Source organism: Perna viridis, chromosome 14 (genome assembly GCF_037379345.1).
Source record: "Perna viridis isolate PV_CMFRI_1.1 ecotype Kerala chromosome 14, ASM3737934v1, whole genome shotgun sequence".
In the NCBI taxonomy this organism is placed as follows: domain Eukaryota; kingdom Metazoa; phylum Mollusca; class Bivalvia; order Mytilida; family Mytilidae; genus Perna; species Perna viridis.
Window position 1 is genome coordinate 5,181,849 of NC_142458.1, and position 60,861 is coordinate 5,242,709.

General features: G+C 31.5%; 1 protein-coding gene and 1 long non-coding RNA gene across 6 annotated transcripts in view; both read left to right on the forward strand.

Moving 5' to 3' along the window:
* LOC148597872 (uncharacterized) overlaps window positions 1-1,872 on the forward strand; it is a 3,657-nt gene extending 1,785 nt beyond the window's left edge. The window contains exon 3 of the long non-coding RNA XR_015918466.1: window positions 1,794-1,872. This is a non-coding gene — a long non-coding RNA (uncharacterized LOC148597872). The remainder of the gene's footprint in view (window positions 1-1,793) is intronic.
* Window positions 1,873-5,504: 3,632 nt separating this feature from the next.
* On the forward strand, window positions 5,505-46,846 carry LOC148597873 (adhesion G protein-coupled receptor G6-like). 5 transcript variants are annotated; one of them, XM_088561846.1, is made up of 28 exons: window positions 5,568-5,625; window positions 6,817-6,843; window positions 7,505-7,770; window positions 9,022-9,093; window positions 9,740-9,811; window positions 11,172-11,243; window positions 12,134-12,205; window positions 12,728-12,894; window positions 13,459-13,568; window positions 15,640-15,823; window positions 19,547-19,653; window positions 21,335-21,402; window positions 23,610-23,761; window positions 24,515-24,641; window positions 25,248-25,363; window positions 27,310-27,535; window positions 28,290-28,461; window positions 30,236-30,370; window positions 30,906-31,049; window positions 36,693-36,842; window positions 39,806-39,933; window positions 40,646-40,769; window positions 41,467-41,611; window positions 42,047-42,122; window positions 43,096-43,493; window positions 45,108-45,131; window positions 45,733-45,820; window positions 46,479-46,846. In XM_088561846.1, the coding sequence occupies exons 1-28, from the start codon at window positions 5,578-5,580 to the stop codon at window positions 46,483-46,485; spliced, it is 3,477 nt and encodes a 1,158-aa protein (XP_088417972.1). In that variant the 5' UTR covers window positions 5,568-5,577; the 3' UTR covers window positions 46,486-46,846. The 5 variants fall into 5 exon arrangements, with proteins under 5 accessions (XP_088417971.1, XP_088417972.1, XP_088417970.1 ...); XM_088561844.1 differs by having other exon boundaries at window positions 45,733-45,816; XM_088561849.1 differs by lacking the exon at window positions 6,817-6,843 and adding an exon at window positions 7,124-7,169 and having other exon boundaries at window positions 5,585-5,625; window positions 45,733-45,816.
* Window positions 46,847-60,861: the final 14,015 nt, after the last annotated feature.

A 60,861-nucleotide genomic window follows, 5' to 3' on the forward strand; every position in this document is an offset into this window, starting at 1 on the left:
TTCTATGTGCGATGCTTAAGTGCTTGTTTAGAATAAACATCCCTTACTTTTGTTTTATTGGATGAATTGCGTGGTAATAGAGCTATAATACGGAATATTGAACTAACGTAAGGGATTGGGATATCAATTGGAAAGACTTTAAATATCAATAAAATAGCATTTAATTATTTCAGAATTATAGTCATATTGATTTAGTAAGATGTGAAATGATTTAGAAAAATAAACTATTTGTTGGTAACACATGATATTGTATTAAGGCGAAACTGCTTTAACATTATATTGCATAATGGGTAGCTTGCTACTGGGAATGGGAAATGGCAATGGAGAAGCATGACTAAGGTTTTGTTCATTGTATCATCGGGAGACGTTTATAAACCAAATCTGTAAATTTTCACCTGTATTAATATGAACTTACGTGGAATGTTGTAGGAAGAATAAATACATAACTACAGAACTGATAAAATCTAAGAAGTAGTTAAAAGTCATGTTAAAAAAACAAATTTGCATGTCAAATGGCAATATCAGGGTAAAACAGGAAATTCGAAGGGTCCTGATTTAGTTCTGTCATTTCCCAAAGAAAGATGGGTTTAACTAGGTTTAATGGCGCGTTAAACGCCCCGTTTGCTTACTGTTCATAATTTCCAGTATATTCCAACTCACATCAACATCATTAAATTTTCACCTGTCAAACAATGTGTAATCTAAACAGCACATAAGAGGTGAAAAATAAAAACAAGAAAACAAGAACTAAAAACAAAATTAAGGAGTCCCAAACATCGAGCTTGAAATTTAGTCTTGAACTTTATGGAGAAGACGGTCAAAATTCAAGATAAATGAAAATAATAATAATAATAATAATAATAATAATAAATATTTGTAGATAAGTGAAAGTCCGTCATCTGTAATCTGTCAAAAACAATATTTCTGAACAAGATCCGGTTTTCGTAAACAATGTATAATGAATATGTTTTAAAACCGTGTTTCATAAAGCCCGTCTCTAAGACCACATTGGAATTTTGAGAAGTCAGAATAGTCGCTACTATCTCTGACATTCCGTAAGAACTGAGTAATAAAACACCATTTGCAGGTAAACCTGGTATATCGCTGCATATAAGAAAGGAAGTTTATAAATTTAAATCAAAATCGTCTCGCTTGTCATATATTTTTACTAAGATGACTACTGTCGTTCAATTAGATGTGAAGTTAGATGTGAAGAATTAAATGATCTACTGTCTATAGCCCCTTTGTCTTTAAGACATTTTTGAAGTAACTTTGATTCCTATAAGTAAAGAACAGATTGGTTAGGAGATAATGCCGATTACTTGTTTTGATTTCATTCCTTAAAAAGTGACGTATGCATTCATTTCAATTTCAAATGTCTGAGCGTATCTTGATGAAACTAAACTAAAGAACGAACATATCTGATGCAGTTCAATATCAATACCAGAGTATATTTAACGGTTACCAAAATTAAACATCTTGAGAGAATTAATATCTCTAATAAATGAAATGATAAAACTTTTTTTTAATATCCGAATACTTGGAAACATGTAAAAATGTGTTTTCACAGTAGAGTTTAGTTACAAGAATTCTAGAAAAAAAATTGTTATTAATCCATCATTGTGCCTATCGTCGATACAAGGAAAAGATATTACCAAAATGCACAGTTTCACAACCATAAAGTAAAGAGTATTCAAAGGATGACAGTGGAAAATAAAAAAAAAAATCTATTGAAGCTCTTTCTTTTTTTCAATTTTTAATTTGTTGCATTATTGAAATGTTTCTCTTTTCAGGAAAAGAAAATAATTCCGTTGAAAGTGAAGAATCACACGGTATGTTGATCGTTTGGTCTCGATTAAACTTATGAACTGATCCAAGTCTCATGTTTGTTTTTTTTTATTTTTTATTTGTATTATTTTTAGACTTAAATCTTGAAATTAGTGGTATGTTTGCATCACATTCAATTTCACCAAAGCCTATCAAGCTTTCATTTGAAACAGAATACAATTAGTCAAAGTTACTCTGATGCTTTGATGATTGATGTAAAATTCAAAATAAAAATTTTCGTTAGAGTGATTTGCAAGAGTTGTGTCAATTACCCTTGATCCATCTCCTTAAGTCATTATAAACATGCAATATTTATCTCGATTAACATTAAGGTCATAGACGTTCTTTTCACATCGTTAATCAGAGCCTATGTTCACCGAAAAAATAAAATCAATTCAACTGTCTTGGACACCAATCAAGCTAGCGTATGTATTCATGTATATAACAACAATATCTCGAAATTGCATATTCGTGTCAACAATCCATACAGAGGTACATTATTATTATTCGTTTATTTGATTCCTATCTCACATGTGAAATATGTCAAAAAGCCTGTCTGAAACGAAGACGAAATTTGTTTGTATTCTATCATACAGCAAGAACGTTCATAACTCCTCTATGCTCGAAGGATTTTAAATTTCGATGACAGAGAAAAAAAAAAAAAGGACCACACACACACACACACACACAGAGAGAGAGAGAGAGAGAGAGACACACACAAACTTGATATCACGAGATTCACCCAAATGAACCCCTTCCTTGTTTTTTTTTCATTCAAAAATATATTACTTTCTGATTCCGCCACTAGGCTAAATTTAATTTATTAAATTTGTTTACGACATGAACAATAATAACATACGTATCTTACACCTTCAACATGAAAACTAGTATGTTTAAGCAATGAATAACACAATTGTTGTCTCTCTTTTGCCACGTATGTTAAATAGTTCGATTGAGTTTGTGGGTTAGATTTTCGTCCAAAGTACACAAAAATGTAGAGTTGGAGGTGTTATTGTTTTAATTGTATTTGGTAAATTATATATAATAAATAATAAATAATAAAGTTGTTCGCACAATATCCAGTTCCTTGCAAGTTCCTTGGAAGTGTTTATGTGCATTAGACAGCATTTGCATGACGCAAATACTCAAATTGTTTCTACAACTGGGGACTTTGTTATCACAATTTTTCACACTTTGCCTTATTTTTGTACAGAAACTTATTCCTAAATAAATGTACATCTAGCAGTAATACCAATACATATATTGAATATGAATATAGACTAATACAGGAACCTTTACAGTCAAGAATATATGTGTATTTGTTTAATATTCAAAATGTCTATTTATGGATTTTTGGGAGAAATGTATTCGATATTTATCTTAATGTTTTCCCCTTCACGTTAACTTGATGATTTACAATTTATACTTAATAAATCCTTATCATTGATTTGTGTAATTTCTACATACTTGTTGTTTTTTTTATCAAAAGGACCGAAAAAAACTTCAATATATGCATACATGTTTTTATCTCATTATTTGAATAGCATGGAACAACTAAGTATTACTGAAATTATTGATACCTTCCACATGTAACAGCAATTGCAAATGTTTGAATAAATAAGCAAAAACTACATAAATAAATTAACATAATTATAGGAGAACGACGAAAACCATCACATTACAAATAACATAAAAAAAAATAATAATACATACAAAGTAACACAAGTAAATGAGCAAATTGGACTCCATTAAAACAAAACAAAAAAAAACTAGAGCATGGATAAGGTGCGGCGGTAGGGGGAGCGTCGAAATATGAACAATTAAGAATGAATAATATGCCGCTCATTAATGTTAAATGTTACACGTATCCAGTTAACATAGTCTCCCTCTCTCTTTTCTCGAAATTCAATATTCTCTTAAGAAATTTCCAAAAGAATGTACATTAAAAATGTTATTCACTTCATCAAATAATTACTTTATTAGCTAAAGTTTATATACATGTTATTATTCACAATGTCAATTTATTGTTGAAACACATTAAAATCAGCATTATGACAATGAATATAAAGCGGGTATACATGTAACTACTAATTCGAGTAACTGATACACACAACAAATTAAAAATAAATCACATAAAAACGCATATACATACACATACACAAAAGTAAATTAAAAAAAAACCACATGTAAATGTATAATAAATTTGAGTAAAATATAACTGTCAGCTGATATCCCTAAGACCAATATGATAAATAAGTCAATTTTGTTCGGATGAGATGAAGCATGCACTGATTCTGACGTCACAATGAAACATTTTTCGACGTCCTGTAGATACAAAAAATGTGGATATGCAGCCTTATAAATCATAAAATCAATTTTGATAGATGAGAAAAGAATCAAACACCGCCAGAAAATACAAGACTAGGAAGTCTCAGACTATCTCGGTTAAGATTGCAATGTATTCTAACTCAACAGAGTGTCCTTAGAGAAATTAAAATCTTACTAGAGGATGTCAGAGAAATTTCTCTATTCTTAATATCCCAATACTCAAATGATTCTATCACTAGTCATCTATTAATTATTCTTTTTTGTTGTTGTTGTTGTAGTTTACAATGAAATGGTGTTTTTTTTAACATTATTTGTGATAATCTACATAGAAATACGGTGAAATAATGAAATTTGATATTCAATAAAGAAAACCAAGCCATTTAAATGTCTTATTTAAATGTGTAATGTGCAATATGAGTTTTTGTCAATATTTTAGTAAGATACTTTTAAAACAGACATAGATCTGTAGACAGTGGATGAAGGTAATGACATTTTAAATGTCAGTCTATGTAAAAATCAGGCAGTGGCAGTGGGTCAGACAAAAAAAAAAAAACACTAAAAGTGTAATTAGACTACTTACATCATCAGTATGAAGGATGTTCTATATCATTTTGTTAAATTTAGTAATAACCACACTGAAACACTCAGAAAATTAGTATTTGAAGGACAGAAGCTCAGATAAAAACTTACATTGAATAACTTCTAAATAAATCATGTGATGCAGGGATAAAATCTGGTCATTTCAAGCAGAGTGATAATAGCTTAGGAAAATAATGTTGTCAGTTCGGTTGGTAATTGAGATGCATTTTTCCGATTTTTCACATTTTGGTTAATTATTTGAAAAACTAACTCTTAAACATTGAAAAGCTAATGAAGTTTACAAAACATCTGTACTTATTGGGAAAAGTTTACCCTGTATGATAACAACATAAAAGCCGCCTTTGCATTTTGCGGTGGTTTAGAGGGCGATATTATTACCTTTCTTATACCTCTGCAAGTAGAGTCTTTCTAAAAATCAGACAGAAGCTGATTCATTCATGGCAAATTCAGTTTTATTTCTTGTTTAAAAAACAGTAACCGATCACATTGCCAATCTTAGTTTTCATTTGGTTGTTGTGTTTTTGGAATTTGAAAAAAAAAAACATATTGATTATACATGAAATTTGCAGTTTATCATTCTTGATTTGGTTTCATTTGGTTGATTTTAGTGGAAGGTGAATGTATGATTTTCTACAAAGTGCAGATCTGCATGCCAAAATGATGATCGTAATATGACATTATACATATTTAGACTGAAAAAAACATCGTTTTTCTTCACCATGAATTACTTTACTATAAGTAGTGTCTGAATTTTATGTAGACTGGTACTTAAGTGTCCTTTAAAAAAAAACCTTCTCTAAAGTATTCAATGTGTATTTTTCTATGTGTAAAAATAACAAACAGATGTATGAATGTCAACTGAAAATACAGGTAGGACAATTTAACAAAGTTTTTTTTAGCATTTACCATGGTTTTACTATCTATTTATGACTAATAAGCTGACACAATTCTTGGTGGTTTACCATTGTGTATTAATATAAATTTTATGTTGAATTTTGTTTCAGTTAACATCACATTGCCATTACATAACATAAAACGTGCTGTCTCTGTTACCTTCATGTTGAAGTCAATATAATTCTTCAACTTTTATAATACACTCGAACCACGTTAAGTTGAAGTCGACGGGACCATGCAAAAAATGTTCGAGGTATCCAAGGTTCGAGTTATCCGAGGTCGAGGATCAAACGGAAATACTAATAGTGTGGTCAATGATTGTTTCCGTATTTACACAATTTTTTGTGCTTGTACATGTATATGTACTTCACTTTACACGGTACTTCTTAATGTCTTGCGTTTCATGTCGGAAGATATTTTTTGTATGTTATATATCATGTTTGAAATACTGAACGGCACCGAGTGTTTTAGTGAAATTTCCTTTTTATATTTTTAACACCAAAAACATCATAGTTCATAACATGCTGCTTTGTTTGATTCACAATCAGGAGTATCATCAAATCATGTGCTGTGTAAATGATTGTGTTTGTAACTGTTTTCTAATGTGCGTTTTCTCAAGCATGAAACCAATTGAGCAACACAAAAATTCATGTATAGTACGTATTCATTAAGCGCGTTTGTGTAGATACGATTGTTATTATTCATCTGATCAGATTTTACAATCCATATATGGAACACAAAACTGTAACCGACTATTAGAGATAACGTCTTTGATTAAAATATCATGACGAAGACGGCGTTTAGAAAACCAATTAAGGATTTGTTTTTATTAACGTGCTAAAAAAGTGACATTTAATGTTTGAATAAAGACTCGATCAACTTCATTATAGTCGGACTTCTCTATTACTTTTGTAACAAAACAATACTGAATATACTGAGTTATATGAGACAATTTAGGTCACCGATCGTACTGTTGTTACATGTTCATGTGTGCATTCAAATAGCGTAAATTTATATTTAAAAATCTTTTACTACTGATTGTTAGTCACAGTGCCTTAACAATTTGTATTTATCGCGTTTCGGGAAAAGGATGAAACTTTATAAAGAACCCCTGGAGGATAATTTTTTATTCAAGGCAAAATAATTTAATTGTTTATTCCACTCTAGTTCACTGCATTTGTATCAAAAGATCAAGTAAGTAAATTAAAAAAAATGACTGGGGTAGACAAACGAGGAAAGGAAAACTATGACCCGTTGAATAAATTAGTTTGCATGGTGCAGATACCATTAAAATAATATAAGAGTTTATTAAAAAGTGTCTGGTTCAGATAATACAGGGTTCAGTTTGACAGGTTGCACTCTAAAAGAAACTATTACCCACTGATTTGAAGTGATACATGTATGATATTAATATAATTATCAAAGCCATAGACAAAATGTGAATGATATTACTGTTATTTTTTTATCATTTCAGTAAAGAAATGTCTTAAGTTGTATGAAGACAAGAGTTTCTGCAACATGTACTTTTATTGCGCTTGTTTACATATCGCATATTGTTGCTTCGTGTTGGTTTTTTGTTTTGTTTTAATTTGCTTCTGTTTTTTGTTTGATTTTCATAAATATTTATTGGTCAATACGTTCAGAAAACTGGCATTGCACTTCATTGAATCTGTTACATTATTTTTTCAATATTCCATGTCCTAGGTAAACGACTGACAGATTGTTCAGACAATTGATTCAGACATCTTGTGAAGATAGTATGTTTATACAGCATGGTTTGGCAGCTTGTTAAGACAATATTTTTTTCAGACTGTTAGTATAGTGTTTCAGGTATTATCTTTTGTATTGTTTACAGTATTTCTGGATACTTATATCTTCAACATGTTGGTTGATTTTTAAAAAGCTACCACCTAAGAAAGAGGGATATTATATTACAATGAAATCGACTGTTTGGATAATTGTTTCGTTATTTATCTGTACATCCGGGGCACAGAACTTGTGTAGCAATGAAATTGGTCCAAGATGTCAGTGTGAATATATCGCTGATCGACTCGAAATCATGTGTAAAGAAAAGGCGTTAACAAATGTACCCGTAGGAATTCAACCAGATGTTTTCATTTTGTAAGTTGGTGTCATTACTTCTACATTTTAATACATATCTATAAAAATACATTCATGCATCGTTCTTATTTTTCATTTTGAGCACTCAGGTTTTTTTTAAGTTACTATTTGTACTTTTATATTCGCGAGCCTATATTTTAATTATAATTGAATATTTATATATTATCAAACTCTGATATAAACATATCTTGTATTTGGATTTCACCTTTATTTTTTTTCTTCAGTTTATCCTATTAACTAGTGATGATAACTTTTCAATTTTCTGATACTCTGACAAATTTCGGTGTTTATGAATTCGAACTTGACAAAGCACCACCCGTATTATCTATACACGATACATGGATAAATTTGTACACAATTTATGTTATACCACTCACCACGCATTCATTTTAAACTACATAAGATATTACTCAAACCTAACAAAGTTTACTATACACGATACATCATTTTTCATACACGATACATTTATTTCGAAAACTGATACATTTTTACTATGTACGATACATTATATTCCGCACAAAATACATCAAATAAGAAACTCGATACATCATTTATTATACACGATATGCAAAATCCGCTCATGATACATCAATAAAAACGTCCGGTACATCATTCATTATACACGATACACTATTTACCGTACACTACGCATCAATTTCAAGATACAATATACAACAAATTGCCTTCACGCGTCATCATTTATAAGATATAACTTTTTACTTACCTTACAAGAAATTTTGTTTACAAAATGTGTTTTGAAGTAGAAAGTTGATGTTGCGTCCCCGAATTAATCAAACTTTGGTTGTTTTTATTTGTTTCCAATTTGAAATTATAGCATATTAAGTTATGTTCATCATATTTCATTAGTAATGTCTCGGATACATATTGATACATTAAAAAAAAAAGAAACAGTCACAAAATTTTAATACGTGTATAGTGTTCTTGAAATTTTATTAGCGATGAAATCTTGAATCACGCAAGATAGAAATGTCCTCCTGCATAAATTCAAATTTATTCAATAGTTAACTTAGCATGATCAATTACAGCGTCCCAAGTTTAATAGATTAACATGTTTATTCAAATTCTACTTCGTGCACTTAACATGTTTGTCTCGACAGTCGTACATATGTGTTGAACAGATTATGATAACTATGCAATGACCCTGGTCTTTTCTACTATTATTATCTTTAAATAAGTTTGAAAAGAAATATTGTGTGCATAGTAAACATATTTTATGTTTTACGGTTGCAGAGACTTTAGCAAAAATGTTTTAACAACAATAGAAAGTCAAACTTTTAATGGACTTACAAAGCTCAATACATTGTAAGTAGGTTTCATAACGTGTTTTCATTATTCAAAAGTTTTTTTCCAACAACCATTTCGATGCAATACACTTTAAGATTAAGTATATTTCGATCTTTCTCTCAGAAAAAAAAACACAATACATTATATCTAACTTATATTTTTGCAGTGGAAGGCCTATCCATGATAATTCCACAGGTCCTTGCAGATATCCACTTAGAAAAATACACATTATGGCCAAAACTAAGGCAGCTTCTGTTTCAGACATAAAATCATTCATTGGATATGACAAAACTATGTAGTATTGTAAAATAAATATTTGATGTGGTATTTACTGAAATAAAAATACATAAAAACATTGAAAATAATCAAACGTTTAAACAAAGGGATGTAACTCTTTGGTATGACCAAAACTAAGTTCATTCGTTACGGAATTATGAAAACAATTCTCAGTCATCCATTTTTGTAAGGTCATGTACTTTAACAGTATAATACTCTTAAAATTGCATTTAAAAATGACTTAGTGAAACAAAATTGTCTTTGTCCAGGCTTTTTTCAAATGACCTGACTTGTATCATCATTGGAAATTTCTTATTAAATTGATGAATAGCAATATGTATTATTACGTTTTCTATACATGGTCACAATTGTTCTGTCAACCTTTTAGATACTTACAGCAGAATAGCATCCAGTCTCTTGCAAAAGGAGCCTTTGAGAAACTGTATAATCTGACAATACTGTAAGTTGGCTCAATAAACGTAACTTTAACTAAAAAAACAGCACAAAATGCCACATCTGATGAACATGTGTTGCTTAAAACGCATTAAAATTATGTTACTAACATACAACAATCATATGATAACAATATGACAATCGTGTTATAAACATATAGCCACCATATACGTGTTATAAAGGTATGACTATAATATACTTGTAATAAACATATCACTATTGTATTCGTGTAATATTTTACTTGTCAAAGTTATATGATTATCATACGAATCTCTTAAATTATCAATTTTGTAATATCTATATCTATCTATCTATCTATATATATATATATATATATATATACAAACGTCTCAGAATGTGACGACTCTATTCACTACACTGCTCCATCGGATCAAGTTGATACAGGGAAGATATGTAAACGTATAGAAAGGTCTGAAAAATTCCCAACGATGTTAGTACTGTCTAATTTGGTCGTTCCCTCTGCGGGACTCGAACTCGTACCGCTGTAACATCTATGGCAACACCGCCTGCACTAAGTCCAGCGCCCTAGACCACTCGGCCAGCTAGGCTATATAAAACTGTAGCTTTCGCTGGCTGGGTTATTCCTCCTCGTAGGATTAATCTAGGGCTGTAACATAGTACACGATGTGTGGGAGTACGGCACAGTTCAATTAGATGTTATGATGTAGAATAGAGGATCAAATTTATGATGCATGTCACAACAAATCAATATTATACAAACGTCTCAGAATGTGACGACTCTATTCACTACACTGCTCCATCGGATCAAATTGATACAAGGAAGATAACGTAAACTTATAGAAGGGTCTGAAAAATTCCCAACGATGTTAGAACTGTCAAATTAGAGAACAGAGTCGTCACATTCTGAGACGTGGTATAATATTGATTTGTTGTGACATGCATCATTAATTTGATCCTCTATCCTACATAATAACACCTAGATGAACTGTCTCGTACTACCATACATCGTGTACTAAGTTACAGCCCTAGATTAATCCTACGAGGAGGAATAACCCGGCCAGCGAAAGCTATATTTTATATAGTCTAGCTGGCCGAGTGGTCTAGGGCGCTGGACTTAGTGCAGGCGGTGTTGCCATAGATGTCACAGCGGTACGAGTTCGAGTCCCGCGGAGGGAACGTCAAAAATTTGCTTCGCAAATTTGACAGTTCTAACATCGTTGGGAATTTTTCAGACCCTTCTATAAGTTTACGTTTTCTTCCCTGTATCCATTTGATCCGATGAAGCAGTGTAGAGAATAGAGTCGTCACATTCTGAGACGTTGTAGATATATATATATATATAATATTCATTTCTTATACGATAAAAAGAGGTCTTTGTATTACAGAAATCTCCAACATAACAAGCTGGCGGAAATAAAGACCAATGCCTTTGTGTATCTTCCAAACTTAATGACCTTGTAAGAAGTAATGTTTATAGTGTTTTATTTTGATTGTGTACCCATGTATTTGGCTTGTCATCGCCTCTGTGATTTTGGGACGGCGTGTTCAGTTTGAACGCAGACTTTGAGTGTGCTATGCCGGGCCAAGCAAAGAAAAAAAATACAACTCCCAATTACACCTTCTACATAAAGACATGGAAATTAAAGATTCGAGTGACGATTGATTGTTTCAAAGTTAGAAAAATATGCCCGAGTAGGATGGCATATATATCTGCAAGCTGTTGATGCCTTTATATAGCAAAATTACTTTACGGCTTAGTGTGTTAGTCTAGTATGGTCTATTTGATTAGGTAAACGTTCCCGTCCCGTAGCTTAGGAAACATCTGCCATAGTCATAGTCCTAAAATAATAACCAGGCAGTCAATCTGCCCTTGGTGAGGAATGTTTGTAAGACAAAGTATATATCAACTAAAGTAAAAGGAGGGCATAATTCGATAAAAATGAGTGGAGTTTTATTTTCCGTCTTGACAAACAGTTTTATATAGACGTGTGTTTATAGTTAATTCGATCAAAGTTATAGCGTTCCTAAAATGCAGTTCAATTTACGGAAAACCACATCAACATCATCTGTGTTAAAAACCTAGTCAAGTGAAATTTGCCAAAACAACTGTGTACAATGTCTTATTTATTTAAAGAGGGAACAATAAGTTCAATGACAATATATGCAATTGATTAGTATTTCTTTAAGCATCCATTTTTTGTTAAAAAATATATACAATAGGGCATCATTACTTATTTACTACACATTGCGAAGCATTGTAAATACAAATGTGAAATATAAATATAACAATTTTGTCTGATTTGAATTTTTATCAATACATACTTAAAATGGCAACTTTTGTCTTCAGAAACTTATCATATAATGCCATTGCAACAATTGAACGGGACTTGCTCATCCGTCTACCGAGGCTGATGGAAATGTAAGTACACACTAGAATAATTTGGTTATTATGTTTAAAGGGTGCGGATCAGGTGCTCGCGTCCACATTCAGAAAAAAAAACACAGTACATTATATCTAACTTATATTTTTGCAGTGGAAGACCTATCCATGCTAATTCCACAGGTCCTTGCAGATATCCGCTTAGAAAAAAAAATATTATGGCCAAAACTAAGGCAGCTTCTGTTTCAGACATAAAATCATTCATTGGATATGACAAAACTATGTAGTATTGTAAAATAAATATTTGAAGTGGTATTTAATGAAATAAAAATACATAAAAACATTGAAAATAATCAATATATATATATATATATATATATATATATATATATATATATATATATATATATATATATAGATATAGAGAGAGAGAGAGAGAGAGAGAGAGAGAGAGAGAGAGAGAGAGAGAGAGAGACAGTTATTATCAATAAGGCGGTTTGCATTGTTTTTACTATTTTTTGTGTATAAAGTGTTAAGTACTAAAATGGTATTTTTTTTTAGATCTTTCACTGATAACCAGCTTGTATGTGATTGCGAGGCTGGAGCGTTTCTACGTTTATTAAATGCAAAAACAACGTCACGTGACTTTGAAGTTCAGTCGGGTAGCTGTGTAGGAACTAAACTAAAACTAACAGATATGAAAGATGACCAATTTGGAATGTGTACAGGTAAATGCAGGAGATACATGTATATAGTAAATGTCGTGTCCCCATGCATTATGCATGATATATTCGTTACAGTTTTCGTGCAAGTATATAAAGATGTACACCTAGGGTAAGGGACACAACTGTTATAAATCATTGGAACTTTTGCATTAAGTATTTTACATCAATCTCGCGTAACCGTCAGAGTAACTTGGACTGATTTCATTCTGTTTCAAATGAAAGCTTGATAGGCTATAGTGAAATTGAACATGCTACAAACATAACACTGATTTCAAGAGTTATGTCCTTTACCACAGGTCTACCTCCTTAAACAAGTCACTTATTTTTTGTTTTGACATGAGCTTTATTCAAGTTAGCTTTATCAGTAAATCATTAGAAGCGGGGAAATATCCGTCAGGAATCTTTGAAAACAGATTTTTTTTCAAACATTTCATGTAATTTTGAACGTGTGCTGTGAATTTAATTTAGGGTGATATAATAAGGACAAATCAAAGACACGCATAATTTCTCCTACTTGCAAATTTACTTGATAAAATAGCAAATATGAGATTTGTTTTTTTTTTTCAGGTGATACATTCAGACAAATAAGTTGCTTGTATTGTAAAAATGCAACAAGTACAGAAAATTGCTTACAACAAAACCGCTCCACAACTTGTCAATTTTTAATAAATGAAACAGTGAGTACAAATAAAGGTTGACATATATTTTTTTATCCAAAAGTAATTTTTTGTATCTTCTGATATATATATATATATATACATAAAAAATTCTCAAAATACTCTTAATGACACCGACTTGTAAGGATATTCACAAGAACAGATAATTGAATTGACGTGTAGTCATTACTGAAGTACATCTCATGCTGTCAAAACATCAAAGTTTGGAAATTAAAACAAATTAATTTCTGAGGCGGTTTTGCACTACCGATGCCAAGTAATGTAAATAAATCGTATCATCTTCAAAGCTTCCAGAAAAGGCAGACAGATACTACCATAACTACATGATGTTAGATGAAAATAAATTGCATATCATAGGCTCAATATATATTCAGTTTCCGAAACAAAAGCAAACACAAAAGCAAAATCTAAAATAATATTAAGGAGGTAGACCTAGTGTAAAGGACATAACCTATACAAATCATCAGAATGTTTGTATTAAGCATTTAACATCAATGTCATGTAAGCATCAAAGTAACTTTGATTAATTTCATTCTATGTCAAATGAAAGCTTGATAGCCTTTGGTGAAATTGAATATGATACAAACATATCAATGACTTTCTGAGTTATATCCCTTACTCTAGGGCTATTTCCTTAAGTTCATGACAAGGAATTTCTATAGGTGCTGAAAAAAATGTGATTCCTCTAAAATAATTAAAGTATACACAGAACGTAAACTGCTTTTGAATTTAAAAAAAAACGGACACGTTGGTTACATATTGTATTGCACGTGATGGTGAAAGGTATTAAATGTCGTTACCACAGGTTATGTTGCCTAGCAACACCTGGCTTTACCAGATTTGTAAATACATGTACAATGTACCTTCCTTACCGTACTTACAGATATTCATTAGTACAAGGAAAATTGTATATACTTAAAACTTTTTGTTGGCTGAGTTAAGGTAATAATACAAATCAATTTGCCATTTAGAGAGATCCAACAAATCGACGAACAAAAGGCTTCGTCTACACATGTGCACATTTATAATGCTATTTATACCTTCTATTAGTTTGCACTGTTTATTTATGTTATTTAAATAAAAAAAAATTCGAGAAACGTTAGTTTACGTAGAAATTGCTTATAAGCAAAAGAAACAGTGACGAATCAGTGGATTAAGGGATTGTAATTAAGTTGTTTTTTCAAAGCCAGATAATCCAATACAAAGTTTGGATAAAAATAGCAAATATTAGCTTGGAATCCACTTTTTCAGTGAATTCTCCCTTTTAAACTCACTTTATCAACACCTGGGGTCTGTTTATAAACTTGTCATTAATCTTAATTAGTAACTAAAATACCTTAATCAATTGATTAAAATTAATTAAGTAATTAACTTGTTGTTAAACTTGTCATTAAATTTAATGAATCATTAAAAATGCTGATCGTGTCATTAAATTTAATTCACCCACTGGACCTGAATTAAAACTTTAATCACATAATCAAAACACCATTTACACAGTTTGCGAAAATGAATGAGTCAAAATCATGTTTTTAGTAGGACCCGGTAAAGAGTTATTTCCCATTGACTTTGAAACAGCGTAAAAGTTTGAAAAGTTCAAAGTTTTACTTTTATTAAGTAAAAGTGAATGTAATTTCAATAAAATGTACTTAGGTACTACAATATGAAATACTCTTGTCTTGAATGCAAGACCGTGAAAAAAGTGTACGTTTGTACAAAACCATTCAGAAATGTGTCTCGGTACATTATTTTACTTTATAACTTATTTTTGTCACATAGAAATGTAATATTTAAGAAGGATATGCTACATTATCAATATTTGGTTATATTAAAAGAACAGGAAGTGCCAGAAGTTGATATTTAAAGTGCATTATGGGATGCACTTGCATTTTAGTCATGCAATTAAAATTTAATACAATGATTAACAAATTAAATTGAACAACAAAATTTAATCATTTGATTTACTAATCACTCAATTAAGTTTAAATGACTCATGAAAATAAATTACTCGATAACTTCAATGACAAGTTGAACAACAGACCCCTGAATATTAAATATTTAAATGAAATTATAGGCAGTGTGCTATGAAGAACTCAGATTCACGAACTACAGCGTTGGTATAAATAAGGACTGTCAGGACTACTCACAGTGCCTGCAAATTGAAAAGAATAATGGCGACAATTGCTACAATCACACGGGATCTGAATTGTGCAGGTTTTGCTGTGTTGGTGCACTCTGTAATAGAAATGCTCTTAGAGGTAGAACTATTAAATTAGCCAGTCTCAGTTTTTACCAAACTATTGTAAAGGAGGTAGACCTAGGATGAGAGACATTACTCTTATAATAAGTGATAATTTGGTGTCATATTAAATGTCATCAAACTTATCAAGCATTTATTTGAAACAGAGTGAAATCAATCCAAGTTACTTTGATGCTTAAATGAGATTGTTGTAAAATGCTGCATGCAAACGTTCATATGATTTGTAAATGTTGTGTCCCTCGCCCAAGGTTATAATGATGTAGTGAAAGTCTAGATCGGCCACAAAAAAGTGTTGTGATTCCGAAATTAATGTTTATATAGATCATTTCCTTTATTATTTATAGTTCAAATTTTCAATTGCAGATGGCTCCGAAAGTTTTACTTTTTTTCTGTGAATGAAATTTTTTCAGTTGACGTTTTCATTGTTTAGAATTATATACTTTTGATTTTTTTTTATATTTTATTACAGCCAGGTATGTTATTTTGACATATGTTGGTAATCTGCTAGCTACTATTTTATTGCAGTCTTCAAATGCTTTCAATATTAAGTCAATTTGAGCTTATAAATAAAAACGGGCCATGGGTGTCATTTTCAACCTTTTCTTAATTATTCGGCAAGAATTCGTATGAAAGAGTAATCAAGGGAACCAATATTATAGCAGTAACCAAAAGAATGTAATCCAGGGACAAAAACCAGGCATGGAAAACAGACACACACAACAAGAACATAAAGTAACTCAAATCATACATACAAAGTAACAAAAGTAAACGAGCAACTCGGACTCCACTAAAAACTGGGAGCATGGACCAGGTGCACCGGTAGGGTAAGCGTCCTCTACTTTTCTAGAAACACCCGCCGAGTTGCTCATAAAAAGTCAAGTCCGGAGTAGACAAACGAGGAAAGGTAAACTATGACCCGTTGAATAAATTAGTTTTCATGGTGCTGATGGATACATCATAACCATCCAGGAGTTCATTATGAAATATATTGGTTACATAATTCGAACTTTTTACAATACTATTCAAATAATTCAAATGAGTTCGATAATTGGTAAGGAGTAAAGATCTAATATTCCTATTTGAGAAAACACAGGATTAATCGGAATATGTATTCCAATTTTTTATAAGAACTCATTCATAGGCTTGATATCAAAAATGCACCACCTATAATAAAAATCAAGTGTTAATATTTCCAAATTAAATTAGTGTTATTGCTAAACCTTGCATGAAATATGACGTTTATGTTCTGATAATGGAATTAAAGAAAATGTATGAGATATTCAGTCGTTTGTAAAGTCACGTCATGTTTACTTTGTTCATTGGCGGCAGTAATAAAAACAGATAACATCTCTACAATATTGAATTATTTTAATGGTAAGAACTTGAGGACGTCATTTATTTAGTCAACATATTATTTAAAGTGCTATAAAAAACAAATTCAGAAAAATAAATCGTTCCACACTGGCTATGCAAACATCTTTATTGTGTTGATCCATAATGGAAACAGACATGTGGCTTATGGTGAATCATTTTATCAAGACATGTTTATCCATTAAATATTCAAACATATCAAATCCAAGTACTGTTTCATTAAGTCCAATCAACATGTCTTTGTCAACAGGGGTAACGATGCCAGTAGTTTGACTAAGATCCTCCATTCACGAATGGTGAAGAACAGTATTCAGCCGTATTTTAAAGGAACTCTAAACTAATTATGACATATCCCTAAACTACATCTATTGCATCAAAAATTTAACCACAAATAAGTATAACATAACCTTAAGATTGAGGACTTTAAAGAGATAGACCGAAGATAAGGGACACAACTCTTACAAATTATTGGAATGTTTGTAGTCAGCATTTTACATCAACGTAAGCCTCAAAGTAACTTGGATTGTTTTCATTTTGTTCAAATGAAAGCTTTATAGGCTGTGGGGAAATTGAATGTGATACAAACATATCACTTATTTGAACAGTTCCCTTATCGTACGTCTAACAATCTAAGTTAATCGCATTTGACTGTTATATCCAAAATGCTTTTTTTCAGATATGGTTCTACCATCCACTTCATTATTGGAGACGAAGACATCGTATAAATGAGTTTCTCCTTAAAGTATTAGCTAAAACTCTAAAATACTGTGAAACATGCTCCATTAATTGTCAGAAAACGGAAAATATGAGGTGAAATCGTTCTCGGAGTGGAAGAGTAATCAAGGGAACGAAGGTTATAGCGGTAATCAAAAGAATGTAATTCCGGGACAAAGACCAGACATGGAAAACAGACATACACAACAAAGAACATAAGTAACCAAAATCACACATACAAAGTAACAAAAGCAAATGAGCAACTCGGACTCAACTAAAAACCGGGAGCATGTACCAGGTACAACAGTAGAGTAAGCGTTCTCTGCTTTTCTAGAAAAACCCGCCGAGTTGTTCATAAAAAGTCAAGTCCGGGGTAGACAAACGAGGAAAGGAAAACTATGACCCGTTGAATAAATCAGTTTTCATGGTGTAGATGGTTACGCCATAACGATCCACGAGTTCATGATGACGACCATGACTTGGAAGCTATGAGTTCTTGAATTGTAAACCGTAGGAAAGTTCCAATTATATAAATGAGTGTCAATACTACAGCTGTTTACAAAATCCAAATTGATCCTATACATAACGAATTTGCTATTTACCATCAGACAAAGTACAAAAACAATATTGGATAGGTCAACAATACTCATTTAACTCAATGTTAATGATCGCAGTTGGATGATATTAGTTAAATGTGAAACCAGAAACGTTTTAATAATTTTCTGACGCCCTCAATTGTGCAATTATATATTTGAATGACAAGATTAAGTGTCCTAAGGAGTGATAAGATTGTAGTTACATTTAATGACTTGGTAAAAAATGGCATCTATTATTTAATTTCGTTGATAGTTATTATTTGACCTTTTTCAGGTCATTAAATTGATATTAAACCTTCATATATCATGGATGCATGTAAATTACAGGGTATATCATTGGCCCCCCAAATATCTGCTATTTAGCCAGTTATAGTTTGAATATAAATTTCGACTATCAATATATGATATGTTTAACAATGACAGGAATTACAGAGTACGAATTACAAACACAATTTAGTCAGCCAAATATTTTGACCTTCTCTTGAAGATCTATCGAGAGAAAAAACTATAAAACCACATTTTCATATCACAATACATATTCTCTGCCAGAGCCAATATGACACTATCTTTTTTGAACAATGCTGTATATCTTACTCTATGTTCTTTCAACATTAAAGTCGGCACCACAAAACATTTATAGTCGTCATAATAAACTCAAGGATTGTTGTGGTGTATTTATCTGCACCATGTGAATCGATTTGTTAATTTGGCAAAGTCTCTTACTTCTTTTATCTACCAAGAACGTTGCATTTCATGAGCACCTCGGCGGATGCTTGTAGAACAAGAAGGGATGCATACCCTATTGGTGTAGTTGATCATTGCTCCCAGTTCTTAAAAGAATCTGAGTTCTCATATTCTCGTGTGATATGAGTGTGTCATTTTGTTAATATTCTTTGTTTGTGTATTTTGAGCCTGTTCACGCGATATCTGTTGATTTTATGATATTTGTACATTACCGTTTGAAACATAGTGTTTTTTATTTATACTTGATTATATCGTGCTCATTAACTTCTGGACAGGCTTTCTTTACTTAATTGTAGATCGAATGCATACGGCTACATTTCTTGGAACAATTCATCTTGATGCCAATCATAGCCAAATAAGAGAGGATTCCCGTGATGAATTTGGGACTGCTATCGAATCTTATGTAAGTGAAACTGTGAATTTATTGGGTACGTATTAAAAGTCTTTATTTTGCATGAAAAAAAAATCATCTTGATGCCAATCATAGTCAAATAAGAGAGGATTCCTGTGATAAATTTGGGACTGCTATCGAATCTTATGTAAGTGAAACTGTGAATTTATTGGGTACGTATTAAAAGTCTTTATTTTGCATGTAAACAAATACAAACAAAAAACAAAAATAATAAAAAACAAAAAAACAAAAACAACAAAACGAAATCGTCTTCCTTTCCTCAAAGTCCGGTGGTATATGTTTACTAAATAAGCTGTTAATATTAACACCTAAAATGGCATTGTACATTTTGCAAAAAAAAAAAAAAATATCACGTTTATGTTATAAAAAAGAAGTAAGAGTGAGGGCTTCGAATCCAATGGTGGTGGGTTAGAAAAGTCTGTAAAGTTACACACCTTGGTTTTCCGTTTAACGAAATGTAATATCTATATAAATTATAACAAAATGTAAAGGAACGATTTAGAAAAAAAAAAGAAAAGAAAATAGGGTTAACAAAACAAATTTGTCCTTATCAATTATGTTACAACTACGTTATTTTATTTATTTGCTCTAAGTATATTTCATAAACGTAATATGTCATGATAAAGGAAACTATTATCTAAATGTATTAATACTTGAGAAAACAAATATACAGTAAAACGGTACCTATCCTTAACATGAGGAATCCACAGAGTATTACCAATGAACCAAACAAAGTAAAGACAAAACAAGCTTACACAGGAAGTATAGCCTAATAAAGACTAATTATAAACACATATGAAATATTTAATGCTCATATATATTTTTGTGTCTGTCTTAATAAGAAAACAGCGTTTTTGTTTTTGTTTTATTAAAGCATTCAAATAATGAAGACATATTTGTCCCTTCAGCTTAGTACAATCAGTTATAATTCCGTCGAAACTCAGGGCAAACGACTATCTCAAATGCAGATAACTCAGCATTTAACATCAACATTTTTGGCGTATAAGAATAAACAATTAAGCATGTCTTTCTGAATAAGACATAAAACTGAATTCGAAGGTTTTTTTTTTACGAGCATAAATCACATTGTGTCTGATTTTTAGAAAGACTGCTACTTTAGTAATTTTAGATAGAATAAGCAGAATTCTAAAGTGCTTGGTAATCGTAGCACAAAAATGCTCAATTTTTATTACCTCATCTCATTGTTTTGCAGTACATGAATTATCTGTCTTTACTCAAGGAGGTAGGCTAGGCTAAAAGTGATTACTTTTGAAATCATGGATATTTATTTTTCATCATATTCGATTTCAACAAAGCCTGTCAAACATTAATTCGTTAACAAGAAGAAAATAATCTATGTTATTTAAATGCTTACATGATATAAAGGTAAAATGGTTTTAACAACAATACCAGTGATTTTTTTTAGAATTATGCACATACTTCTGTGTCTATGTGCATTTAATTGGTCGTATAAGTATATATGCCGGACAATTTGCAGGCATTTTCAAGCGGGTACTTGAGTAAATCAAGTTGCTTAGACGTAATTTCTCTGAATTCTAAAATTGTGATGACATATAATAAGCAATTGTACCCTAAAAACGTTTTTTTTTTATTTCTTGTAATGTAATATATTCAAATATTTGAACTATAGAAGTAAGCACATTTATTTCAGATTAATGGAAACCTCACCGGTCCAATAAGTCAATATGGCACATTTCACTCCGACGTTATTAGATTCAGGTAACATTTAAGTTCTTTACAAAATAGTTTATGGTGTACATATGTATCAATGTTCACCATGAAAACCGATTTGTTCAACGCTGTCAAGTGTTTCCTTTTCTCTTTCGTCTAACCATTTGTTAGCTTAGTCATTTATTTGCTGTTGTCTTTTTGAACGTGTGATGGTCACTTATTCCAGGTTCTTTGTTGCATTCGTGTTATGTTTTTCTCCGGTCTTTTTATCTTTCGATTATAATCTTTTGATTTTTGTTCCAACCATGGACTTACTCAAAGAAACTATGAATCGGAGAATAAACCAATCAGCCGCTTGACATGCATTTAATTTCCATGGATGTTTTGTGCACCATACATTTAAGACGTGCAAAAACTTTACAAATTCAAAATAAGTTTCACATCGTCTGTCAAATTTTAAACGGCGGGTGAGGAATTTCATTTATGAAAAAAACATAAATCTGTGCTGCCAGTAGGGGAAACATTGGAAAGTTGTAAAAACGCAAGAAAGATTCACATATATATATATAATAAGATCTAAATGAACTGTCCCGTATAACCATACATCGTGTACTGAGTTACAGCCCTAGATTAATCCTACGAAGAGGAATGACCCGGCCAGCGAAAGCTATATTTTTATATAGCCTAGCTGGCCGAGTGGTCTAGGGCGCTGAACTTTGTGTAGGCGGTGTTGCCATAGATGTCACAGCGGTACGATTTCGAGTCCCGTGGAGGGAACGACCAAAAATTTGCATCGCAAATTTGACAGTTCTAACATCGTTGGGAATTTTTCAGACCTTTATATATATTTTTTTTATCAAAAAGTTTATCCAAATGAAGAAAATCTAAGAAGTACTTGAGCCATCTTTTCCAGAAATGTGTTCATAGAATCGCACTCGTGTTTATGCTTTAAATAGAATATTAAAAAAAATAAGTCACTTATGGATTCTATTCGGCCGATTGCGAAGCACTGGGATATTTGGCGTTATAACCTGTATTTCTAAACCATTCGACTACATATGCATTGAAAATATGCAACTATACTGCCAGTGTTATTCAACAATTAAAGAAGTAATCATATCAGAATTGTTTACTTTATGAAACCTGTTTTATTCAGCATTGTTAACTTTCCATTCATATGCGGCAACATTCCTTCAGCTCCTACGAATGGAGTTTTCATATCACAACTCATACGTTATGCTTGAACTTCTCGTAACTACGTAGACTTTTTGTATCGCGATAAACTTCTTACAATTAGGCTTCTGAATGTTGTTTTTGTTTTGTTGGGGTTTAACGCCCGAGCAGCAATATTTCAGCTATATTCAGGCGATGAACATGAAGTGGATGATAAAATGAACATGAAATAATGATGAAATGAAAAATGGGATGGGACTCAAGGATAATGGAGTCGAGAAATTTTGATTGCCAAATGGAAATGGGGAGAGGTGGGTAGATTCGGGCAATTTAGCCTCCTGTGGCGTAGCCCTATGGTTCCTACTCCGGGAGAATACCATGGTAGGGTTCTTTAACGTGCGAGGAACTTGGCATCTTTCCCAACACGGTTCACCACTATGGTTTGCGATCAGGTTTTCCATATTATAGCCTGACAACACCAGCATGTAACACACCAGGGGTACCCCATTCCACCACCTTGGGCACACAACCCAGTTGCTCTGTGGGCAGAGCGCCCTAGCCCCCGGCTAGGGTTCTGAACACTATATAGTCGCCTTTTACGACAAGCTTAGCACTGCTGCAGGCCTATTCTTTTGACACCCGGTCATCATGAACTCGTGGATTGTTACGGTGTATCCATCTGCACCATATGCATGAAAACTGATTGTTTTAGCAATTCATAGTTTTCCTATTTCGTGTACTCTGGACTTGATATTTTATAAGCAACTCGGTGGTGGTTTCTAGAAAAGGAAAAATAATCAAGGGAACCAAGGTTATAAGCGGTAATCAAATGAAAGGACGCTAATCCTACCGATGTACATGGCCCATGCCAACATTTGGTTTTAGTGGAGTACGAGTTGCTTATTTACTTTTGCTACTTTTATGTATTATTTCGGTTTGTCTGTGTTCTTTTGTTGTATATGTTTGTTTTCCATGTCTGGACTTTGTCCTTGATTACATTCGTTTGATTTCCGCTAGAATCTTGGTCCCTTGATTGCTCCTTGATACAGAGCTTAACTGTTTTTATATCGTACTTTTTACAGGGGAAAAAGAGTAATAATTGATGTCCTGATAATCTTGACAAGTAGATCGAAATACCCTGCGAATGATACATTAGTATATATAAGAAGAACAATTGGGAAAATTCACGATTTGATCGGATTCAGTCTTGAACAGTTTGATGTTATATTATTGGGTAAAGTATTTTGTTAGAGTTATTACAGTTATAATTGAATGCATTATATCTTTACATTAAAATATACCGTTTTTGTATATGCATTATATGTGTTTGTCTTAACTCTATACCGTTTACCCCATGTCTCATACTTTATATCACAACTCAGACCTATATTACATACATCATATCGCAGATTTGTAAATGAGCGGTCGGTTGCACAATTTTGCAGTGTAAAATTAATCGAAAATTATGATGTCAAAAGATAAACAAAGTGTTACATCATAAGTCACGATTGGTTTTACAATTACTTTTTAAGAGTCATTTACAAATGATTGATAATACATCTTGATTAACTACTGTGTAAACTATTGATGGAAAATGAATAATGTTAGGAAGCTGCATCAACTAACAGACATCCTCACTATCGTTTATAATAATAGGAAAAGAACTTCGTATTCAGGATAAATAACATTTATTGTAGTCTATTCTTATAGGTGTGTGTTGAATTGATAATCTCTAATGACATATGTTATTTATTTGAGAGTGTTGAAATTGATTCATTTTACATAATCCCTTCATTTTTACGGCCATGGATAAAATAAAATTACTCAATTAAATCGAAAGAAATCATTAAAAATACCGTTATTTACACGAATTATATTGGTAATGATATTAAACCTAAACTCTCAAAAATATTTACAAGAACGTATGAACAATATGATACTGTTAACCAGTTAAGATGATTTATGTTTTCTTTTTTTTATTTTTTAGATCAAAAGTGTTCCTCGGAAATAACTCGGACTGACATGGGCGTGTTTGAATGGCCATCTGTGGATATCGGTTTAACAGCAACTGTTATTTGTCCCAATAGTTCTGCTCATATGGCACGACGATTTTGGTAAGTTATCAACAGTGCTATTTTTCTTGTGTGCAAACATAATCAACACGCAAGTACAGTACATGTATGGGGTAACTTTAACATTCTACGTAAGAAGATTCTACGTGAGAGGAATGGAGATTACTTATTTTAGTTGAGAATCTAAAATGGCCATATCGGGGAATTCAGTATGAAGATTGCCATAAGTATAATGTACCAAAGAAGTGTTGGATATGACCATTACCTTATTTTATATTCTGTTTTAAGGGAAGATATGAATGTCGGCGCGATCACGATTTTGGTCATGCTTAAGGACGTGTCAACGATGAGATAGCTGGTCACGTTATATGGCGGATCAAATAGTTTATCTAAGTCTATACAATATTTCTTGTGATGCAAAGCAGACCAAATTTTGCCCGTCCACCTGTTTTTTTCTTTAATAACACAATAAACATTCAACATACAAGGACTGTAAAACAACACGTTTTAGTACAATAAAGATACGTACAATTTCTTCAAATTCGACACCTTATAAAATCGTGAAATATTTTTCTATAAATCATGTAAGCATGGTGTGTTTGCAGAGTATTACTTTCACTCATGGCAACTTTGTATCTACATTTAAAGCACTATGCATAATGGAAGTACAGCTGCCTGGGAACTACCAGACTATTCAAGGTGTCCCAGGCACAGATCTCTGACTCAATCACTTGATGATTTATCTAAAGTTAACGTAACCAGTGGTAAGATGCATACCATATACGTTGTGATATATAAAAGAGAAACATTGTTTGAACATTTGTATCCGAATGTTTAATTATTTCCTAAGTTTTATGACGTTTTTTTTTTCAAAATTAAAAAGTCAATTATGTTTGATATTAAATGCCCAGGTCATTCCTTCACTTCCAGTCATTGTTTGTGTGTGTATATGTGTGATAGAAACATGATACTATATCTTGCTATTTTAGGGTGCTTATCCTACCTATGCACCAAGTATATGCTACAAGTTTTAGTGGCGTTTGGATTACTCATTTACTTGTTTTTATTTTGTTTTGTTATTTTTATGTCATGTTATTTGTTGTCGTTGTTTTTCCCTGTCTAGAATTTATTTTTTAAATATTTTCTTATGATTACAGCTCAAATCAAAGCTCCAATTAATATTATTTTACTTAAATAGAAAAGACAAAATAGACAAAACCAAACGTACCAAAGTATTTCTTAACATGTAGTGTGTTGTGTAGTTGTTAAATTCTTCAAAAGGAAAGGCAACTACGATTCACAAACGTGTTTTTATATAATGAATTTTATGCAATAAATTAACAAAAATCTGTAAACCGTTGATACAATCTAGTAAAAAGAAATGTTCAACAAAATCTGATTTCGAAAGGATTTTATCAGTATATTTATTTTCTTTGTAAAAATAAATTCACTTCACCTGGCAAGATTTGGTAAATATATTTAAATTTTGAAAAACAATTACTCCTTCAGTAAAATTTTGGATATAATAGATTTGATAAAAGTGTATTATTTGAGTTTTACTTTGTTCATCCTATACAATGGGTCTTACTGTATGCCGGTTATTCAAGAAAAAGGCAATGAAATGATGCACATTTGCGTGGACTGTCAGATATTAAGCAGCTGGTGGATCATGGAATGAAAACAGAACTCAATTTTGGAATATCAACCTGACTTCATGCACCAACAGAAAAAATAACATTGTTCATAGCACTTTTGTTATTTGAGTTATAATAACATTGAAATATACTAAAAATGAACACTTTAGGGCGGATAATTCAAAAACCTATTTTTTTTCCAATATGCTATCGACAACATTCTGAGCAAACCCAGAGATGGACAGATCAAATAAATATATATTCATATAGAGAAATTACCCTTGATTTAAGTTATATCTTTAATCGGGAGATTTTTTTATATGCAGGTTTCTATTTTTTCTTCATATTGCCTGATTTGTCAAAAATCTACACTTACATAACATTTGTCGAACCACTACATGTTACATTTGTCGAGCAACTTCATTTACTCCAGCTCAAATGGCTCTAAAAGTGTCATTTCTCTTGGTAATAATAACCCTCACTGATTCAAACACGTCAGTAATGTTGTCAACTCGGACGATAAAATTTATGAAAAAAATGTCCAACCGTTAAGTTAATGTCACGAATTTGGTAGTATTATGTGTAATCTAATTCAAACGCAATCGTTCCTCGAACTACCGAGCTTTATTAGGTTTTTTTTTTCTTGCTGAAAACTGAGCAACAATTAAATCCCATATTTTCAGAGTAACAGGAAAATAAAGGAAACCTAATGATTTAATATATATCAACCATGTAGTTGTTGAAGTTTTGACCTATATATTGTCAATGCTAGATCGTTTTATACAATTGATTAAATACATTTTATAGGAACAGTGTGATACAAAGTTACAATTTCCTGAACACATGAATTCACCTCAACTAATTGCAAGAAGTTACTAAGTAATAAATTAAAGATGCTGCATCATATACGAATATTTAACGTGATGGAAGACGCGCTCACTCAAAATATTGAAACTCACTTTGCAAAGACTTTTCTATCCTGGGTTCAGAACAATCAACATATTACACTGACACCCCAGTACACACCACGATGTTGACACCCTCGCTGTTTGAAGTTTTACTGTTTTCATTCACAGATAACGTTGACACTATTCAGACGGATTTGCTTGTCCTTACAAAAGAGTCACCAAAGTTCAGCAGTGCTGACGTGTCATTATCTGTGGATGTTATAGAAAATGTTTTAAATGAACAATCTGTTTTATCGAATGAAACAATGGTTGACAAAATGGTTGAAAGTATGAGTAATTTACTCGACTCTCCCGATGACGCAATATCTATAAATACTAACAAATCATCTGAAAGGTAAATGTTATTCTCTTAATATAATTGATATTCGAGGAAACGTTAATCCATTTATTATGTATTTACATGTTTTATAAGAGACGATTAGGTACAAATAATAATATTTCTTCAGTTTACATTTTCTAAATCTTTATAACAAATGTTATTCCACAAAGCCCTCGTGACAAAAATAGTCAGATGCTCCTCATGTATTACCACTCGAATTCAATAAAGGTCTTTATACATATAACACGAGTAATTTCTAGTATAACAAAATTGCACTTTTCATCTTATTTTTAACGTTAAGCAGAATGATCTCACTGACAAAGCCATATTTTTCTGTATAAAAAGCAATACAAAACATTATATCACTTAAGTGAAGCAGACTTATACGATCGTAACTATTGATAGTTATTTCATTTATCTAATTATATTTTCCGAAGACGGACTTCCGAAAACATATCTAAATAGCCTAACAAAATTTTATAAACTGGTAACAAATTATGTAATTATCTCCCACATTCATCCTAATGTCCTTGTTTTAATTTGAAGGTATTACGAATATATTTCCCTTTCAAAGTGGTTGTATATTCATAAATCGATCAATATTATTGTTATTTGTCTATAAAACAACAACGGACAGATCGTCTGAGAACATACGTTATGCATTAATTTGGTCAAATAAAATGGAATACAACTGGAATTATCTCAATTGATGGAGATTTAATATATTTACATTGTGTAAATACTTTTTTTTCTTTTTTTGTATTTGCAGATTTGTGAATTCCGTTGAATATCTTGCAAACAATATCAAAATTTCGAATAATACATTCTCTGTTGTGCATCATAATCTCGCTTTACTTGTACAACAAGCTGATTCAAATACATTCTCCGGAATTACTGTGAATGCAAAAGTGGAAGCAGGAGTGTCGTTAACAGACGAAAAGGTATGGAATAGTTTTTATAATAAAAATGAATGAGTAATCGTAGGATTAAAAATTCTAGCGCCACCTGCGCTTGTCCGGGTGTCAAAAGAATAGTCCTGCAGCAGTGCTAAGCTTGTCGTAAAAGGCAACTATATAGTGCTCAGAACCCTAGCCGCCGGGGGCTAGGGCGCTCTGCCCACAGAACAACTGGGTTGTGTGCCCAAGGTTGTGGAATAGGGTACCTCTGGCCTGTTTCAGGCTTGGGTTGTCAGGCTATAATACGGAAATTCTGACGCAAACCATAGTGGTGGAACGTTTTGGAAAAGATGCCAAGTTCCTCGCACGTTAAAGAACCCTTCCATGGAATTCACCCGGAATAAGAACCATACGGCTTCGCCACAGGAGGCTAAATTGCCCGACTCTACCCACCTCTCCCTATTTCCACTGGCGATCAAAAATGGTCGACCCCATTATCCATATGTCCCATCCCATTTTCATTTCATCATTATTTCATGTTCATTTTATCATCCATTATATGTTCATCGCCTGAATATATTGCTGTTTAGGCGTTTAATCCCAACAATCGATCGATCAATCAATCAAAAATTCTAGCGAAAATCTAATAAATGTAATCCAGGGACAAAGACTAGCGTGGAAAACAGATAGACACAACAAAGAACATAAAGTAACAAAATAATACAGACAAAGCAACAAAATAAAACGAGCAACTCGTACTCCACTGAAAACACTGACCGGGTGTACCGCTAGGGTAAGCGTTTTTTATAGAAACAAACGCTGAACTTCTCATAAAAGGGCAAATTTGGGGTTAATGAAAGAGGAAAGGGAATCTATGACACGTTGAGCTCTTATGTTATCAATTAATGAAAAATGCAGTAGAAATAGTAAAATTGCAACTGCAAATGTAAAACGAAATAAACAAACACTTCAATAAAGGGAATTAAACAAATAGTACTTTCATATAAAAGAGACCAAAAACAGACCATTGATAAACAATCAGTAACCGCACGCATCATTTTAAAGACGACAGAAATAACGAACCGAATTCGATTCTTAAACAAAAAAAACACTCCTAAACTTTTTGCAGAATAAACCAAAAAGATGACATAATAAGATACATATAAACACATGAATTAACATTACAAAACTTGTAAGACTACAATGTTACTTTACCCTACCGGTGTACCTGGTCCATGCTCCCAATTTTTAGTGGAGTCCGAGTTGCTCATTTGCTTGTGTTACTTTGTATATATGATTTTAGTTATTTTTTGTTCTTTGTTGTGTATGTCTGTTTTCCCCGTCTGGTCTTTATCCCTGGATTGCATTCTTTTAATTGTCGCTATAACCTTGGTTCCCTTGATTACTCTTTATTTAAACTAAACATACACAGAGTACTTGTGTTTAAACATGACTAGAAAGTGTCACTTAAGGAGGTAGACCTAGGGTAAGAGACATAACATATGAAGTCAGTGATCTGTTTGTATCATATTCGATTTCATCAAAGCCTATTATGCTTCCGTTTGAAGCAGAATAAAACGAATCCATGATATTTGGATGCTTACATAAGATTGATATAAAATGCTGAATACAAAAATTCCAATGATTTTTTAAGAATTGTGTCCCTTACCCTAAGTCTACCTCCTTAAAGGTACAAATAAACCATTACTGGGACTTAACTGGGACGCAAACTTGTACCATTGTCCGCTCTTACAGAAAATAAACAAACATAATGTATGGTCAAATAATGATACAGTGGTTAAGCATTCATGTTTTTTAGATTATAATAAAAGACGGTGAGGATTTATCCGAACTGGAGTCTGGTGTTGTTGTACCTGCTTCATTGTTAAATAAAACCCAGAAATCATCGGCAAAATTCTCATTCGCTATATATGGTAACACTAGGATGTTTATGGTAATTACAAGTACTTCTGTTAAATCAATCAAAAAAAATACGAACTCGTGCCTGTGAAGACCATCGTAAATAATGACGTCATTTTACTTGATTCTACCACCACATAATCACCTCCGACCAATGTAGCACTTACATTTTTTTATAATGACTACATAATCCTTAGGTCTTATCCGAATACATGTTTTTTTTTTGTTTTTGTTTTTGTTTTGTGTTTTTGTCAGCAGTCATAGTCTATCAACTATGCCTTTCCAACGATCACTAACTGGAAACAGTTCGACTAGATTAAAAAAAAACGTTGTATTTTTAGTCTGGTTTCGGTAGTCATTCTTTTTGTGGCAGGATAGACAATAACAGTGATTTATCTTGGCAAACACTTTGATATCTGAATTCGGCTCGATGTAGTTACCCGGATGTGCACATATTCATTGAAAATCGGTTTTCTATCAATACAATGCATTGTCCATTTATACATGCTCAACATAGTCTAGTAAAAAGACCAAAAATATGTGTAATATTGTAATATATAACTTGACAGGGTGTAAAAGATACTGAGTTGGCGAGATCTAAAGCTAACCACCCCAACCAGGTTAACGGACCTGTCATATCAACAACTTTACAGAATACAAATGTTAACAACTTACAACATCCAGTTACTTTTAGATTCAAACATTTTAAGAAAGTGAGTGGATGTAATATAAGCTAAAAGATAGTGATACAAACAAATAGCAGAAGATCTACAATAGAGTGACAAAAACTGGACTGTGAAACTGAAAATACACAACAAATAGCACAATTAAGCTCAATTTTCTGACGAATTTATTGGCAATAAATGTTTCACCGATATAAGCGCACTCAGTGGCTTGTTTGTCAGGAAAACTTCATTCATGTAATTATAATTGTTACCTATACATTGATTGCATCTATATTTCCATAAAAATTGAGTTGATTTGACCCTGTGTTCATGCACCGATATAAACATAATATTCATATTATTTAAACAAACCAGTTAAATTAAAAGGAAATGTAAGCGATAATATATACTTCTCTTCGAGGCTACGAAACAAAAGGTATAAAGTTTTATGGTCGTCATCATGAACTCGTGGATGGTTATAGTGTATCCATCTGCAACATGAAAACTAATTTATTCAACGGGTCATATTTTTCCTTTCCTCGTTTGTCTACCTCGGACTTGACTTTTTATGAGCAACTCCGGTGTTTCTAGAAAAGCAGAGGACGCTTACCCTACCAGCGCACATTATCCATGCTCCCAGTTTTAAGTGGAGTCCGAGTTGCTCATTTACATTTGTTACTTTGTATGTATGATTTTAGTTATTTTATGTTCTTTGTTGTGTATGTCTGTTTTCCATGTCTGGTCTTATCCCTGGATTATATTCTTTTGATTACCGCTATAACATTCGTTGCCTTGATTCCCTTTTTAATATTTTGTTATACATCGCCTTACTATGATATGGTATACATTTCTTACTCATTCCCGCGTGTGTTGCAAGCAAACCTTGTAAAACAAACAGCAATGTCCACATATAATATAGCACACAATGTATATGTAAAGTGAAATAGCACTACTAAGTTACATAAGTCTGAATAGGGTACATTGTGTTCTTACTAGTGCTAACTCTGTCTTAACCCTTCTAAATATGTCTGAAAAATACTTGGATTATCTTGACCGAGTCTCAGCTTGTCCAAACTAGTCTCAAATAGTCTCGACCATGTCTCGACTTGTCTTGACACAGTCTTGACACAGTCTTGACCTGTCTCGACTAAGTTTTCACAAGTCTTAACTTGTCTCGACCAGTCTCGAATAGTCTCGACTTAGTCTCAACCAGTCTCGACTTAGTCTCAACCAATCTCGACTAAGTCTTAAACTGTCTCGTCTCAACAATTTAATTCAAAGTTTGCATTAACCTTATTAGCCTAGACATGAGTTTTTCATCCATTATAGCATTAGAATGTTTGGAAACTCATTTATTTTAAGGTGGAAACGTTTACTGTATTTGAAGTATATTTTTTTTCTGAAGAAAGATACTTTTTAATATCTAAATATTAGATAGATCTTTACTTAACATTTTACGACAAATTGTATTTTGTCAATTATGTTCGTTTAATTTATATTTTTTTCTGTAGTTCCTTTTTACCTTTTAAAATTGGCTATTGTTTACTTATTCGTTATTGTAATTAACGTTTTATTGGAGCCACTTTAAACATATAATATTCCTAAGTTTTTCTACCCGGGATATATCTAAATAGTTGTGGGCCTTGAAATATTGCGTTTTACTTGGGACTGTAACTTATGAATTAATGAAAATAAAAATGTACTTCAATTTCAAAAGTTACTTAAAATTACACAAATATTCCCACTTTTTTAACAAATTGCATGCATGTAATTAGATAACTATAAAGTTTTACAATGGACTTAAAAACTGCCATTTGAGGGGTAGTACCCCAAACATGAGGGGTTCCCGAACTTGAGGTCTGGTAACCTCTGACAGTCGGTTTAGGGGAAATTTCCCTGATTTCAACTTTATGTGAGAGATTTTGCGTCACAAATTTTTTCCTCCCCAAAATATATTAAACAAATCTTGTAAAATGTTTATTGTTTTTGTTATGCAACATTTACTCTAAACCACTGTGGTTGATTAAAACTGATTGTTTTCCTAATTTAAAAACCTGCAACTTGTTTCATAATTAAATAATCATGTGCACCATATGAAGTCCTACGTGTATCTGTTTATTGCAACCCCACGCCTGTGTCAACAGATTCTCGAACCGCAAACAGATAAAAGAAGCTACCCACGCTATCTTTAATTTAGAGAAAATCGTCCTTTGAATTAACCACAAGTGAAGTCCGATACATAATGTATTTGGAATTAAGTTAAAAGTTTATATATCATCGTGGATTTATCGCAGGGAATCCGATTAACTATAATAAAAAGCCGACAACAGGGTTGTGGCACAATCGACATAAATCGTCATTTTTTTAAAGAATTAATTTTTAATATAGAAACACTAGTTTTAAACTCCTAGTCTAATATTACATGTAAACATATTTTTAAATAATGATCTCAAATTTGGTTGCAACGTGGAGTTTAGTCACTGAAATACATGAAGTTCTATTTTTATATTTATTCCAATGAGGCATCTCTAAAAATTGCGTTGTTGTTTTCTCGCTAACTCCGCTTTATATTTCATTCGATATCAATACAAATTCATTATGCACATGTATACATAGCCCATGTAACTTATCGAAAACAGCTAGTACTTCGACTATAAATGGTATTACTCAGTGCGTAATCTATCTGTTGTATATTTCAAACCCCAGCGCGCTAAGTAATTGTGCGTGTGCATTATACATGTACGATACATGTGATGTAAAGGAAATGAGCCTCCGTACCAAACATCACACAATGAAAATAATTAATCGTTAAGGTAATTTGTATGTTTATAGTTGAGCTGTCTAATCTTTAAATAGAAATATTCACGTGAATTTTATACATGCAGAAGTGGAGTAAGGGAAGAGCCTTAAATCTCCATTCAGCTCGGAATTTTATCATTTGTTTTTTATTCTTAGTTACAAGTGTAACTACATGTGTATAAGGTTTAAATTTTATTCATATTTCTCGTCTTCGGTTCACTTGTTCAGTACTAGATTTTATAACATTACTTTGATACCAAAATGAACTATATATTCATCTACAAGTATACCGTTAGTATATTACATATTAAATAATTCCACTCAGTATCTGTGTGATGTCACTAAAAACGCAATATACATGCATGTCACTGTCAACTATCAGCTGACTACCATGTGTCTAAATACGTGTTTTATGTTAAATTCTGAAAACTTAATAAATTAGGGAATAATAAAGCCCCTGATTATGTTTTTTATGATATTGGGACCAACTCAAGAAAGGCTCGGCCTAAATTTAGCGATACAACATGCGTGTATACTATATAGATTACTATATAGAAAAACAGTAATACAAATGTACACATTGACAATTCATCATATAGGTACATTGTACATGTACATATACGAAGTCCCTTTTAATTTGATACAGGTCAGTAACTATACAAATGTAAAAAAAAATTTCACTTCTATACCCCTGCGTTACTGGCTCCTGTCTGACACCAATAGACAATTGTTCGTTTAAAATAAAATCGATCTAAGTATTACACCGAAATTGCTGTCTGAAAATGAATAGCTTATAAACCATAGAAACAACCTGCTTACATCTCAGATGATTATGATGATTGATTTTCTAATGCATAGCCAAACTACAAACTAAAAGGAGTGAATAATTGCATGTTTTTATAACATGTATATCGTTAAACATGAAGCTGAGTCAAATTTGCTGCATGCCACTTGTCAGCTTTTTACTAGATAAAAAGTGAGGTAGTTCATAAACCTTTTGTATATTATGTCAAACATGTACATGTAACCACAGAAGCTTATTAGCATCAACTAAACTGGTTTATTTTTATATGTTTGCGTTATCATGAGAAATTATGCATCTACAACATTAACGCGGAACATCCGCTACAGATTTTGAATACATATCTCGTAATACTTATACAAGTTACATTTTAACAAAAAAAAGACAGCCAAACACATTGTTTTCGGTGCAAGCGAGAGTGTGATCTTCTTTAATTTGGCTGTACGACTAGTTTAAAGCAGGGTCTTTTCGATTGGTAAAACATTCTCGTTTTTTCTGCAAAAAAAAAAAAACAAAAAAAGTAACAAAAAAAAAAAAACCTTAAACCATATCATTAAATGGTCAGGCATTTGGATATAGTTATTCCTAAATTTGCAAAGTGAATATGTCAAGATGTAGAGTGTCCATACTTCCGTCAGTCCATACTATCTTCCTTCCTTATGCTGTATAGAGGATGCATATCGCATCTCTCATATCTTCAATTATTTTTAAAATGCTTAAATTATATTATGGTTTCTCTTCCGACTATACATAGATGTACTTAAGATATAAAAAATAATTGCAAATTAATTTAAATAGATAATACTATAATTGACAAGCACGATTTACCCATTTTCTTCTCAAATCCTCTTATAAGATATAATTTTTATTTCATAAAAAACTGCACACACAACATGGATAAAAAAACAAATAAAAAGAAGAGAAAAGAAGAAGTCTATTATTTTTTTGTAATTAATATATCACACAAACATTATATATCAACATAGATCTGTATAACAATGAAACAATATTATCATTTTATACGGTACCATGTTTATCGCTTATGTGATTCAAGTAGTTCATGTACATGTAGGTATTGTAATCTCGAGGATCGTAATAAATGCCATCTGTCGGGTCGGTTGTACGGTATATTGTATATTGTCTGAATCTGAATAGCTTAAATACGCGTATACAATTTTCTCTGGTATAATGATGAACGTCACATACAGGTATGTAGTGTTTTCATCTGGACCTGTGTGTACCCAGGACTTATGAGGGGTGTTAAGATGCACCGAATAGCATTTAGATTCTTTTTAAAAATAATTTCGGGGCTCAACAGGAGTATTAAAAAAAGACGGGCTCTAGAGGTAACCACGAACGGGTTTCAAGCTATAATCTGCACAATTTTGGCCAAATTTTACATTTTTCAGTTGTTACTGAACAATATTGCTGTTTAAATCTAAGAGTAAGTAGAATCTATTATCTACCTGAACATGTTTGTATGTATGCATTGATTTAAATTAATTTCTATTTAATATATTTTTTTTATTTCACAGGCAGCGGTGAAACATCAAAGTTTTCACTTAAACTATTTTTATTTGACTTTCTTTTCATTCTCCATAAAAATTATGCAAAAGGCAATTCATGCATAAAAGGGATACAATAGTTTTATCTTTGAATTCTTAAATGAGGACTGTTTTCAGTCCTAAATTGTTAAATATATGTTATCGAGACAGTTTTAGATTCAATTGAGACTGGTTGAGACTTCTTTAAGACTATTCAAGACTGGTAAGACTGTTCTAGACTCTTCGAGACAGATTGGGACTGGTGAAAACGTGGTCGGTCTAGGCTGGTCGAGACAAGATAAGACAAGTCGAGACTGGATCAAGACAAGTCGAGACACAGTCAAGTCTTTTTGAGACTTGATTGGACATGGTGAGAATCAGTCGAGACAATCAAAGTATTTTTAAGACATACTTAGAGAAGTTAAGACAGAGTTAGCACAAGTTAGAATAAAAAGTACCTATTCAGATTTATATAACTTAGTAGGTTTCAATTGGTCTTTGACAAAGAAATGTTATCTTTACTGACTTATTTCTCTTATATTATAGATCTCTGATAATCCACAGTGTGTTTTCGTTGTTAATAGTGGATCATCAGAACTTGTCTGGTCATCAAAGGGATGTAATGTTAAACACCACGTGCCTGACAGTCAGACCGATTGTGAATGTAACCACTTGACAAGTTTTGCCTTATTGATGGTAACTAGATATGATACACTTTTTTGTTAGTACCGTCCACGATTTTGTATTACATGATGTATGATGAGTTGAGTAAAGGGATTTGGATGTTGAAGAACAAAGAAACATAGTACAGTACCTGAACCGATCCGTACAACAAAATTGCGATCAGTCATCGATCACCGATCAGTTTCAGGTCAGCCATTGATCCGTCAAACCGATCCGTTTAACTGGTGATCGCATCACGTGACAACAGATCGGTCAATGTATTTTACGGTTTTGTTTTGTTTTTGTTGTCAATTTTACAAATATTTACATAATGTAATATATTTAAACGTCAATTTATACTTTTAATTTTACATTTGGTGTATTCAAAACAGATCTTACGTCATTTTACATAACAAAACTGCGATCAGATCGGTCAATGTTCATCGGTCATCGATCAGTCAGCAATCAATCAGTCAACGGTCATCGATCCATCAAATCTTTGCACGGATCGGTTCAAGGACTGTAAATGTAATTTGAAGTGACAATGAAAAATAATATTAGGGTTCATCTTTACCTCAATTTAACCACATTCACTCTGACTACAGCCAAACCGGTGTATCCAGAACACATTTTTTAGCATTGCATCTCAAAGCTATTAATGAGTTACATCAATTTTATGTGAAATGATATAGAAATAAAACTAGCCTAACATTTGCTGTTTATTTTTTTTCAATTCTATAGAGAGTGCCAAAAATAACTAAGCTGAAATAATATTTTGAGATTTTCCTTCCCTATAAAAAGGTAAATTATGATCACATTGCCCATAGACGGACAATAGGTAATTTAAACTGTGTAAATAAGTGGATCATATCAAGTGAATATCTGGCACTCTCTGCGAAATTGATAAAGAGTATACAGCGAAAGTAAAGTAAGTTTTTGATATCATTTTACATGAAAATTGATGTCACCTTTTTCATATCTAGGCGATGAAAAGCCTATAAAAATGTTCCCAATACACATGTTTGTCGGTAGTCAGGGAGGGCGAAAAGGCAACAATGAACCTTTAGGATGCTATGGAGAGTTATGACTAATTTAGAATTAGGGCAATGGAGAACCGGGCATGGTATATGGTGTAGTTAGGAAATAGTACTTACTATTCAATAAATATATCTTCATCTCTTAGCTATGTCAACAATCACAACCGTTTTGTATACAAGTTGTATCATAGCATAAATAGTTAATTTTAAATGCGTTTTTCCCTTTCTTTTTTGTTTTGTTTTGTATCTTTTTTTTGAATTTTGTATTTACTTCTCTAATTCTAAAGCTTATCAAATAGTGCATCAAACTCATGTTGCACAGTTTTCATTAAAAAAAAAAGGTTTTAATTATTTAAAGGTTCTTATTAAATGGTTGGTTTTTAAATAATACATTTATCAGTTATTAGGGAAGTGCATATACATATATATATATTAGCACAAGTTTCCACATGTATTACGGGAGACGGATTGCTGTGCTAGAAATAATAGACAGTTATTTTATCTATGCTTCGTTGTAAGCAGGCACTCCTTTATTGTTACATTTACTAATGAATTTGCAGTATATATAAATACCAAACTGAGAAAGATACAGGTAAAACACAAAAACCTCACTTTTTTCTAGTCCTACTTTGCTATTTGATTATGCCAATTTTCTGACAAAATAAAAAAAAGAATGACATTGGCTATCAGCAAGCTATGCTTGTGACATTTATTTTTCTTTTACAACCCTTCTTTTGGTAAATTATTACCTTTAATAATATCCACCACATCTTGAGACAAAGAAACTACAGAAACAGCTTTTTCAACTTTTCTTTGCACCTAAATCACAGTACTAAGATTTCTGATAAAAAAGACGACTTTAGTTTAAAAAAAATAAATGTCCCTTACCTGTGAAGCAATACACCTACATCTCTTCATATCGTGCTTATATTCTACAATTGATTCGCTGCGCTAAAGCAAGTGCTAACTATTTTTTTCCCTAACGCCATAACAGACTGCGTTACAGACTTCTGAATCATGGATATGAGAAAAGGCGTCTCAACATTTTTCTTACTGAATTCTTTATCAAGATATCAGTCCTTTGTTGAAAAATATTTAGTTTCTTCTATAACAATGGGTAATGATTCTTTTTGTTAATTATTCATTGTACTGATTTGACCACAGATTTACCGATTAGCCTTATAGCATGCTTATTCTATTTAACCATAACCGGTATATTCACGCACAAATGAAAAAAAGTGGTTTGTTGCCCTGTAAAATCTAGATTACACCCACCATTTCGTTTAAAAATGTCTGTACCAAGTCAAGACTTTTGGGCTACCTACTACCCCGGTCATCTTACATTTATTTTGTCAGATTTGTCTTTGATTTGACTTGATTATGGATTGGATCAGTGTTCGATAATTTTGTTGTTACCATTGTTGATTTGGTTGATTTTAGTGTGGGTGAATGTAGGGTAAGCAAGTCTCGTTCTAGTTTCGTTTTCTTTACAAGAATTTCGGATGTAGAACGTATTGAAAACCGAAGACCGATCTGCATTTAATTGATTACATCCGGGTTCTCCAAACGCTGTATAACAATTCTAAATCTTCTATTTCGTGTTGTTTTCTTAATACCTTTATCATGTAGAAATAGATATTTGTCTTTTTTTTTCATAGGCATTTTATACACAAAAAGACTTTTTTGCCCTTAACACTGAACTCAATGCTCTCTACATGAATTTCCTTCATGCTATTGAATGATAGACATATGGCGTATTTGTACAAAAAGTAAAGTTTGTTTAATGTTTTTTCGTCATATGAAATTACTTCTATCTTAGACATTATATGGATTTTTATATGGAATACCTATTTGTTTTCAAAAACATTTAAATCAGAGTGAAATACCTTAATTTTACGGCTTTTTGTTTATCTGGATGAGTTTTATATAGCCATAAAATATAATTGCACAATTTTGTAGGATATTTACCAGAGTGGAGATACCTTGAGCAAGACTAACCGTCTGGCCTTGACCTACATATCCTATATTGGTTGCGGTGTATCTTTACTTGGATTAGTAATCACTTTGATAACGTATTGTATGTTCAGGTGAGGATATTTACGTGTATTTACAAATGTATTCAAACATGCTTTATCCAAACCCTAAACAATACGAGCCATTAAACTTTTAATCATTAAATTAAACTCGATTTAAAAGGATTAGGATTGCAGAATAAAGACAATGAAAATTTATTGACTAGAAATAAAAAGATACATGAATTTGGGACGAAAAGAAAACAAAAGAACAACATATGAATATGCATTGTTTTAAGTGCTGTATTTAGTTGATTGTTCTCTCTGTTATTAATCTAACATCATTATTTTCTCCATCTCATTTTACCTGCCTTCCCGAAAACTATAACTGTTTCGAGATTGAATTTCTTCATTTCAACTCGTGGGTCAAAACGGTATCCATCTGCAAAATGAAAACATGCCATGGGGTTCCTCTCTCTTTTGTCTACCCCGTACTTTACTTTTGTGTGCAACTCGGCGGGTGTTTCTTGAAAAAAAAACAGAGAACACTTACCCTACCGGTGCCTCTGGTTCATGTTGCCAAAATTTAGCCGAGTAGCTCATTTACTTTTGTTTCTTTATACCTATTATTTTGGTTAATTTATGTTGTCTGTTGAGTGTGTCTTTTTTCGCTGTCTGATCTTTGTCTTTTGATTTCATTCTTAATGTGCTATACATATGATACGTTATGTGATTATAGCCATTATTTACACCTTAGATTTCTTTCGAATTTCATTTCATGTTACAGACACCTCAGGACAAGCAATCCGTCAAAGATACTAATCAACCTGTGTATTTCACTGGCAATGACAAACATTATATTCCTAGTCGGAATGCAAGAGTATACACTTGACAACGACATCGTCTGTAAGGCATGTAATATATATATGACAAGAATGCAGATTATTTATGGTTTTTTCCTATTATTATAATACACATTACTGATATTGTCATTTTATAATAGCTGTCAAAGACTGTATTAAATGAAAAAAAAAGACAAGTGCCGAAAGTATGCCCATATATATATATATATGTATATACAAAAGTTTAAGGCAAATTAGAGGTCTAATATACCTTGCCAATTACTTTGGTGTAGGCAACACGATTTCCTTGATCTGATAAATATATGAATATGTTTTCCATTTGTTATTTGCTGGCAATTGTTTCGCAACTTTTGGTAAAGTATCGTTCAAATATGGAAGTCTAAAAGATATCTTTGTTCTTAAATTAATTAATGAGCAACATCATTTTGAAAAAAAACAATGTAATCAAAACTAGTTTGTACTTTTCTTTTGTCTTATTTCCGTGTCCTGTTGCTTCTGTGAGGTTACACAATTAAGATCCGGCTTATTGAGTTAGACAAGTACTAAGCAGGGTCGATGCGATGGGTCAAATGCTGTCGTTATGAAGTGCATGAAATATTTGTCATGGAATGTTTAACCATAATTAAATAATTGATCAATTGTACTCTACATTTTTGTCTTATTATAAAACAAATTGTATGCCATAGAGCATACAAAGTTTGTTTTTCATGTTTGATGACAGTTCATTTTTTTTAAATAATTGCAGATTGTTGCAGCATCACTGCATTACGTGCTACTGGCTGCTTTATCCTGGATGTTAGTTGAAGCATTCTATATGTACCTTGCTCTTATAAAAGTTTTTAATACATACTTTTCTCACTTTCTTTTGAAATGCTGTCTTTTTGGATGGGGTAAGTCTGACGTGCACTAGTTTAGTTAGTGTAAGATATTTATATATATATCCTTCCGAGGTTGGTATCTTATTTGTTGTTCCTATACATGGTTTTATTATAATTTCTATTTGTAAACTTTCCACCTGCCATGTTTACCATTACCATTTGCCTCATTATCTGCTCCACAGAAGAAAGGTATGTAATGGTACAAACTGTTAAAATCACAGATCAATCGGGAAATTAGCCACTATTTTCCTTATCTTGTACAGGCTTTTACATTTTCATATTTGGAGAAAACATGTTTAATGGCTACCACCCAAATGTGTCTTTCCATAGTGGCCATTTAAGTTTCTGTGTACGTCAACAATGATTTTAATTTTCAAAGTAATAATTAATACATTGATTACAAAATGTTTAATAAATGATTGGGAAGTATTTTTACTTTTAAATAAGGTGTTCCATTGATAGTCGTCGGAGTGACACTAGGTATTGGTTCCACCAATAATTATGGCCAGCAGAAAGGTGGAATGTACGTGAGTTAAAAATAATTATTCACAAGATCAAAATACACATATTTGATAAGTTAAACTAATCTAATTCGATTTGTAACAACCTTTCTGGTAGGTTGATTCGCTTCGAGTAATCCATGTTATATTTTTGTTAAATGATTATTCTCAAAGATATAGTTTAGGCATGTGCATTTTTACTGCCGCAGACCAGGTTATTTTGTAAAACCTGTTCAACAATCAAGGATCAATTACAATATGGGGAAAATTGGAGGAAAAATAACAAGAACAGACACTGCATCCAAAATGTTGGAAATTACAAAAGTAAATTCATTTTGTCCTATAGATGTGTTACACTCCTTGAGACGTTCACGTTTCCCATTTTAGCGTTCGTGCATCGTTTATTGTGCGTTTACACATCGTTTTGCGTTCGTTTAAACGCACTATAAACGCACGATAGAAGCGTTCATTTTTATATTTGTATATTTTGTGCTATTATAAATTTATATAATTTCATGAATTTTAATATCTATTTTTTTCTGTCTTATATGTCAATATTATTATTTTTCATCGTTCGTCTATCGTGCGCACAATAGAAGCGTTCGTTTAAACGCACGATAGAAGCGTTAGTTTATCGTCCGTTTGGGTATCGTGTCTGCGGGAAAACTTAACGTAATAAGGGGTGTTTATGCTTCTGAAGCATCATAGGCATGGGTGGCAATATTCTGTCAAAAGTATCGAAATTATTTTTCATTTATATTGAAAAAATTGATAAATATATGAAAATTAAATGCATTGATAAAGAGACACCAGCTCGTCCTCCATTTTACAAATAATTATTAGTGTTCAACTTTTGACCTTTCATAACATAGTTCTCAAATAAAAAAATGCAATAATATTTAATTACACTAAATTGCATGTGACCAGATATCAGAAATATTTGAATATTTTAACATGAAAATTATATTGTCATCTCTTTCAACGTTTTTTCTTCAGTTGTTGGCTGTCACCTGTACCATTCTATACAGCCTTCCTTGCTCCTGTTGGAATCATTCTTATTCTGAATTTCATAGTATTTAGTTTTGTTGTTCAGATTATAGTTAAAGGAACGGGGACAAAAATAGCAAAAACTGATAGCAACAAAACAAGCGTCTCTCAGCGTTTAAAAGGAGCAATAGGCATAATTGTTCTCCTTGGACTAACATGGGTATTCGCAGTGTTTGCCATTGGAGATGGAGGAATAATATTTCAATATCTGTTTACGGTATTCAACTCGTTACAAGGGCTGTTCATTTTTGTGTTCAACTGTTTGCTAAAGACCGACGCCCAGACTGCATGGAAGAAGAAGTATAGTGGAACTCAATCAAAGTACTCCGATCCTTCTATCAGTAAAAGTGAGAAAATTAGATCGATTCAAATTATATTTTTAATAATGATGCAATTGTTAAAATGAGTTGTCCAAATCTCTTTCATAACGTCATATATTTTTTTTTCATTTCGTTTTCTTAGATATTTCTCTACATACCATTTAGTATATGTGAGAACTTTATAAATATGAGTCTTGCACTTCCTGCATATACTTCGAAAACATCAGATTAACATCGATTACATCTTTGTCCAGTGTGTTTTAGACATTTTGTTGATAAACTGATATTCAAATAGAAACAATATCCGTGCTGGTCTTTTTAATTTACTCTTATAAGGCAGATTTTATAACAGCATGGACGGAAAATGGCCAAGTTCTTTAGCCTTAGTTTTCCACAACTTTATTTCTCATATTTCTAGATCTACAATAATAAATTTACGTGTAGAAAAAAGGTAAACAATTTAACCAAAAAAAAACCCAAACAAACAAACAAACAAACAAACAAACAAACAAACACACAAACAAACATACATACGTAATTACGTGAATTTGCAGTCCTCAATTTTCCATTGGTTGTGATGGTACCAGTCAAGCATATGGAGTTTAGTTTCTGTAGCACAATATGCATATTACGGAAGAGTTTTTTGTGGTTTAATATTTTAGTAGTGTGTTAAGCGTCTTGGAAATAATTAGACTCATGTTTTCGTTTCAATGATGTTAAGGTCGACACCGTGAACTCGTTGATCGTAATGATGCAGTGTTCAATTCCAGCTTGAAAACAGATTTGTTTAAAAGTTGAAGTTTTTGTCTTCGTTTAAGTCCGGATCAACATATTATGAGGACGCCTACCCTACCTTTGCAAATTTTCCAAAATGCGTTTCACTGGATCTTATTATTTATAGTGCTAGCGCTGTTTGTGATGTTTTATCTGTTTTCTTGGTATATGGTTTGTTCTTCGATGAGAACTATCTTGTTTTGTTCTTAAATTGCATCATTGATTTTACTTTATAATGTTAAGTACGTCGTTGGCTTGTCTATATGATGTGACGTTTTGTTAAAATGACCGCTGAAAAAAACAAAAACAAAAACAAAAAACAAAAAACAAAACAAACAAAAAACAAAAAACAAAAAAATTGTTGGTTTTCTTTTTGCGAGATCGCTTTTTTTTCTTCTTTTTTTGTATAAATGTAGTTGTTACTGTGTCGTTGCTAACTTCGATCGGTTTAAATTCTGTGTTACAAATAATCCCAAACTAAATACCGTTTTGATTAACAATAAAGTTTAGTATTAGCTGAAATTGTTTAGAAGTTACATGTTTATACCGAGGGTCATTTTTCACTATATGGTAAACTAGACAAGTTTTTACTAAACGACACGAAATTTAGAAACTTCTTATATTAAATAATCAGTAAATATTTTTTGGAAAAACAGTTAAGTCAAATAACTTGAAATTGTAATATCTATGATGGGAACGCGCTTCCATCGGTTAATAGATAAGTCACGATTGTTTTCTATGTTGAATTTGTAAACAAACCTCTCATTAATTATTCTAGAAATTTAACTTTTCTTTGTATGATTAAGTAATGTTTCTTACACCTGCTCTTCGTTTGGTTAACATGCATGTATTTTGTTTCCTTTTTAGACAAAAGGGATATACAAAGCAGGGGTATGTTATATTACAATTTTCATGTGACTACATTATTCATTGCACTCTAAATATTATCCAAAAACATAATGTCTTGTATCGACCCCAATACAGTTAAAGGTACCTGGTTATCAACAAATGATTGGGAAAAAATAATACCAAATAATGCGCTGTAAAAAACAAAAACAAGACAAAAGAGAACTAAATAAAAAATCGTATTATATGTCCTGCTTTTGCAAATATGCATATAATACTTTTGTAAATGCAATAACGATCTTTAAGAGTTGAAATGTTTTCAGGAATAACAGTAAAACTCAAGGCGAATTGTCAATGCGATTTCTGGTGTTATATTCTTTTTATATATTATCAAAAAACAAATATTAAACGCTTAACAGACGTTAGTCAAACCAATATCTACAACGAATCATAAAGAATAGTAACCAACGACACAATACATGCATATTAAAACAAAACAACAATCTGGGAACTTGTCGAAATCAGGCGCTTTACATCAATACTTATGCTTCATACATTTATTATTTGAAATCCTTAAGTACAACTGTGTAATAATTAGACAGGTTTCACTCTCATATTTGATTTCTAAATTGTTATTTTATTTTAGACACAAGGTCTGATTTTAATACATCCGATGAAATGGACAGTAAGAATGGTTTTACAGATATAAAGAAAAAGAAAGCCAACAACTGTAGGTAAAAAAATATATTTAGTTTTGAATGTTTTATTTTTTTTATTTTGAATCGTTGTGTAAAAGCGTGGACTGTAACATAACTTCAATAAAACACGCTGACGTTTCGTGTCCAAATGTATGACCGGTCAACGCTCTCCAATGCACATGAAATATCTAAACATGAAACATTCAATTCTTATATTTACATTGCATATGTATCTCTTATTTTGTTTCTTTAATATTTTAGACTTATTTTTATACTTAGAAAGTTGGAAATAATTAGCGATCAATAAAAGTTGTCCACTTTATTGATTGCGTAGCCTATATCAATAATTGTAGGATGTGCTTCATTGACTCATCAAGCGTCATTTGTATAGCCGACTATCCAACGAGATTAACGTATCTATTATATTAACAGTATTTTTTTATTTGATCCTTGTTTGTTTATTTGTTTGTTTGTACAAGACTGGTAATATACACAACATTGACTCTTGATTGAATTGCCTGACAATTTTTTATCGTTTTGTTTAAATATTTGGCTATTGTTAATTTCGAAAATGAACACAAAATGTTCAATTTCTCCACAATTACATTTCAAAATCGAACATTAAATTTAATATATCAAAAAATATTAAATCAAGTAAAAATCAAACGCATTTTATTTTTTTTTTTTTTTGCAGATTCTGATGTTCGAGGAAAATCAAAGGAGATTCGTTTCCCGTCATATTCCGAAGAATACACTTGATGTTGTGCAATATTTAACCGAAAGACAGACTGCATCTTCAATATTGCTTAAAATATCATCTTTGAAATATAACTCCTGGTGTACATAAGATTCAGCATTTTCTATTGTAATGTTATAACATTCATTAATTAGACAGATTTAATTTTGTACGATCTTTTTTCTTCTTTTTAATTTTCAGTAGGATTTTGTTATACAATTAACACAATTGAACACAATATACGAATACCTTTGCTAAAATTTATCTACTTAATACGTATGACTTATATAACGCATTATTTAGAAATAAATGTTTACGGCATGTTATCATTTTTAAATCATATTTTCTTAATTTATCGCAGGAGTGTACTGATTTTGTTTTCTAACTCGGTGGGTGTTTCATGTAAAAGCAAGGAAGCCGTCCCTACCAGTGCAACTTGTTTATGCTCCCAATATATAGTGGTGACCGGGTGTCTCATATTCTCTTATCTCTTTGTACGTGTTATTTTCATTATTTCATGTTCTTTGTTTTGTGTGTCTGGTTTCCATGTGTGGTCTTGGTCCCTGGATAACATTTTTTGTGCTTTTAAATTTCATTAGAATCTTGATTCCTTGAATATTGTCTTATTTCTTATGGTGAATACAAAGGGTTAGCAACGTAAATTAGTTTCTAAAAGTGCATGTTCAGGTAACTAATTTACATCTGTTTCTAAATTTAATTTTAATTGTACAAAAACTCTTTTTGAAATCAAAGCATGCTACGGCTTTTTCAAATATAGTATTGAATACAATAAATCAGCTCATCTAAGGTTTCATGTAATGCAAACATATTTAAAGACAGATTAACACAGAAAAATGTCAGTTTTTAGCCATTTTAATTTAACATGGACCGAGACGTCTGTGAACGCTTTCTAAAATGCTTACACACAACACATAAGGTTCGGGTAATTTTGAGACAAAATCAATCAAGAACAATTGAGACAAAGTCAACTACAGACCATTATTGGCCTGTCTCAAACATATACTGGATCTGTTTTCAGAAATTGACATGAAGGGGAACAGTTTATAACTTCACAAAAAAAAAGGAGAAAGGTGATAACTTGAATTTGAAATTGTCAAATTTTCGTTGTCTGTGCTAATATCTAATCAGTCATGTGCGTGGTGTGTTTATATCAGAGTTTATACTTTTTGTAAGCATTTGGTCTTAGCAATTAGTATTTGTAGTACAGTGCTAAATATTTTGCAAAGACGCCATTAGAGGCAGGTTTTATATTGCCCATAAGACTCCAGTTGTCATTCCAATGACTGATATAGACATGTTGAACTTGTTATTTGTTATGGTGAGGTGGTCAATTCCACAATGAAGACAAATTTGTATAAAATGTTGAAGTTTTTTTTCTAAGTTTTAGTCCGATCGACATCGTATGAGAAAAAAATAGAACATTTTCCCTACCTTTGTAACTTTTCCAGATCTTGTTTCTGTTGGTATTATTATTTATTTTGAAATTAATATTTGTAACTATTTCTGTTTCTGGTGTTCTGTCTATTCTCGTGGTCGTTTTCTGGTTTACGATAATCGTAATCGTAAACAATGCTTTAAAAAAAAAACAAAAAAAAAAAACAAAAAAAAAAAAAAAAACAGTCCTTTTAATTTTAAAGGATATATAACCTTTCTTTATCAGATTAAATATTGTTTCTAACATTTTCTTTTCAAGTGGGAGTCCAAGTAAGAACTGTACAAAATTTGAGTTATGGATGAAAAAATTACATTTTTTTATTCATTTTTGATACTTGGTGTGAATTGTTATAGTAAAAAAACATTGACATTCAGTTTTTCATATAACTGGGTTCTAAGGAGATAATAATAATATAGAATGCACTGTAGATTTCAAAATTAAGGAAGATAACTAAGTAAATGACCTTCGAATACTATAGAATCTATTGTATTTGTAATGTTGATGATTTTCTAAAAGCATACAGATTGGAATGAATAATAACGTATTTCATTATATAGACCCATAAAACAACTTAATGACAAAAATTAAACTGTGAAGCCTTTTGTTAGGTTATCATATTTGGCAAATTTTGCATGCCTCTTACAAAGACTACTACTAAACACATTTTTTTTAGACAAAAAATTTATCTCAGATGCAAAGTAATGTATATATTATTTTTAATCAATTTAAAAAATTATTAATTAAAAAGTATAAGTACTAGCAATTTTTAAGCGTACTCATGTTTCCAAGGATAAAAGCAACAGTTGCATTAAACACACTTTAATCAAGAAAAAAATAGCACATTTTCCCTACCTTTGTAACTTTTCCAAGTTTAAAGTCTATTTCATCATTCAATCACTTTGTCAAGATTTATATCTTATTCAAATAACTGTGACTTTCAGATTATTTGCTCAAGTACATATTCAACTGTCATTCTTACATATTCTGATATTTTAACGATTTGAACAGAGTGGGAAATATTGACCAAGATTAAATTATAAACATCTTTAAACCATCGTTAGGATTATATACATATTGAACACTGCAAGTGTCTGATGTTGCTTTATTGTTATGTATTTTGCCAAAAGATAAAAGTCTGCACTTCAAGGATTCGACGGTCTCCTCAACATCGTAAAAGAGGGTCATTGCGTTTTATTATTGCGTAATATATTATAATATAATATGATCACCATCTTTATCAGAAATTGCCTTAACCAGTAAATGACTAGTGTCTTGAAATAATCTTGTTCTCGGCAATCAACCTGATGTTTAATTCCGCGGGAGAGGACGTTTATAAATTGAAATAACTTTTGTCCTATCTCTTTCGTCATTATGTGATACATATGCAAAGTGTATCACTCAACGTCCCAAATTAGCTCTTAGTGTAACTACAATCAAATAAAAACGGTAACTAAAATACGTTTTCAGTTGCTTGACTATTTTTCTCAGGTTCCAAATTAAGATTTCATTTTAAATATTCTTATTTTCAATTGATGAAATATTTTATAAACAAAAAAATGTTACAATTTTCAATACAAGTTACATGTTGCTGGTTGGGACACATATATTCCAGCCCAAATATTTAAAAAAATCACAATATGTATGGAAGCGAAATTCCATTATGGTCAGAACGTATTATACGAAATGTTAAAACTGTTAATATTTTTATTATGTTGGTGCATGCAGCACGTATATTTCATTCCAAATTCTTACAGTATTCAAGGGAAGCAAATGAATGTCACCCACTGAAAATGATCAGACAGGGAAACGGACTCACACAAAAAAAAACAAAAAAAAAAACATAATTTGACCAAAATAATACGTACAAAGCAACAAAAGTAAATGCGCAACCCAGAGCATGGACCAGATGTAACTTGTATAACACGTATGTTAAATCAACATTTAAAAAAAAATGTGTCAATCAATTATGAAAATAGAAATAATGTAAATTTTATTAGTAGAAGCGATGCAAATGTTTAAAATGTTGAGGATGATCTTACTTGTGGTACTGGCAATGTGGTTTAGACTACCAAGAAGTACGACTGTCAACAGAAATATGCTTGCTGTCCGCGGTCCACTGAGAGTCTAGCCATGAAGTTAGTTTTGAATTAATTGCTTGTTTACCGTGGTAGACCCAAGAAAAAGTGACATAACCCATGGGATCAGTGATATGTTTGTATCAAATTCATTTTCACCAAAGTTTATCAATCTTTCATTTGAAACAGAAAAAAAATAATCTAAGTTACTGTGATGCTTACATGAGTTTGATTTAAAATTTTGAATACAAACGTTCCTACGACATGTAAGACTTGAGTCCCTTACCTTAGGTCTACCTCTTTAATTGTTTCCAAGCTACGTATTTTGGATAAATATAAAATGTATAGCACGTAAGAAGACATTCCGTGCAAAAAAATAAAAAAAACCTTTCAACCTCAAAATTAAAAAAAAAATAATAAAGCGATATTTTGTAATATGCATGAAAAAAATGTTATAATTAATGTTTTTTTTTTCCCAGCTTTTCTACAAAACTGTAAGGCAATAAGTCTCTTCTATCGGTAATCTTAATCCATTACATATTAACAGGACCGAAAATTGAGACAATTGCATAAACGAATTGACCACTTTGGCAAAATAATAGATAAATTAACTGAACCTTTCAGCATGGCCATCATCCAAAGTATTTTTGAAAAAAATGAAATAATGAGGAAAGCAATCGTAGAAAATTGTTTTTTTTTAAATCTGAAAATAGGTCAGTAGAAGGACGATCCATTGAACATATTATATCACCATTCTATTGTACCTGATCAAGAATATTTATTTTTAAAATCCAAACTCACAAATGACGTAAAAATTGATGTGTTATACCCTTGTTATTTTTGGAAAGTTTTGGAAACATCTGTGTAAAAATTAAACCAGTTCTGATTGAATTAGCCCTATTGATAACCAAGAAGTTGTTATGTTCGTATATGAAGAGTAGTAACTCAATAACCGAACTGTGTATTGAAATTATAGAGAAATGAATGATCTTTTTTTTTCTTTTGCAGGGATTAAAAAGAAAACAAGTTTTTTTGGACTAAAGATCCACATTTGATTACAAACTTGTAATATCACAACTAGTAAACGTTGGATGTGAATAAAATATATATTCATGTTTAATTGATGATTTGCTTTTTCTGTTAGATTTTTATTTTCTATTATTATTATTTATTTTATTTTTTTTTTTGCTCTGTCGTATATTTTTTGTGTTACTTAAGAAAAAATGGTATGACATTATAATTAATATCGGGAACGAATGCAGGAACGTCAATAATGGAACTGGTACATCAAAATCTAAGTACAAACCTGAACATAAAATAAAATGAAACAGAAACGATGTACATTCACAATGCTTTGAAATGAATTACTTTTAAAAACTGACGACCAGGAAAACAAAATATAACACGAACAACCAAACCACGAGCAAAGATAAAAAAAATGTAAAAACATCAGGTGCTCACTGAATGAACGGGAAAGAATGGAACCAAGAATGTTATCCAGGGACAAAGACCAGACAAGGAAAACAGACATACACAACAAAGAATATGACTTAAATCATACATACAAAGTAACAAAAGCAAATGAGAAATTCGGACTCCACTAAAAACTGGAAGGATGGACCAGGTACACCGGTAGGGTAAGCGTCCTCTGCTTTTCTAGATACACCCGTCGAGTTGATCATGAAAAGTCAAGTCCGGGGTAGACAAACGAGGAAAGGAAAACTATGACACGTTGAATAAATCAGTTTTCATGGCGAAGATAGACACAACATAGCGATCCACGAGTTCATGATAACGACCATAAAACTTCTGTAGTGATGACTTAAATCTTGCATCAGAAGTTCCAGAAGCCTATTTGTTCACTCATTGGTCTTCTATGAACGATCAGAAAATCCAAATATCACAGGGCAGACTGCATTTTACCTCAATACATCGTTGTACATAGTTACAGCGAAATAGTTTCCCTTATGTACTCTAGTAACATGAAAATAACTAAAGGTGAAAACTAAACATTACAAGAAATACAGAGACTAAAAGTTTCTGACTTGAAACAGGCAACAAATGCGACGGGGTTAAAGTACTTTAGCGTGAACACACCCTCCCCCTTTTTATAGTGTGGCCACTGTGCAAACAAACTATTACACAATGAAATACGCCTTAAAATATGTTATAAGACTCATATAAAAGTTTTTAAAGTTTGTGAAGCCAACTATTTGATTGATCAGTATGTTACTCACGCAGGGAAAGAACTGATATAGGATTAACAGGCCTTTCTATACGTTTACATATCTTCCCCGTATCAATTTGATCCGATGGAGCAGTGTATTGAATAGAGTCGTCACATTCTGTATAATATTGATTTGTTGTGACATGCATCATTAATTTGATCCTCTATCCTGCATAACAACATCTAAATGAACTGTCCCGTACTACCATACATCGTGTACTAAGTTACAGCCCTAGATTAATCCAACGAGGAGGAATGACCCGGCCAGCGAAAGCTATATTTTTATATAGCCTAGTTGGCCGAGTGGTCTAGGGCGTCATTAATTTGATCCTCTATCCGACATAATAACATCTAAATGAACTGTCCCGTAATACCATACATTCAGTTTCGATATGCTTCGTTGTATTTTAACGTTAGTTAAAATAGTCCTCACCTTAGCGAACCATCTATTAAAACATGTTTTGTTTTTATTATTTAATGGCGTTGTTAACATATTTGTTCCCAATTAATCAAGTTATGGATTCATCTATTTTTATCTAGAGTTATTTCAAATCTTTCTATATTTGTAATGTTGTAAAATTCAGTGGTAAAATATATTCAATCGTTATTTCAATCAATTTTGTTCAGCATTTATTGATAGGTTATTTCTATGTATACTGACTTCATACCTTCATTTTACGTATTATTGAACAACAGCTTGGAAGTTGTTATGAGTCGTTCCTCTCCTTTTGGATGGTGAAAAGTCATTTCTTTATTATTGCATTTGGTAACATAAGACATAAGAAACCATGGAACGTTTGGTTTATTTATTATATGTTATATATTGTTTTGTTTTAGATGGAGCATCAATAGCATACATAAAGAAATTTGGTCTACAAATGCACTATACACTATATGTATTGTATGTACTTCATGTATAAGTCACTTGTCAGATAAAAACCTTTTGTTGAAGGGGTTTCTGGTCTTCAACAAGTAAAGAAACCTTGGTTTCTGAATCCAATTCAGTGTCTTAATCTCTGATATAACCAAATTCTTCAATATAGTAATATATTGTTGGATGTAAACTTTTCAGTGAATTTATATTATAAATATGACAATTGATCAAACTGTTTTCATTTTAAGGTTATGATTTTATGCAATTTTACGGAAGTCTTATATCTACAAGTCAGGTTATTCTATTATGTTTCTATGTGACAGGCAATTACCAAACCATTTCATTACGACTGAATTTCGAAAAAAAAACAATGTCGTTTCTATTGTTCTTGCACTATAATGCATTTCTTAAAAATACTCTTAATTGTATATTTTAGAACAATCATAACGGTTTGATAAGTAGACCACTGAGAAAACATAAGGACTGTTGAATTCTATCGTAAGAAAGTAAAACAAATATTAGGTACAAACCTTGATTATTACATAATAATAATATATTTATTCTTTCCTTTTGCTATTAACATATTTTTGGATGTAAATGCACTCAAAAAAATTATCTTTCTCGTTATTCATATATTTTAATGGCTTCGTCAAAAATAGCAAATCAAACATTGAGATCATAATAATAAAACTAAATTTATAACTTCGTTTTCCTTAAAACAAGAAAACAACACGTTTCCAATTTATTTTCTCGGTTATTTGTAAATATATGTACTAGTATATTTGTATTAACAAACACATATCTGTTTTTTAAATTCAAATTTATACTTGAAATCAGTGATATGTTTGTATCATGTTCAATTTCAATAAAGACTTTCAAGTCTTCCTTTGAATCGGCATGAAATCAGTCCGTGTTACTTTGATACTTACATAAGATTGATGTAAAAAGGTGTATGCAAACGTTCCAGTGAATTGTAAGAGTTATGTCCCTTACCTGAGTTATACCTCCTTAATGTGTCAATATCGGTAAGAATCAGACAATGGCTAAAACATGCTATGGAAGAACCCAACAATTTGAAAGTTTAATTTGACTGTTTTCTCCCTTAGAAAAAAATAGGGGAAAATATTATTTTCCATCTCACTTTGGTAAATTGAATTGTAATTTATTTAAAATGCATGGAAAAGTAACATTTCAGGGGCACATAAATATTTTATAAACCTCATTTTTTTAACATCCTATCCGATAATTTCTCAGTAAATCCAGTGATGCAAAGGTTTAGTCATTATTTTTTTTTAAAAAGAGAAAGTATCCTTGACTGAAATTATATCGTCCGATCGGTGGACTGTGACATGCATGTTTCTGATATTTCCAATTTTGCCTGTTTCTACTTAATTGACTAATGCGTCCAGTGTTTTAATTTCTTCAACTAGCAGTTACCAGTTTGTTTTTATTTTGTCTAAATAAGGGAGTAAAGTTACATAATTCTTTGTTCACTATGACAATCCCTAGTATGCTAGGACTACAATTTGGGTCATGAACGTAAAGCGTTACGCATATTTTGAGAACAAAGTATTTATATAATAAAAATTGGATTGCTTAGGCATGATGAAAACAAATAAGAAACGTCTGATATTGAAAGCTTGAATCACTAGACACAGAATTAATGAAATTGCACCTGTAACAACTTGTAGAAAATGACATTTAAAACAGAACAAGGAGTATTTGCTCGAACGTCAACAAAATTAAATCATATTCTTAAGTATGCGTTCCTGTCATTTGTGTAAGATATATTTAGGCGAACAGCTGTTGTTCTGAATGTATTTGTATATAACACAAAATTCCGAACTCCGACTGAATAGCTGTCGTCTAGGTTTATAGGATACGCATTTCTGGCGAGGCAAGGAATTTAACTTGCATATTTTTATTTGGCTAAACGATGTATATATATATATATATTTAAAAAGTTTCATTTTTTAAAATTTTTATTTGGGTTGTTGCTTATTTACGCAATTACACGATCCTTGTTTTGTTTTTTTTCTGTTATTTTTTTAACGAAATAAAATAAAAAACAAAACAGAACAAAACAGAACAGAACCAAAAACAAAAACAAAAACAAAACAAAACAAACAAATAAACAAAATTATTCAACTCTTCAAGTATCGTTCATTTCTTTCAGATATGCAGATTTTTCAGTTTTTCAATATTGTGATGCTTTTTATTATGGACAATCTAATTGCCGGCGTTCTGTTATGAATAACCATCTTTCAATCCGGGGTGTCAAATCTATTGACATGCCTCCACCATGGTAAATATAATATTTTAATTCATCCTCCTCATTTGTGCTACAGTTCTTGTTTATAATACACTACCCATGCTTAAGTATCTTTGGGTTAATTACATGGTAATAGATCGGAACTAGAGAGAAAAAGTGCTATAATACGGAGTACTGATCTTACGTAAGTGATTTCAATTGAGAAAACGTTGGATATCAGTAAATTAACATTTGTTTATTTCAGAAATATAATTATATTGATTGTAAACATTTATTAAGATGCAAAATGATTTAGAAAAATAAACTGACTGTTGGTAAGAAATGATATTGTATTAAGGCAAAACTGCTTTAATAGTATAATGTAAAATGGGTACCTTGCTACTTGGAATGGGAAATGGCAATGGTGAATCGGGACTACGGTTTTGTTTATTGTATCATCTTTTATGAACCAAAGCTTTAAGTTTTCACTTGTATTTTTATTTACTTACGTGGAATGTTGGAATGAAGAGTAAGTACACAATAACCGAACTGATCAAATGTAAGCAGTAGTTAAAAGTCATGTTAAAAATTGCATGGCAAATGGCAATATCAGGGTAAAAACGGGAAATTCGAAACTCACCGCAATGGCCATGATTTAGTATTGTTATTTAACTATGAAAGATGGGTTTAAACTGGTTTTATGGCACGCTAGACACCACACTTTCATTACTGTTAATTATTTGCAGTATCTTTAAACTCACTTATTTAATTTGTCACCAGTCAAAATAAATTAAATAAGTATATAAGAGGAGATATAAATATGCGAAAAAAAAAATAAATGCAATAAAATTAACTAATCCCAAGAATCGAGCTTGAAAATAAGTCTTTAACTCTATGTGGAAGACGGTCAAATTTAAGGAGGTAGACCTAGGATAAGGGACACAACTCTTAAAAATTATTGGAGCGTTTGTATTCACCATTTTACAACAATCTTATGTAAGCATCTAATCAACTTTGATTCATTTTCTTCTTCTTCAAACAGAAGCTTAAGATGCTTTGGTGAAATTGAATATGATGCAAACATATCACTGATTTTATGAGTTATGTACCTTACTCTAGGTCTACCTCCTTAAGATAAATAACAAAAAATAAAGGTAAACAAAACCCACAAAGCAATTAATTTGTAGATATATGATAGGTCGTCATCTATAATCTGTCAAAAACAGAATATTTCTGAACAAGATCTGGTTATCGTAAACAATGTATGATGTGTATGTTATTATAACCTTGTTTCATAAAGCCCGTCTCCAAGGCAACGTTGGCACTTTGAGAATTCGAAAAAGTCTCTACTAGCACTGACATACTGTAACAACTGATTAGTAAAACACAATATGCAGGAAAACCTAATATATCGCTGCATATGAGAAAGGGAATATATAAATTTAAAATGAAAATGTCTTTGTCATATATTTGTCGACTGAGATGACTACTGTCGTTTAATTCGATGTGGAGAATTAAAGATCTAGCGTCTATCCTATCCCTTTGTCTGTAAGAAATTTTCGGAATAACTCTGATTCATAAAGTAAAAAGAAAGATTGGCTAGAAGAATAATGCCGATGCCTTGTTGAGATTTCATTCCTCAAAAAGTGACGAACGCATTAATTTTAATTTTATATATCTGAATGTATCTTGTTGTTATTAAACTAAAGATCACATCTGTTGTAGTTCAATATCAATTAGCAAGTATATGTTGCGGTAAACAAAATCGAACATCTTGAGAGAATTAATATATTTAACGAATTTCTGGAATTTTTTTTTATATTTGAATACTTGGAAACATGTAAAGAATATGTTCTAATAGTGACTTACAATCATTAGATTTCTAGGAAAAAATCTACTATTAATCCATCATTGTGCTTACTGTCGAAACAAGGAAAAGATGTGACAAAAAATACACATCATCACTACCATAAAGTAAACACTATTAAAAGATGACCGTGGAAAATAAAAAAAAAAGAATCTTATTGAAACTATTCTTTTTTCAATCTTTAATTTGTTGAATTCTTGAAATGTTTGTTTTTCTATCTTTTTTCAGGAAACGAAAATACTTCCGTTGAACGAAAAGAATCATACGGAATGTTGATCATATGGTCTCGATTAAACTTATGGACTGATCCAAGTCTCGTATTAATTTTTCTTTTTATTTATTTATTTATTTTTTATTTTATTTATTTATTTATTTTGCACACAACAATTTAATATGATATTATGTTTTAAGGCGGTAGACCTAGGCATTGGGACTTAAGTTTTGAAGTCAGTGGTATGTTTGTATCACATACAATTTCACCATAGCATATAAAGCTTTCATTTGAAACAGAATGAAATGAATCCAAAAGTTACTCAGATGCTTTTTTGACATTGACATGACTTGCAGATCAGAATACAAACGTTCCAATGATTTGCAATCAAGGCAGAAGTACATTATTTTTGTTCGTTTCATTGATTCCTATCTCACATGTGAAGTATGTCAAAACGCCTGGCTGAAACAATGATGCAGTTTGTTGGTATTCTACCAAACAGCAAGTAAGTTCTTAACTTCTTTATGCACGAAGAATTCTTTTAACTTTTGTTACAAGAAAAACAAAAACAAATGCAAAAAACACGACAAGAAATCACGAAAAAAACTTGAGATCACGGGAGATACTCAAATAAACTCCGTTTTTTTTCTTTAAAAAATAATATTGTCTGATTCCGCCACTGGACCAAATTAATCATATTAAATTTGTTTACATCATAAACCTACGTATCTTGCACCTTACACCAAATAGTTGGTTTAATCGATGAATCACACAATGGTAGTCTTTCTTTTGCCACACATCTTTGATAGTTCGGTTCAGTTCGAGGATTAGGCAAAGTAAAGTTAAACTGTAGATTTTCATCCAACGTATACAAAAATATAGGGCGAGTTGGAGGAGATATTGCCTTATTATTATCATTTTTTTATTTCCTACTGATTTATTGAAGTACATGTATAATATGTTCTAAATCAATTTTAACACTTTTTAGTGGAAGGGATAAGAGTCTACGAAACAATTTCATTTGGCATTACATAGTACTTATTTGATTTCTAAACAAATAAAGTTAAACGTACAATATCCAGTTCCTTGAAACATTTAAATGCAAATGTTTATATGAATTTATATAATTCTATGTGGACTTTGTTCTCACCATGTTTCATACTATACTTTATCTGATTTTTGTACAGAAACTCATTCTTAATAAATACACATCTAGCAGTAATACCAATACACATCTTAAAAATGAATAGACTAATGCAGGAGCCTTAGCAGTCATTATATATATATATATATATATATATATATATATATATATAATTATGTGACTGTATTTTATTCCAAATTCCTTTTTGTGGAATCTCGGGAGAAATGTATTCGTTATTTATATAAATGTTTTCCACTTCAAGACGTTAACTTGTATGACTTATTAATATTACTAAATACATCTTTTTCATTGATTTGTGTAATTTCTACATACTTGCTTATTTTATCAAAAGGACTGAAAAACTTCAATATATGCATACATGTTTTGTAATCTCATTATTTGAATAGCATTGAATAACTAAGTATTATTGAAATTCTTCATATCTATCATATTGTCAGCAATTGGACGTTTTTGAATGAAAAAAAAACTACACAAATAACATGACATAATTAGAGAAAAAAGAAGTAATTAAGGGGACCAAGAAAATCAGAAAAATCCAGGGACAAAGACCAGACAGGGAAAACAGACACACATAACAAATAACATAAAATAACCAAAATAATACATACAAACAACACAAGTAAATCATCAATTCAAACCCCACTAAAAACTAGGAGCATTGATAAGGTAGAGTAGAATAATCTTCGAAATATGAACAATTAAGAATGAACCATATGTAGCTGATTAATCGTAAATGTAACACATACCTAGTAAACATAGTTATCTTCTCCCTCTCTCAGAAACTCTATACTCCGAAGACATTTCAAATCTTGATATACATGTTATTCTTCACAATGTAAATTTATTGGTAAAACAAATTGGGATCAGCATTCGAACGATAGTCAATTGAATAAAATGACGGTATAACTACTAATTCGAGAAAATGATACAAATAACAAATACGTATTAAACCACATAGCTCACACATACACACAACTCAATTGTGTTCGGATGAGATAAAACATGCAACGATATTGACGTCACAATAAAACATCTTATGACGTCCTGTAAATACAAATAAATTTCGATATGCAGAGTTTCTAAATTGGCATATAAATCATAAAATCAATGTTGATAGATGACACAAGAGTCAACCACGCCAAGGAAATGGGTGACTAGGAAATCTCAGTTACCCTCAATTAAGATTTTAATGTTTCCTTACTCGACAGAGCGTCGATAGAGAAATTAAAATCTTACTAAAGGATGTCAGAGAAATTTCTTTATTTTTAATATCCCAATATTCAAATGACCTTATCACTAGTCAATCTATTAATTATCTATATTTTTTTTCGGTTTACAATGAAAGGGTGTATTTAAACATTATTTTCGGTAATCGACATTGAAATACGGTGAATGGAAATTATGACATTTAATATTCAATAAAGAAAACCAAGACATTTAAATGTCTTGTCTAAATATGTAGTGTGCTATTGTTTTTTGTCAATAGTTTAGGAAGATATTTTTAAAACAGACATGGAGTTGTAGACATTGAATGAAAGTAATGCCATTTTAAAAGTCAGTCTCTGTAAGAATCAAGCAGTGGCAGTGGGTTAAAAAGGGTATTGAAAAAAAAATACAAAAAGTGTTTTTAGACTACTTACATCATCAGAATGAAGAAAAAAAGACTAGATGTTCTGTATCATTTGAAGGGCAGAAGCTCTCTCAACAAAATTTTTCTTACATTCGATTGAAAAAAATGTTCATAAATTTAGTGATGCAGAGATATAAATAACTGGTCTTTGCAAACAGAATAATTATCATTTAGTAAAATGATATTGTCCGTTAGGTTGGTGTTGTGACATGAATTTGTCCGATTGTTCACATTTTCCCTGCTTTTTAGAAATACTAAAATTTAAATATTGCAAAAGCAAATAAGGTTTTCAAAATAACTGTACTTTTTAGGAAAGGTTTACCGTGTAATAATAAAACAGCCGCCTCTGCTTAAAGGCGGTATAATTACCTTTTTAATACCTATTTAAGTGGCAGTCTTTCTAAAAAAGCAGACATAAAGTGATTCATTCATTCATGTCATAACCCACCAAATTCAGTTTTATTTCTTGTTTAAAAAACAGCAAGTGATCATATTACCAATTTCAATTTATTTTTTGGCTGTTGCGCTTTGGAATTAAAAATCATATAGATTTTACATGAAATTGGCACTTTAACAAGAGTTATA

Excerpts from the sequence above, each read along its gene's own strand:
- LOC148597873 (XM_088561844.1), top strand. The coding sequence starts at position 5,578 with ATGTGTAAAAATAACAAACAGATGTATGAATGTCAACTGAAAATACAG. Across the intron at positions 40,770-41,466 it reads ACAACGACATCGTCTGTAAG|ATTGTTGCAGCATCACTGCA; the intron begins GCATGTAATATA and ends AAATAATTGCAG. Across the intron at positions 45,132-45,732 it reads AAGGGATATACAAAGCAGGG|ACACAAGGTCTGATTTTAAT; the intron begins GTATGTTATATT and ends ATTTTATTTTAG.